At 47.4% G+C, this 67,500-nt stretch overlaps 2 protein-coding genes across 3 annotated transcripts in view; one reads left to right on the forward strand and one right to left on the reverse strand.

Annotated features, from left to right (window-relative positions):
- The first annotated feature begins 1,944 nt into the window (after window positions 1-1,944).
- LOC129711810 (integrin alpha-M-like) lies at window positions 1,945-23,650 on the forward strand. Its single transcript, XM_055659745.1, has 7 exons — window positions 1,945-2,014; window positions 2,978-3,073; window positions 3,462-3,521; window positions 11,300-11,413; window positions 18,633-18,740; window positions 19,349-19,459; window positions 23,199-23,650. Exons 2-7 carry the CDS (start codon window positions 2,987-2,989, stop codon window positions 23,307-23,309), a joined length of 591 nt encoding a protein of 196 aa, XP_055515720.1. The 5' UTR covers window positions 1,945-2,014; window positions 2,978-2,986; the 3' UTR covers window positions 23,310-23,650.
- A 38,402-nt stretch (window positions 23,651-62,052) lies between these two features.
- The window catches only part of mrpl18 (mitochondrial ribosomal protein L18), a 25,507-nt gene continuing 20,059 nt past the window's right edge, over window positions 62,053-67,500 (reverse strand). For both annotated transcript variants that reach the window (XM_055659747.1, XM_055659746.1), the window contains one exon: window positions 62,053-62,188. In XM_055659747.1, coding sequence (XP_055515722.1) covers window positions 62,093-62,188 — 96 coding nt within the window. In that variant the 3' untranslated portion in view covers window positions 62,053-62,092. The remainder of the gene's footprint in view (window positions 62,189-67,500) is intronic.

Raw genomic sequence — 67,500 nt, forward strand, 5'->3', positions numbered from 1 at the left:
GTCCATGGTTTCTTGAAGATCAAGTTGCAGGTGGACAGGGTGATCAAGAAGCCTTTTGGCACATTGATCAGCCAGAGTATTGAGTATAGAAATTGGGAGGTCACGTTGCAGTTGTACAAGACGTTGGTGTACAAGACGAGGTACAAAATCACAAGTAGAATAGAGTACAGGCTTGAAGGTCCAGTCCAAGGTCAAGAAGGCTTTCGGCACATTGGCCTTCAACGGGAAAGCAGCCAAAGCTCTTGCACTCTCTCCCTCCCTCCCTCCATTCCTCCCTCACTCCCTCCCTCTGTCGCTTTCTCCCTCCCTCTCCCCCTCTTTCCATCTCCCCCTATCTCCCCCCTCTCCCCCCTCTCACGTTGCACAGAGTCTCTTGGCCAGAGTAGGGGAATCGAGGACCAGAAACATAGTTTTAGGGTGATTGAATGGGAATCCTTTAAGTATTTTATATGTTTCTATAAGAATCCCTCTCATCCTTCTAATTTTCAGTGAGTACAAGCCCAGTCTACCCATTCTTTCATCAGGGTAGACAAAAGTGCTGGAGAAACTCAGCAGGTGCAACAGCATCTATGGAGCGAAGGAAATAGGCAATGTTTCGAGCCGAAACCCTTCTTCAGGCTGAGTTTCTCCAGCACTTTTGTCTACCTTCGGTTTTCCAGCATCTGCAGTTCACTCTTAAACATTCTTTCATCATATGTCAGTTCCGTCATCCCAGGAATTGACCAGGTGAACCTACTCCCTCAATAGCAAGAATGTCCTTCCTCAAATTAGGGGACCAAAACTGCACACAATACTCTAGGTGTGGTCTCACCAGGGCCCTGTACAACTGTAGTGGGCCTCCTTGCTCCTAAACTCAAATCCTCTTGCAATGAAGGCCAACATGCCATTAGCTTTCTTCACTGCCTTCTATATCTGCATGCTTACTTTCAGTGACTGATGTACAAACACACCCAGATCTTGTTACATCTCTCCTTCTCCTAATCTGACACCATACAGATAATAATCTGCCTTCCTGTTGTTGCCACCAAAGTGGATAACCTCACATTTATCTACATTATACTGCATCAGCCCACTCACCCAACCCATCCAAGTCACCCTGCATCCTCCTAGCATCCTCATAGCAGTTCACACTGCCACCCAGCTTTGTGTCATCCACAAATGTAGAGATGCCACATCTGATTTCCCTCATTTAAATCATTAATATATATTGTTAATGGTCCCATTAATTCCCTTTGGTTCCTGTCTGCCAATCGCAAAGTTTAAGAGACATTTGGACAGGTACATGGATAGGATGGGTTTGGTTGGATATGGACCAAACAAGCGCAGGTGGGACTTGTGTAGATGGGACATGTTGGTCGGTGTGGGCAAGTTGGGCTGAAGGGCACGTTTCCACACTGTATCACTCAATGACTAAATGGTGGGTGGGGAGAGAGGAGAGAGGAAGAGCTAAGGAGTGAGAGGAGAGTAAAGGGGGAGAGAGAGGGAAAGAGGGAGAATGAGGGAGAGAAGAAGAGAGGGGAGAGAGCGGGGGAGAGAGGAGAGGAAGAGAGGAGAGGGGGTAGAGAGAGAGAATGGGAGACGGGGAAAGAGAGGAAGACTGGGGGAGAGGGTAGAGACAGAGAGGGGGGAGGAGGGAGATAGGGGGAGGGGGAAAGAGAGAGAGAGAGAGAGTAGATAGAGGGGAGAGAGGGGGAGAGCAAGAGAGGAGGGAGATGGAAGAAGAGAGAGGGGGAGGGGGGAGAGACGGGGAGAGAGGGAGTGAGAAAGGAAGAGAGGAGAGAGGGGGTGGAGAGAGGGAGAAAGAGAAAGAAAGGGTGAGGGGGAGAGAGAAGCGAGAGCTGGGGAGAGAGGGGGGGAGAGATGGGGAGAGCAAGAGGGAGAGAGAGATGGAGAGGGAGAGAGAGAAAGAGAGGGGAACTAATCCTTTCTATATTTTCTCAGTGCCGATTCTTTCAATTATGTCAACTTCACACAAGGTTTGAAATCTGTTCTCAAAGTGACTCATGAATATCAGGTAAACCCCTCTCTCTCCCCCCCCCCCCAGCTCTTCTCTCCCCCCCTCTCTCTCCTTACTCCCCCTCCCCCCTCCCTCTCCCACTCACGTCGCAGCGCCCTCTGCCGTCCGTCTGTCTTTTTCTTGTCTCGTTTGTGTGTGGGGAAACTTTGAAAACCTTTTCCCTGTACAGAGAACCTTTTCTTTGTCGGGTCTCCGTTGTCGTTTGGGCCTAGCACCGTTGGCGGCCTCCAACCGGAATGACCTGGGGCTCCAGTCGCGGAGCCTGCGGACATACCCACCATCGAGTTCGGAGCGGGAGGAGCTGTGATGGCTCGCTGCTGCAACCCGACCCCGGAGATTCGGAGACTCCAACCGCAGGTCTGGTGGACGGCGACTTCTCCCGCCCGAGTTGCGGGGTTGAGGATGACCTGGAGTGGGGCCATACATCGCCTGGCGCGGCTTTAATTGCCGCGGGGTTTATTTACCATCGCCCGCCGGGGACTGTGACTCTGACATCGGGAGGAGAATGGGGAGTGCAGGGGAGAGATAAGACTTTGCCTTCCATCACAGTGAGGAGGAGATTCACTGTGATGGAGATGTTTGTGTAAATTGTGTTGTGTCTTGGTTCTTCTACTTGTGTGTATGACTGCAGAAACAACATTTAGTTTGAACTTCAATGAGGTTCAAATAACAACAAATAAATTGTATCATTATATCACCCCTCTCTCTCTCTCCCATTTAGTTTGAACTTCAATGAGGTTCAAATAACAACAAATAAATTGTATCATTATATCACCCCTCTCTCTCTCTCCCACTGTCCCTTCCGATCTCTCTCTCTCTCTCCCCCTCTCTCCCCTCTCTCTCCTCTCTCTCTCCTTCACCCCCCTCTCTCCCCTCCCTTCCTCCTCTCTCTCTCTCCCCTCTCACTCTCTCTCTCCCTTCTCTCTCTCCCCCTTCTCACTCCATGCATTATATCTACAGGTATTAAACATGGGTGGACAGTCTCTTCCCATCTCCGTATCATTCCGATATCTGCACAGATCGCCCGTCTATACATGGGATGTGATCATTGAGGAGGTGAGAGGGGGGGGGTGTGAGAGAGAGAGAGAGAGAGAGAGAGAGAGGGGGGGGGGGAGGAGAGAGAGGGATGGAGGGAGGGTGGGAGAGAAGGAGGGAGGAGGGTGGAGGGAGGGTGGAGGGAGGGAGAAAGGGTGGAAGGGAGAGAATGAGAGGGAGAGGGAGGGAGGGATAGAGGAGGGAGAGGGAGGGAAAGAGAGAGGGAGGGAAAGAGAGAGGGAGGGAAAGAGAGAGGGAGGGAAAGAGAGGGAGGGAAAGAGAGAGGGAGGGAAAGAGAGAGGGAGGGAAAGAGAGAGATGGAAAGAGAGAGAGTGAGGGAGGAAGAGAGGGAGGGGGTGGAAGATCTGGGGTCAAACTCCACTTTTGACCTCTCTCCTTGCCCAATCAGGTTTGCTGCAACGCCAGTGCGAAGGTCACAGTTCACGACCCCTGGCCCAAGGCCAACCAGGTAAGGTCAGATCGGGGGTAAAGGTCGGGGGGAAGGGTCGCAGGTCGTGGAGGAGGGAGAAAGGTCGAAACTGGGGTCAAGAACAAGGGTCAGAATTCAGGGCAAAGGTCAAGAAAAAGTGCCAGAGGATTCGGGGGAGGATGGGGCGACTGGAGCAGCTGAAGTGTAACGAGACCTGGGTGTCCTTGTACATCAGTCACTGAAAGTAAGCATGTAAAATAGCAGGCAGTGAAGACAGCTAATGGCATGTTGGTCCTACTGCAGTTGTACAGGGCCCTTGTGAGACCACACCTGGGGTGATGTTTTAGTCTCTTAATTTGAGGAAGGACATTCTTGCCCTTGACGGAGCCCAGCATAGGTTCACCCGGTTAATTCCCGGGATGGCGGGACCGACATATGATGAAAGAATGGATCGACTGGATTTGTATTCACTGGAATTTAGAAGAATGAGAAAGGATCTTATAGAAACATATACAATTCTTAAGGGATTGGACAGGCTAGAGGCAGGAAAAATGTTCCCAATGTTGGGAGAGTCCAGAACCAGGGGTCACACACAGTTTAACAATAAGGGGTCGGCCGTTTAGAACTAAGAAGAGGAGAAATATTTCCACCCAGAGAGTTGGGTATCTGTTGGATTCTCTGCCACAGAAGGCAGTGGAGGCCAATTCACTGATGTTTTCAAGAGAAGGAGTCAGATTTAGCTCTTTGGGCTAACGGAGTCAAGGGATACGGGGAGAAGGCAGGAACGGGTAACTGATTGTGGATGATCAGCCATGATCATATTGGATGGCGGTGCTGGCTCGAAGGGTAGAATGAATGAATGACTGAATGAATCTCTTTATTGTCATTGCACATGGTACAACGAAGTTTAAAAGTCAATCCCATGGTGCGATTCACAAGAGCAATTTTAAATATATAAAAAAAAAGGTAAAAATATATACATATAAAAACAATTACAGATAAATAACAATAGCAGCTGAGGTAGAACCATTCAGTTGAACGTGAGTGTTATTTCTTATTTTGCATTGTTAAGTTCACGTATGGCTATGGGGTAGAAGCTGTCTCTGAGTCTGTTTGTGCGAGTTTTGAAAGACCTGTACCGTCTGCAGAGGGCAGCAGGTGGAACAGGTTGTGTCCAGGGTGGGAAGGGTCCTTCAGGATGTTGGCTGCCCTGCCAAGGCAGCGAGAGCTGAAGATGTCCTTCAGGGAGGGCAGTGGACAGCCAGTGATTTTTTGTGCGGTGTTGATGACCCTTTGAAGGGCTCTCCTGTCCGCTGCAGAGCAGCTGGCATACCATGTGGTTATACAGTACACCAGCACACTCTCGATAGAGCAGCGGTAGAAGGACACCAGCAGCTTCTCCTCCAGGTTGTTTTTCCTGAGGATCCTCAGACAGTAGAGTCGCTGCTGGGCCTTCTTGACTGATGTGGTGGTGTTTGTAGTCCAGGAGAGATCCTCCGTAATTTGTATGCCCAGGAATCTGAAGTCTGAGACCCTTTCCACACAGTCCCCATTGATGAATAGGGGTTTGGGGGCTGCACTGTTCTTACGGAAGTCTATGATCATTTCCTTTGTTTTTGTGGTGTTTAGGATGAGGTTGTTATCTGAACACCACGCTGCCAGTCTTTGGACTTCCTCCCTGTAGGCTGTCTCATCTCCTCCTGAGATACGTCCAACCACAGTCGTGTTGTCCGCAAACTTGACGATGGTGTTGGTGGAGTGGGCGGGGGCACAATCATGGGTGTAGAGGGCATAGAGGAGGGGGCTCAACACACAGCCCTGTTGGGAGCAGGTGCTGAGTGTGATAGGGCTGGAGAGGTGATGGCCCAGTCTGACGGTCTGGGGGCGGTTAGACAGAAAGTACTTGATCCAGAGGCAGATGGGTTGGGAGAGTCCTAAATCCATGAGTTTGGTGACCAGTCTGCTGGGGATGATGGTATTGAAGGCGGAGCTACAGTCAATGAAAAGCATCCTCACATAGCTCCCCTGGTGTTCGAGGTGGGTCAGTGCAGTGTGAAGAGCAGTGGCGATGGCATCCTCAGTGGACTTATTTGCTCTGTAGGCAAACTGGTGTGGATCGAAGGTGGGTGGGAGGCTGGCTTTGATGTGCCAGGAGTAGAATGGCCTACTCCTGCACCCATTTTCTTTGTTTCTATGCTTCTATGTTTCTCTAGTCTTCGCGCTGACTGAATGGCACACAACAAAAAAGCTAGTAAGATTAAACGAGAATTTACCAGTTTGAAGTTTGATCGTTATTTTATGAGGAGTAACGTTGAGGGATTACGTGAAGAACCCCGCCAGGACGCATGCGTGTCATTCTTCAAAGCAGCGGTGTGAAATCACAGATAACTGTAATGACTAAACAGTAAGATTAGAGAAGAGATACCAGTTGAGTATATGATCAAGGGTGGGAGCGGAGGGCACGTAATCCCTCAACGTTACTCCTCATAAAATAACGATCAAACTTCAAACTGGTAAATTCTCGTTTAATCTTACTATTTTACTTCGGAGTCACGTGAGTGACTACGTGAAGATTTTAAAGCTCTTGTGATTTCATGCCGTGGAAACGAGGCCATGCATCACATCTGCCTTGATGACTGTAGGAGGAATTGTGTCAACATAATTAGACATGGATCCGACATTGAAATCCATGAATTGATTAACACAAATTATAGCCCCTATTTATGGGGTAATTAAAATACAGAACTTAAATTGTTTCTACAAATGTTCCAGGTTTAATGACTGGTTTATGATAAAATAGTTGTTTTTTTCCCCTGACCATCCTGCTGCCTTGAGGATTTGGTCCATTGGTACATCCAACTGCATTGCTGCCGATGTAGCTGCAGCCCTTGTGGAATGAGATTTAAAATATTAGTATCCACCCCAGCCTGTGTTAGAACCCGTTTCAGCCATCTTGAGATGGTCTGGACCGACACTTTTTTGTGTGGTTGGTTATGGCTGACTAAAAGTGCCTTCTCATTGCCTCTGATGATTTTCGTTTTCTCCATATATAACGACAAATGTTTTATTATACAGAGATGATCATCTGTTAGGTAAGACCTAAATTTGATATTGAGGCCCTCTGATCCCTGTCTGTTCTGTTTCACTTTCATAAATATGAAACTTAATGTTTTCAGATGAAGAAGTCATGTTGTCCAGTCTTAATTTATGTAATGACTGTACCCTTTGTGCCATGACCAATGCCATTAGCATGACTGTTTTTAATGTCAGTCTATGTAGGGACAGAGCTGTTGCTGGAGACCAATTCCTGAGCATCTTCAGGACAATACTCGCATCCCATATTTGGGAGTACCTGGTTCTTGGGGGATTGGTATTAAAAATTCCCCTCATAAATGTTGTTACCAGTGGGTGAGTTCCAACAGAGTGACGCTCTGTTCCTTGCCATAGATAAGCCGACAACAAGGCACTTCTGGCGCAGTTGATGGCACTATAACTGAGGCCCTCATCATAATGGAGGCCTGCCAGGTATTCCAGAACAGACGGGATGTTCATATCTCTGTAGGTGATGCTGTTTTTGTTACAATACATCTCCCACTTCCTGATATTGACCAGATACTGTTTTTTGGTGGACTGTCTTTGGGCCGCCGAAATCATATTTACTGTTCGGTCCGTCAGTCCCAGCTGTAGTAGAGGTATAATAAATTCAAATAGTTATGACATGGGTGGCTATCCCTTGTTAAGGAATTAACCAACAAGTCTGGTCTATTTGGGATGGTGATACATGGTTCTAATACCATGTTCATTATCACTGGGAACCATGGTTGAGTAGGCCAATCTGGTACTACCAAAATACCAGATGCAGAGTCCTGCTGTATTTTCCTTAATACCTGACTGATGAGGCAGAAAGGAGGGAATGCATAAATAGACAATTACCCCCCCCCCCCCCCCCCCCCCCCCCCCAATGCAGCAAAAATGCATCTGTCTGTCGCCGCTGCCCCAGGGTCTGGTTCCCATGAAACATAATTTGATAACTGGTGATTAAGCCTGGATGCGAATAGATCGATATCTGGTGTTCCATATCGTGCTGTAATATCCGCAAATACTTTATTCAACATCCATTCGGTGTTTTCATTAAATTTGCGTGACCTGGTGTCTGCCACTAAATTTAGTTTACCTGGTAGGTAAGTGGCTGATATCCATATATCTCTCTGGATACACCACTGCCAAATTGTATTAGCCAGATTGTCACATGATGTCGATTTGTTTCCACCCATGTGGTTGATATATGCTACCACGGTGGTATTGTCAATCTGTAGTCTAATATGCTGGTGATATAACCAATTACAATATGACTTTAGGCCATAGAATGCACCCAGCATTTCCAGGTAGTTTATGCCCAGTGTTAGTAATAATGATGTCTCCTGTACAGTCCATCTACCTCCACAGCTGGAGATGGGATTGGTGGCACCCCAACCAAGTGCACTGGCATCAGTTTGTAGCACCATAGAAGGGTTACTGACAATGATTGGATTGAAGCAAAGCCAAACGTTATCTATCCACCATTTTAGTTCCATTATATCTTGATTGGTAGCTTCATTTGTCTGTCAAAATGACCAGCATTGATTTTGAGTGCTTGTATTTTTGCTCTCTATAAATTTTGGTAATGTAAAGATCGAAATTGTGTGGCTGGAAAAGCAGCCACCATTTTGCCAATTACTTTTGCTACCAATCTGATGGACGGTTACTGATGTCAATGAAGTTATTGCAAGCCTCTATTAAGTCTATAGTCACCGACATGTGAACTGAGTCAATGGTGAACCCCAAATAGTCCATAGTAGCGGAAGGCGTTAATTTAGATTTAACTGGATGGATAATAAACCCCAGTTTTCCAAATAACTGTTTTGTGGCTTTTACAGTTTGTTTCGCCAATTCCAAAGTTTTGCCCACAATAAGTTTATCATCTAGATATGCCATGACCATGTGTTTTCGTTTCTGTAGAAACGCTAAGGCTGGTTTCAAAATTGTAGTGAATAGCCTGGGGCTGATGTTAACCCATTTGGCAGCGCTCTATATTGCCAGTGCTGTCCCATCCAGTTGAATTTTAAGTAACATCTGTGGTCACCGATAGGCACTGGTTAGTAAGCATTTTTTTTTATTTTTTATTTTTTTAAATCGATGCTGGCCATGAAGTAACCTTTGGAAATCAATAGTTTAGCAGTAACAAAGGTTTCCATTTTAAAATGAATATATTGTACAAATGTATTCAATTTGGTCAGATCTATGATGATGTGACAACCACCATCTTTTTTGATTTTTGGTAAAGATATTGGACACGAATTCTAGCGGTTCGTGTTGGGATTTTCAAATTACCCCTTTTGCGTAAGGCCACTCCAGTTCAGCCTGCGCTTCTGATTTTTCTTTACCGGAAAGTACGAACATTCGGTTCGGTATATGTTCTATTGTATATCCCTGGATACTGCTTAAATATATCGGTAGTTAACATACTTCATGTATCCAGAAAGGAGAGTAATCTCCCCTGACCTCCATGCTCCCTGCAATTTGTAGGGAACCAGACCCACCTACCTCCATAGTTACCAGTGGCAGGTTTACTTCTTTTTGTAAATCCTTTGTTGATGTTGAGGCGTCGGTGTCTGGGTTTGTGGTTTGGTTTATGTTGGAGGTTTGCGTATCTTCCAAGAAGGCCGGCCTGGGCCATGGCCTAAGAAAGACTCATGTTTGGTGTACCGGACCTTCGAGCTTTCACCAGTCGGTCTTGTTCTACTGGTGGGTGCGTAAGGGTGCTGTCTGCGGCCGTGTGTTGCAAAGCAGTGCCAGTGCATCCTGTTGGTCCTGCGACATGTCCTTCTCATCCACTGTGCGGGTGAAAGCTGTTATCCCCGCTGTTTAGGAGTTTCCATATACAATTATTTACTACAGGAAACATTCCGGGATATACAGTCACCCGGTGTCAGGTGTCCTCCAGGTTTTGGCCAGTCTGGTCTGGCTGTATGAAGTTGGACACCTTGTCCAGTAGATTTTCACGTTCCTGCACCCCCTGCACACTTGATTTCTGTTCTGCAAACCCCTCTTCCAGATCAGCCCAGAACTGACCCGCAGTGCTCCCGTCTAATGAGGGAGAAGAACTGTGCAGCCCTACAAGAGGTGCTGCTGTGGGTTTTATATAGAGCCCACAGTGACTCGACTCCATCTCCCGGAGCCTGTCACGTTGGAGCAAATGTTCCACACACCACTCCATCCGGTTCCAGCGCTCACGGTCGCTGGCCGCTTGCGGCTGCTCAAAGTCGGACTGCTCTGAGTCCACGACTTTGATGGTTTTTTGTCTTGCCTTACCGACCGGCCGCGGAGTGGATCTGGCCAGTGCGGAGGCGACATCGGGCACAGCTGATCCCATTATAGGTGATTCGAGTGCCGCTGGCCGATGTTAGCCCACCAGCTTTGTCACAGCCCGTTGGTTTCTGCACCTGAAATCAGCATGGGAAAACACAAAAAGATCGCATCTCTTACCTGCGGGTCCTGGTTTAAATTGTCGTTACGGGGGAACGTCGTTCCACCCCGCCTCCTGCTATTTTCGACTTGTCAAAAGTCGACGGCCCCATTCTGAATAGTCTCCCACCCGGCCGTGGTGTTCTGGCCGGCGGGGGACCAAAAGTCGGCACAGCTGATCCCTTACGGGGCTTGTGCCTTCAGCTGCTGCTGGCTCCCGCAACTTGGCGGTCCTCCCCAGCCAGCTTCACTCGCAGCACTTGTGGACACTATTTTGTCCAGCTTCCCCCCCTGTGTAAAAACAGCGCGGGGACAAAAACTACCGCAGAGAAAATGACTTACCTGCAGGTCGCGGTTTCAAACTTACCGCTGCGGGGGAACGCTCCACCAACATGACACGCATGCGTCCTGGCGGGGTTCTTCACGTAGTCACTCACACAAGTCCGAAGTAAAATTCTCACTGTACCTGTACACTGAACTCAACGAAACTTGATAACACATCGGGTGGCCGCATCGCCCACAGTCGGTCTGTCCTTTCATTCCTCGTTGTTTTATAGTATGTTAAATGTACGTTTTTAGTTCTTTATCTTGTTTTATGTGGGAGGAGGGAGAGAGGGGAGAGAGAGAGAGGGGGAGAGAGATGGGGGGGAGAGAGAGAGAGAGATAGAGAGAGGGGGGAGAAGGGAGAGAGATAAAGGGGGGGAGGGAAAGAGAGAGATAGAGAGACGGGGAGAGAGAGAGAGAGAGAGAGAGGGGGAGAGAGGGGGGGAGAGAGAGAGATAGAGAGAGGGGGAGAGAGTGGGGAGAGAGAGGAGGGAGAGCTAAAGGGGGAGAGAGAGGAGAGAGGGGGAGAGATGAGAGTGAGAGGGGAGGAGAGAGGGGGGAAAGAGAGCAGGTAGAGAGGGAGAGAGGGAGAGGGAGGGAGGACGAGACGGAGGGAGGGAGACAGGTTGAGGAAAACTTTATTTCAATCTCTTGCTTCAACGGAGATGTAATTTTATTCCTGTATCTAATCTCCATCCACACTGTGGCCGAACATCGTGGAGCTGGCAGTCCTTGGTTCGAGACTGACTCCGGGAGCTCCAAGCTGCAGAAGCTTTGACCACCCCCGACTGCGGGAGAAATTTGGGGAAATAAGATTGGACTTTATTGCCTTCCATCGCAGTGCGGAATGTGGGGAATCTGCTGTGGTGGATGTTAATGTTGGCTTTAATGTTCGGTAAATCGAGTCTCACCTCAACTGGTACATGTGACGATAAAAGATCTTTGAACCCTTGAAAAATTTAACAAATGTCTCCTCAATCTGTCCCCAGCACTGCACAATGGTGGAGTGTCGGGAGATTCACTGCAAACTCACCCAGCTCTCTCCCAACTCCACAGTCATCTTCACACTGAAAGGGAACTTAACCATTGATGGAAATATCCAGGTAATGATCTCCCTTCCCCTCCCCTCCCTTCTCCTCCCTTCTCCTCCCCTCCCCTTACCTCCTCTCCGCTCCACGCCTCCTCTCGTCTCCTCCCCTCTCCTCTCTTCCCCTCTACTCCACTTCCCTCCCCTCTCCTCCCCTCCCCTCTCCACTCCTCTCCCCCTCCTCTCCTCGCCTCTAAACTAAACTAAACTTAGTAGACTTAAGGATCCTACCAGGAATGACGGTGGAACAGCAATGGGCATTATCCGGAAGACACAGGATCATATCATTTGAAAAAGGAAGAAAGATTCTAAGGGGAGTAGGAGGCAACCGTGGCTGACAAGAGATGTTAGGGATAGAATCAAACTAAAAGAAAATATGTATAACACAGCAAAGAGTAGCCGGCAGCCAGAGTATTGGGAAACTTTCATAGGACAACAGAAGGAAACAAAACGGGCAATACGGGCTGAAAAGATGAAGTACGAGGGGAAGCTGGCCAGGAATATAAAGAAGGACAGTAAAAGCTTCTTTAGATATGTTAAGGGAAAAAGAGTAGCAAAGTCAAATGTGGGTCCCTTGAAGACAGAAACGGGTGAAATTATTATGGGCAACAAGGAAAAGGCAGAAGAGTTGAATAGGTACTTCGGATCTGTCTTCACTAAGGAAGACACAAACAATCTCCCAGATGTACTGGAGGACAGAGGATCTAAGGGGGTAGAGGAACTGAAAGAAATTTTCATTAGGTGAGAAATAGTATTGGGTAGGCTAATGGGACTGAAGGATGATAAATCCCCTGGGCCCGATGGTCTGCATCCCAGGGTCCTCAGGGAGGTGGCTCAAGAAATAGTGGATGCATTGGTGATTATTTTCCATTGTTCAATAGATTCAGGATCAGTTCCTGTGGATTGGAGGTTAGCTAATGTTATCCCAATTTTCAAGAAAGGAGCGAGAGAGAAAACGGGGAATTACAGATCAGTTAGCCTGACTTCGGTGGTGGGAAAGATGTTGGTCAATTATTAAAGAGGTAATAATGAGGCATTTGGATAGCAGTAACGGATTAGTCCAAGTCAACATGGATTTATGAAAGGGAAATCATGCTTGACTAATCTTCTGGAATTTTTTGAGGATGTGACAAGTAAAATAGATGAAGGGGTGCCAGTGGATGTAGTGTATCTAGACTTCCAGAAAGCCTGTGATAAGGTCCCGCACGAGAGACTGGTGACTAAAATTAGAGCACATGTTATTGGGGGTAGGGTGTTGATGTGGATAGAAAATTGGTTGGCAGACCGGAAGCAAAGAGTAGGAGTGAACGGGTCCTTTTCAGAATGGCAGGCCGTGGCGAGTGGAGTGCCGCAAGGCTCAGGGTTGGGGCCGCAACTGTTTACCATATATATTAATAGAAACATAAAAATTAGGTGCAGGAGTAGGCCATTCGGCCCTTCGAGCCTGCACCGCCATTCAATATGATCATGGCTGATCATCCAACTCAGTATCCCATACCTGCCTTCTCTCCATACCTTCTGATCCCCTTAGCCACAAGGGCCACATCTAACTCCCTATTAAATATAGCCAATGAACTGGCCTCGACTACCCTCTGTGGCAGAGAGTTCCAGAGATTCACCACTCTGTGTGAAAAAAGTTATTCTCATCTCGGTTTTAAAGGATTCCCCCCTTATCCTTAAGCTGTGACCCCTTGTCCTGGACTTCCCCAACATCGGGAGCAATCTTCCTGCATCTAGCCTGTCCAACCCCTTAAGAATTTTGTAAGTTTCTATAAGATCCCCTCTCAATCTCCTAAATTCTAGAGAGTATAAACCAAGTCTATCCAGTCTTTCTTCATAAGACAGTCCTGACATCCCAGGAATCAGTCTGGTGAACCTTCTCTGCACTCCCTCTATGGCAATAATGTCCTTCCTCAGATTTGGAGACCAAAACTGTACGCAATACTCCAGGTGTGGTCTCACCAAGACCCTGTACAACTGCAGTAGTAGAACCTCCCTGCTCCTATACTCAAATCCTTATGCTATGAAAGCTACCATACCATTCGCTTTCTTCACTGCCTGCTGCACCTGCATGCCTACTTTCAATGACTGGTGTACCATGACACCCAGGTCTCGCTGCATCTCCCCTTTTCCTAGTCGGCCACCATTTAGATAATAGTCTGCTTTCCTGTTTTTGCCACCAAAATGGATAACCTCACATTTATCCACATTATACTGCATCTGCCAAACATTTGCCCACTCACCCAGCCTATCCAAGTCACCTTGCAGTCTCCTAGCATCCTCCTCACAGCTAACACTGCCCCCCAGCTTAGTGTCATCCGCAAACTTGGAGATATTGCCTTCAATTCCCTCATCCAGATCATTAATATATATTGTAAATAGCTGGGGTCCCAGCACTGAGCCTTGCGGTACCCCACTAGTCACTGCCTGCCATTGTGAAAAGGACCCGTTTACTCCTACTCTTTGCTTCTTGTTTGCCAGCCAGCTCTCTATCCACATCAATACTGAACCCCCAATGCCGTGTACTTTAAGTTTGTATACTAATCTCTTATGTGGGGCCTTGTCGAAAGCCTTCTGGAAGTCCAGATACACCACATCCACTGGTTCTCCCCTATCCACGCTACCAGTTACATCCTCGAAAAATTCTATAAGATTCGTCAGACATGATTTACCTTTCGTAAATCCATGCTGACTTTGTCCAATGATTTCACCGCTTTACAAATGTGCTGCTATCCCATCTTTAATAACTGACTCTAGCAGTTTCCCCACTACCGATGTTAGACTAACTGGTCTGTAATTCCCCATTTTCTCTCTCCCTCCCTTCTTAAAAAGTGGGGTTATGTTTGCTACCCGCCAATCCTCAGGAACTACTCCAGAATCTAAAGAGTTTTGAACGATTATTACTAATGCATCCACTATTTCTGGAGCTACTTCCTTAAGTACTCTGGGATGCAACCTATCTGGCCCTCAGGATTTATCGGCCTTTAATCCATTCAATTTACCCAACACCACTTCCCGGGTAACCTGGATTTCACTCAATTCCTCCAACTCCTTTGACCCGCGGTCCCCTGCTAATTCCGGCAAATTATTTATATCTTGCTTAGTGAAGACGGAACCAAAGTAGTTATTCAATTGGTCCGCCATATCCTTGTTCCCCATGATCAACTCACCTGTTTCTGGCTGCAAGGGACCTACGTTTGTTTTAACTAATCTCTTTCTTTTCACATATCTATAAAAACTTTTGCAGTCAGTTTTTATGTTCCCTGACAGTTTTCTTTCATAATCTATTTTTCCTTTCCTAATTAAGCCCTTTGTCCTCCTCTGCTGGTCTCTGAATTTCTCCCAGTCCTCCGGTATGCTGCTTTTTCTGGCTAATTTGTACGCATCATCCTTCGCTTTGATACTATCCCTGATTTCCCTTGTTATCCACGGATGTACTACCTTCCCTGATTTATTCTTTTGCCAAACTGGGATGAACAATTTTTGTAGTTCATCCATGCAGTCTTTAAATGTCTTCCATTGCATATCCACCATCAACCCTTTTAGAATTAATTGCCAGTCAATCTTGGCCAATTCACGTCTCATACCCTCAAAGTTACCTTTCTTTAAGTTCAGAACCATTGTTTCTGAATTAACAATGTCACTCTCCATCCTAATGAAGAACTCAACCATATTATGGTCACTCTTGCACAAGGGGGCACGTACAACAAGATTGCTAACTAACCCTTCCTCATTACTCAATACCCAGTCTAAAATAGCCTGCTCTCTCGTTGGTTCCTCTACATGTTGATTTAGATAACTATCACGCATACATTCCAAGAAATCCTCTTCCTCAGCACCCCTGCCAATTTGATTCACCCAATCTATATGTAGATTGAAGTCACCCATTATAACTGTTTTGCCTTTGTCGCACGCAGTTCTAATTTCCTGTTTGATACCATCTCCAACTTCACTACTACCGTTAGGTGGCCTGTACACAACACCCACCAGCATTTTCTGCCCCTTAGTTTTTCGCAGCTCTACCCATACCGATGCCACATCCTCCAAACTAATGTCCTTCCTTTCCATTGCGTTAATCTCCTCTAATCAGCAACGCTACCCCACCTCCTTTTCCTTTCTCTCTATCCCTCCTGAATATTGAATATCCCTGGATGTTCAGCTCCCAGCCTTGGTCACCCTGGAGCCATGTCTCCGTGATCCCAATTATATCATAGTCATTAATAGCTATCTGCACATTCAACTCATCCACCTTATTACGAATGCTCCTTGCATTGGGACATAAAGCCTTCAGGCTTGTTTTTACAACACCCCTTATACAATTATGTTGAAAAGTGGCACTTTTTGATTTTTGCCCTGGTTTTGTCTGCCTGCCACTTTTACTTTTCACCTTGCTATCTATTGCTTCTACCCTCATTTTACACCCCTCTGTCTCTATGCTCACACATTTAAGAAACCCTTTCCCCCTTTAACTCCATCCTCCACTATCCCATTCGACACCCCACCCCCCTTATTCAGTTTAAAACCACCGGTGTAGCAGTGGCAAACCTGCCTGCCAGAATGCTGGTCCCACACCTGTTAAGATGCAATCCGTCCCTTTTGTACAGTTCCCCCTTACCCCAAAACAGATCCCAGTGATCTAAGAATCTAAATCCCTGCCCCGTGCACCAGTTCCTCAGCCACACGTTCAGGTCCCGTATCTCCCTGTTCCTGATCTCGCCAGCACGAGCAACTGGAAGTAAACCGGAGATAACAACCCTGGAGGTCCTGCTTTTCAGCATTTTTCCGAGCTCTCTAAAGTCACGCTGCAGAATATTCATCCCCTTCTTTCCGACATCGTTTGTGCCGACATGCACTACCACTTCCGGATGTTCACCTTCGCCCTTGAGGATTTTCTGCACTCTGTCCATGACATCCTGGGTCCTGGCACCAGGAAGGCAGCACACCATCCTCGAATCCCATCTGTTGCCGCAGAAACCCCTGTCCGTACCTATCACAATGGAGTCTCCCACTACAATGGTGTTGCCTGCCTTAGGCCTTTTTGGTTTTGGCTCAACAGCCCTATTCGCATCGCAAGCCAGTCCGCCGCTCAGTGTGAACACGTCTTCTGTTCCAACAGCTTCTAAGCGGGTGAACCTGTTCACAAGAGGTACACCACCCGGGGACGTTGGCATTCCATGCTTCCCTCCCTTTCTCACTGTCTCCCACCTTCTCTCTTCCAGTACCATAGGTGTAACAATCGTACTATAGGACTTGTCGAGGAACGACTCCGTTTCTCGGATGAACCAGAGGTCATCCACTTGCTTCTCCAGTTCCCCAACACGGCCCTTCAGGAGCTCTACCTGGATGCACTTCTCGCATTTGTAGCAGCCAGAGGCACCAGCGGTGTCCTTGACCTCCCACATACTGCAAGCATCGCACTGAATCAGCTTGCCTGACATCTCCTTCTTTCGTCTCTACCTCTCAAGCGTATTGCGTGGTCTCCTCTCCTCAGCTGAAGACTCTCGAGCCAAAGACTCACACTTCCCTCACAAGGCCGCTCACTCACTGCCGCTCGCTAAGAGCCGTCTTGCTTAAATTGACTGATAAATTGCCTGATTTACCAATTTACAAACCAAATTCCTCAGTTTTCAACTGTTTTCCCGGCACTGACTCACTTCTCTCCTCCCACTTGGGCTAGAGCCAATCAGTCATATCTCTTGCTAATCTCCCGCTGCTGTTGCTCCCAAATCTACAGCAGTTCTGAGTAAAGTCTGCCTGTGTTTGGCCTCCACTTTTCAACTGTTTTCACCCCTCTGACTCACTTCTCTCTTCCCACTTGGGGTAGAGTCAATCAGTCGTATCTCTTGCTAATCACCTGCTGCTGTTGCTCCCAAATCTACAGCAGTTCTGAGTAAAATGATTTGGAAGAGGGAATTAGGAGCAACACTAGCAAGTTTGCGGATGACACAAAGCTGGGTGGCAGTTTGTACTGTGAAGAGGATGTTAGGAGGTTGCAGGGTGACCTGGACAGGTTGAGTGAGTGGGCAGATGCATGGCAGATGCAGTATAATATAGATAAATGTGACGTTATCCACTTTGGCGGCAAAAACAAGGGTGCAGATTATTATCTCAATGGGGTTAGGTTAGGTAAGGGGGAGGTGCAGCGAGACCTGGGTGTCCTTGTACACCGGTCACTGAAAGTTGGTGTGCAGGTACAGCAGGCAGTGAAGAAAGCTAATGGAATGTTGGCCTTTATAACAAGAGAATTTCAGTATAGGAGTAAAGAGGTTCTTCTGCAGTTGTATAGGGCTCTGGTGAGACAACATATAGAGTATTGTGTCCTGTTTTAATCTCCTAATTTGAGGAAGGACATCCTTGTGATTGAGGCAGTGCAGTGTAGGTTCACGAGATTGATCCCTGGGATGGCGGGACTGTCATATGAGGAAAGATTGAAAAAACTAGGCTTGTATTCACTGGAGTTTAGAAGGATGAGGAGGGATCTTATAGAAACATATAACATAATAAAAGGACTGGACAAGCTAGATGCAGGAAAAACGTTCCCAATGTTGGGCGAGTCCAAAACCAGGGGCCACAGTCTTAGAATAAAGGGGAAGCTATTTAAGACTGTAGTGAGAAAAACCTTTTTCAACCAGAGAGTTGTGAATTGTGGAATTCTCTGCCACAGAGGGCAGTGGAGGCCAAATCACTGGATGGATTTAAGAGAGTTAGATTGAGCTCTAGGTGCTGGTGGAGTCAAGGATATGGGGAGAAGGCAGGCACGGGTTATTGATAGGGGACGATCAGCCACGATCACAATGAATGGCGGTGCTGGCTCGAAGGGCCGAATGGCCTCCTCCTGCACCTATTTATATTAAAAAAACAGAAAGCAGGACAGCGATAATTAAGTTTAGTTTAGTTTAGAGAAACAATGTGGAAACAGGCCCTTCGGCCCACTGACGTTCCGTGCCGACCAGTGATCCCCGCACACTAACACTATCCTACACACACTAGGGACAATTTATAATCTTTACCAAAGCCAAACGACCCACAAACCCGCACTTCTTTGGAGTGTGGCAGGAAACACGAGCACCCGGAGAAAACCCACGCACGCCATGGGGAGAAAACTTGCAAACTCCGTCAAGACAGCGCCCGTAGCCAGGATCGAACCTGGATCTCTGGCACTGTGAGGCAGCAACTCTACCTCCGTGCCACCGTGCCGGCCCCAGTTTGATCGTATCTTTCTGTATCTGTCCTAGAACGAGACGGGGAAATATTTGTGGAGTTTGGCACGTCTGGATTTTGATCGGAACAAATTCGCTCAAATTGGAGAACGAATGTACGCGGAGAAGCAAGCCTGTGCAAACGTGGGTACAGTTTACCCCCCACCCCCTCTCCCCGTCTGTCCCCCCCCTCCTGGGAGTCCCCCCCCCCTGCCCTACCCCTCCCTCCCCCCCCCCCCCCCCCCCAGCCCCTACCCCCCCCTCCCCGTCACTGTCACCCCCTCTCCCCCAGCCCCTACATCTCCTCCCTCCCCCGTCTCTGTCACCCCCCTCCCCGTCTCCCACCCCCTTCCCCCCCTGGCCCCACCCCCACCCTCCCCGTCTCCGTCACCCCCTTCCCCATCTGTCCCTCCCTCCCCCAGCCCCTACCCCACCCTCTCCGTCCCACACCCCCCCCTCCCCGTCTCTGTCAGCCCCTACCCCCACCCTCCCCCTCTGCCACCCCCCCCAGTCTCCCCTACACCCCCTCTCTCTCTGTCTCTGTCACCCCCCTCCCCGTCTCTGTCACCCCCTCCCCGTCTCTGGCCCCTACACCCAGCCCCCTCTCCCCCTCTCTGTCACCCCTTCCCCATTTCCTCCCCGTCTCTCCCCACCGGCCACTACACCCCACCCTCCCCGTCTCTGTCACCCCCTCCCCCCGGCCCCTACACCCCCCTCCCCGTCTCTGGTAAAATCATTTTATTTTCTTACAGATAACAACATTAGTCGAGATGTTGGAAACTTTCGATTTTACACTCTACATCGCTGGAGGTTGTGCTGGTGGAATAATCCTTTTGATCATTATTGGATTAATTTTTTACAAGGTGACAAATTCTCGGTTATTTTCCTGCGTTGTGATAGACAATAGGTGCAGGAGGAGGCCATTTGGCCCTTCGAGCCAGCACTGCCATTCACTGTGATCATGTCTGATCTTCCCCAATCTGTACCTCGTTCCTGCCTTCTCCCCATATCCCTTGACTCCGCTATCTTTAAGAGCCCTATCTAACTCTCTCTTGAAAGCATCCAGAGAATCGGCCTCTACAAGATTCAAGATTCAAGAGAGTTTATTGTCATTTGTCCCTGGTAGGACAATTAAGTTCTTGAAGCAGAGAATTCCAGATTCACAACTCTCTGGGTGAAAAAGTTTCTCCTCATCTCCATTCTAAATGGCCGACCCTTTATTCTTAAACTGTGACCCCTGGTTCTGAACTCCCCAAACATCAGAAACATGATACCTGCCTCTAGTGTGTCCAATTCCTTAATAATCTTAGATGTTTCAATAAGATCCCCTCACATTCTTCTAAATTCCAGAGTGTACAAGCCCCGTCGCTCCATTCTATCAACATATGACAGTCCCGCCATCCCGGGGATTAAACTTGTAAACCTACGCTGCACTCCCTCAATAGCAAGAATGTCCTTCCTCAAATTTGGAGACCTAAACTGCACACAATACTCCAGGTGTGGTCTCACTAGGGCCCTGTACAACTCCAGAAGGACCTCTTTGCTCCCATAATTAACTCCTCTCGTTATAAAGGCCAACATGCCATTCGCTTGCTTCACTGCCTGCTCTACCTGCATGCTTACTTTCAGTGACTGATGAACAAGGACCCCCAGATCTCGTTGTACTTCCCCTCTCCCCAGAACCTTCTTTACTCTACGCATGTCAGCATTAGTCAGGAAAGTAGGTATGAAGAGGAAGGCAGATTATTATCTGAACGGTGTCAGATTAGGAGAAGTTTAAGTGCAACGAAACCTGGGTGTCACATCAGTCACTGAAAGTAAGCAGGCAGTGAAGAAAGTTAACGGCATGTTGGCCTTCATTGCGAGAGGATTTGAGTTTAGTAGCAAAGAGGTCCTACTGCAGTTATACAAGGCCCTGGTGAGATCACACCTGGAGTATTGTGTGCAATTCTGGTCTCGTAGCTTGAGGAAGGATTTTCTTGCTATTGAGGGAGCCCAGCCTTAGTTCACCATGTTAATTCTCGGGATGGCAGGACTGACATATGATAAAAGATTTGGGTCGACTGGGCTTGTATTCACTGAATTTTATAAAGGTGAGAGGGGATCTTATAGAAAGGTATTAAATTGTTAAGGAATTGGACAGGCTAGATGCAGAAAATATGTTCCCCATGTTGGGGGAGACCAGAACCAGGGGTCACACAGTTTAAGAATAAGGAGTTGGTCCATTTAGATTAGACTTGATGGGCTAAATGGCCTAAATCTGCATCTATCACATGATCTTCTGAGTCCACTACACCATTTAATCATTCTGATAGGAGCAGAATTAGGCTATTCCGCACATCGAGTCCACTCCGCCATTCATTCATGGCTGATCTATCTCTCCCTCCTAACCCAATTCTCCTGTCTTCTCCACATTACCCCTGACACCTGTACTAATCAAGAATCTATTTATCTCTGTCTTCAAAATATCCGCTGACTTGGCCTCCTCTCATCTGTGGCAAAGAATTCCACAGATTCAACACCCTCTGGCTAAAGAAATTCCTCCTCATCTCCTTCCTACAGGAACATCCTTTAATTCTGAGGCTGTGCCCTCTGGTCCTAGACTCCCCCACTAGTGGAAACATCCTCGCCACATCCACTCTATCCTAGCCTTTTACTATTCTGTATGTTTCATTCTTCTAAACTCCAGTGAGTACAGGCCCAGTGCCGATAAACGCTCATCGTACGTTACAGAGACGGGGAAAGGGTGTAGGCGGAGGGGAGGGGGGGGGGGGGGTCACAAAGATGTGGAGGGGGGGGGGGGTAACATTCTTGCATACAAATCAAGGACAAATCTCACCCCGGTCACTCCCCCTTCGCCCCCTTTCCCATTGGGCAAGAGGTACAGAAGTGTGAAAACGCACACCTCCAGATTCATGGACAGTTTCTTTCCGGCTGTTATCAGGCAACTGAACCGTCCTCTCACCAACTCGAGAGGGATCTTAAACTCCCATCTACTTCATTGGAGATCCATGGACTATCCTTAATCAAGCTTTACCTTGCACTAAAGATCTATCGCAGTCGCTGCCTCAAAAAGGCTAGCAGTATCATCAAAGACCCACACCATCCTGGCCACACACTCATCTCCCTGCTACCTTCAGGTAGAAGGTACAGGAGCCTGAAGACTGCAACGTCCATGTTCAGGAACAGCTACTTCCCCACAGCCATCAGGCTATTAAACACAACTCAAACAAAACTCTGAACATTAATAGCTCATTATCTGCTTATTTATTCATGTGTGTATATATTTATACAATGGTATATGGACACACTGATCTGTTCTGGAATCATGCCTACTAAATTCTGTTGTGCTGAAGCAAAGCAAGAATTTCATTGTCCTATCTGGGACACATGACAATAAACTCTCTTGAATCTTGCACTAAACGTTATTCCCTTTATCCTGTATCTGTACACTGTGGACGGCTGGATTGTAATCATGTACAGTATTTCCACTGACTGGATAGCACGCAACAAAAACATTTTTCACTGTACCTCGCTACATGTGGCAATAAACTAATCAGCAACTTTTTGTTTAATCTAATTTCCGGGGCATTTCTCAGAAACTGTGTGCGGACTTTTAACAAACCCAAGTATTTCTTAACAGTTCAAAAGTCATTCTTTATCTTGCTACAATATCCTGTGTGTTAATTTTACTCCTCCGCCCTGTAAGCTTACAGTTTTCACATGAATACAGAAGAATATACTATTTGAAAATTAACTCACACTAATCGACAATGACCATAATTTGAACATAAGGGAGTGCAGCGTAGGTTCACCAGGTTAATTCCCGGGATGTCGGGACTGACATATGATGAAAGATTTGGGTCGACTGGGCTTGTATTCGCTGGAATTTAGAAAGGTGAGAGGGGATCTTATAGAAACGTATAAAATTCTTACGGGATTGGACGGACTACATGCAGAAAACATGTTCCCGATATTGGGGGAGTCCAGAACCATGGGTCACACAGTTTAAGAATAAGGGGTCGGCCATATAGCGTAGACTTGATGGGACAAATGGCCTAATTCTGCTTCTATCACATCATCTAATGATCTTAAGAGTCCACTCCGCCATTCAATCATTCTGATAGGATCAGAATTAGGTCATTTGGCCCATCGAGTCCTCTCCGTCATTCAATCATGGCTGATCTATCTCACCCTCCTAACCCCATTCTCCTGCCTTCTCCCCATAACCCTCGACACCCATACTAATCAACAATCTATCTATCTGCCTTAAAAATATCCACTGATTAGACCTCCACCGCCATCTAAGGCAAGGAATCCCACAGATTCACCACCCTCTGGCTAAAGAAATTCCTCCCCACCTCCTTCCTAAAGGAAAGTCCTTTAATTCAGAGGCTGTGGCCTCTGGTCCTAGACTCTCCCACTAGTGGAAACATCCTCTCGCCATCCACTCTATCCGGGCCTTTCGCTGTTCGGTAAAGTTTCAATGAGGTCCCCCCCCTCAATCTTCTAAACTCCAGCGAGTACAGGTCCAGTGCCGACAAACGCTCATCGTACGTAACTCTAAAATGTTAATCCACTCTTATTTCTCTTGTATTTCAGGTGGGATTTTTCAAACGTCGCTACAAGGCCACCATAAACGAGGGGAACAACCAGGAAAGTTCCATGCCGTTGAATCCACAGTCTCCTCCTCCAACAGCGACTGGCGAATAATCACCGCGTTCCAGTGATATTATGATCACCCTTCCCCCATCCAGAATTTTCTTTAGTTCAGTTTATTGTCACGTGAAAAGCTTTTTTGTTGCATGCTACCCAGTCAGCAGAAAGACTACAATGATTACAATTGAGCCGTCCACGGTGTACAGATACAGGATAAAGGGAATAACATTTAGTGCAAGGTAAAGTCCGATTAAAGATAGTCCGAGGGTCTCCACGGAGGTCAGGACTGCTCTCTAGTTGGTGAGAAGACGGTTCAGTTGCCTGATAACAGCCGGGAACGAACTGCCCCTGAATCTGGAGGTGTGCATTTTCACACTTCTGTACCTCTTGCCTGATGGGAGGGGGGGGGGGGGGGGGGGGGGGAAGAGGGAGTGACCGGGGTAAGTGGTCCTTGATTATTGCAGAATTTGTATGCTAGAAAGTTACCCCCCTCCCCGTCTATGTGACCCCCTCGCATCTGGCCCCTACCCGCCTCCCCATCTATGTGACCCCCTCGCATCTGGCCCCTACAACCCTCCCCATCTCTGTAACATACGACGAGCATTGTCGCTGGAGTTTAGAAGAATGAGGGAGGACCTCATTGAAACTTTACCGAATAGTGAAAGGCCCGAATAGAGTGGATGTGGAGATGATGTTTCCACTTGTGGGAGAATCTTGGACCAGAGGCCACAGCCTCATAAATAAAGGACGTTCCTTTCGGAAGGAGATGAAGAGGAATTTCTTTAGCCAGAAGGTGGTGAATCTGTGGAGGCCAAATCTGTGGATATTTTTAAGGCAGAGATAGATAGATTCGTGATTAGTGCGGGTGTCAGGGGTTATGGGAGAAGGCAGGAGAATGGGGTTAGGAGGGAGAGATAGATCAGCCATGATTGACTGGTGGTGTGGACTCAATTGGCCTAATTCTGCTCCTGTCACTAATGACCTTAATGTTGAACATTTTCGGCAACTTGCTGAGACTATGATGGATGCCGGCAAGTCACCAAAATATATTGCGTTAAATCGTGTAAGTGGACGATTTATGCACCCCCTCTCTTCTGCCTTCACCGAATTTAGAATTGTTTTCTGTCCAGATTAAGATTTTAAAATGATGGTAATTTTCAATTTTCAAATTGTAAATTCTTCTGTACTAATGTGAGAACTGCAAGCTTACAGCATGGGGAAGTAGCATGAACACACAGGATATTGTAGCAAGATAAACTATGATCTAGCTGTTAAGAAATTGTGTTTGTTAAAAGTCCACACACGGCTTCTAAGAAATGCCCCGGTAATTAGATTAAACAGTCAGTGGAAAGATTGCACATAATTACAATCGAGCTGTCCACAGTGTACAGATACAGGGTAAAGGGAATCACGTTTAGTGTAAGGTAAAGCCCTATTAAAGATAGTCCTAGGGTCTCCAATGAGATAGATGGGAGGCCAGGACAGCTCTTTGGTTGGTGAGAGGATGGTTCAGTTGCCTGAAAGCAGCCGGGAAGAAACTGTCCCTGAATCTGGAGGTGTGCATTTTCACGCTTCTGTACCTCTTACCCGATGGGAGGGGGGGTGGGGGGGGGGGGAAGAGAGAGTGACTGGTCTTTGATTATACTGCTGGCCGTGCTGAGGCACCGTGAGGTGTAGATGGAGGCGATGAAAGAGAGTTTGATTTGTGTGCGTGATGGTCCGGGCTGCGTCCATAACTCTGCGATATCTTGCGGGTCCTGGATGGAGCTGTTCCTGAACCGTGCTGTGATGCATCGCGATAAAATGCTTTCTACAGCGCATCTGTAGAAGTTGGTGAGAGTTGTTGGAGGCAGCGGAACTTCCTCAGCCTAGACGTGTTGAATACAGTACAGAACTCAAACACTCTCTCACAGTCACACTCTCTCACGCTCTCACTCACAAACACGCTCTCACTCACACACACGCTCTCACTCACACACACGCTCTCACTCACACATGCTCTCACTCACACACACGCTCTCACTCACACACACACGCTCTCACTCACACACACGCTCTCACTCACACACGCTCTCACTCACACACACGCTCTCACTCACACACACGCTCTCACTCACACACACGCTCTCACTCACACACACGCTCTCAAGCACTCTCTCACAAGCACTCTCATAAACACACTCACAAACACAACAAAAACACTCACAAACACACTCACACACACTCACAAACACTCTCACTCACACACACTCTCACAACACTCTCACACACACACTCTCACAAGCACTCACACACACACACACACTCACTCACACTCACACTCTCACAAGCACACTCAAACACACGCTCTCACACTCTCTCACACTCATTCTCTCAAACACACTCACACACAGGACAATCAATCTGTGGAATTCATTACTTCAAGGGTGGCTCAGCAGTAAAGTTGCTGCTTCACAGCGCCGGAGACCCGGGTTCGATCCTGACCACATGACCCGCGTGGGTTTTCTCCGGATGCTCCTTTTTCCTCCCACACTCCAAAGGCGTGCGGGTTTGTAGGTTGATTGGCTTTGGTGATGATTGTAAATTGTCTCCAGTGTGTGTGTGTAGGATAATGTTAGTGTGCAGGGGTCGCTGGTCGGCACGGACTCGGTGGGCCGGAAAACGGTAGCAAAAGATCAGGGCCGGCCTTAGGATGTGCGGGGCCCAATTGGGAACAATTTTGGTGAGCCCCAGGTTCCCAGCCAAGGTGTGTCAGCCCAGTTATTTAGTATATATTATGAAATTGTACACTAAGTGCTATGGATTATACACTGTGTGAATCTCTCCTGCTCCCTCCCGTTTGACTGTCAGTACCCCCACTGGCTTCCAACCTTCACCGTAGCAGCTAATTACCATTAAACTGCATTATGTGATTGGATGCAACCCCCTTAGAGACAGCAATTGATTGGCCGCCAAATAAAATTGTCAAATCTGTAACAAAAATCGCTGGTCGGTGCGAAGTCAGTGGACTGTCTGGTTGTATCTCCAAACTAAACAGTATAACATGCAGGTACATTCATTTAAAATTAAATTCAGTGATTATTTTCACACGATTCCTTACTGACCAATTTCTGTTTAACACGTTTGGTCTGCCGTGAGCATTTTTCTCTCCCAAAACAGTTCATATCTAGCAAACCGATCAACGAACCAGACAGCAGTTGGACGGAGTCATAGAAACAGAAAATATGTGCAGCAGTAGGCCATTCGGCCCCTTGAGCTTGCACCGCCATTCAATATGATCATGGCTGATTATCCTACTCAGTATCCTGTACCTCCTTTCTCTCCATACCCCCTGATTCCTTTAGCCACAAGGGCCACATCTAACTCCCTCTTAAATATAGCCAACGAACTGGCCTCAACTACATTCTGTGGCAGAGAATTCCAGAGATTCATCACTCGCTGTGTAAAAAATGTTTTTCTCATCTCAGTCCTAAAAGATTTCCCCTTTATCCTTAAACTGTGACCCCTCGTTCTGGACTTCCCCAACATCGGGAACAATCTTCCTGCATCTAGCCTGTCCAACTCCTTAAGAATGTTGTGCGTTTCTATAAGATCCCCCCCCTCAATCTTCTAAATTTTAGCGAGTACAAGCCGAGTCTATCCAGTCTTTCTTCATATGAAAGTCCTGACATCCCAGGAATCAGTCTGGTGAACCTTCTCTGTACTCCCTCTTTAGCAAGAATGTCCTTCCTCAGATTAGGAGCCCCAAACTGTACGCAACAAGACCCTGTACAACTGCAGTAGAACCTCCCTGCTCCTATACTCAAATCCTTTTCTATGAATGCCAACATACCAATCGCTTTCTTCACTGCCTGCTGCACCTGCATGCTTACTTTCAATGACTGGTGTACCATGACACCCAGGTCTCGTTGCATCTCCCCTTTTCTTAATCGATCGGCCACCATTCAGATAATAGTCTGTTTTCCTGTTTTTGCCACCAAAGTGGATAACCTCACATTTATCCACATTATACTGCATCTGCCATGCATTTGCCCACTCACCCAGCCTATCCAAGTCACCTTGCAATCTCCTAGCATCCTCCTCACAGCTAACACTGCCCCCCACTCACCCAGCCTATACAAGTCACCTTGTAGCCTCCTAGTTTAGAGGGGTTTAAATGGTTTAGAGATGTTTAGAGGGTTTCAGATGGGTTTAGAAGTGTTCAGACGTGTTATAGAGGGAAATAGCGGTGAATAGAGGGCGTTATAAGCACCCCCCCCCCCCCGCCCCCGTGAAAAATTGTATTTCTCTGAAATTGAAGATAGACATAAAGCTGGAGTAACTCAGCAGGCCAGGTAGCGCAGCGACTCTGGAGAGAAGACCCTTCTTCAGACTGAATTGAACTCTCGTCGGTGAGAGTACTTGTGATTGTCTGAAGAAGGGTCTCGACCAGAAACGTAACCCTCTCCCCAGAGCCGGTGCCCATCCCGCTGAGCCACTTTCAACTTCAGAGCCAAACAAAAAGCACAGAGTGCTGGAGGAACTCAGCGGTCAAGGCAGCTGCCTCACCCGCTGGGTTTCTCCAGCATTTTTGTCTACCGCTAAGCGTCAATGATTCCGGGAATGCCGAGGCAACAGGGTGAGAGAGCTAGAGAGAGACGAGATGGGGAGCGGGAGAGAGGGCGCGAGAGAGAGGGAGGGAGAGAACAAAACACAGAGAGCCACAATGTGGGTTGGTAGGTGAATTACTAACCTACACACCAGGAAGAAACCCCTTCTCGCGGTCCGGGGCCCTCACTCATGATGGTGAGTTTAAAGAAATTCTCAATGTGTCTTCGATCTACATTCCTCAGTAAATGTAATTGTGTTTTGAACAACTATTATTGACGCCGCGTGAATTTTATTCAAAGGAATATGGCGTCATTAATACTCATTCAAAACACAATAACATTTACTGAGGAATGTGGATGGATGCAGATTGATATAACAACTTGTTAACTACTTCATGTTAAGAAGTGCTAACAGTACTAGTTAACAAATCGTTTGTGTCTGGTGGCCGTGCAGCGGTTGTTATACATGGTCGTTTAAAAAAAAATCCGGATGGCGAATTTAAAAAAAAATCTTTATTTAACGAAGAGAATTCGTATTTCCGTCCGAAATACGGAACATTAGTGTGGGGCACCCATTAGGCGCGGGGCCCAATTGGGGGCAATCGGTCAAATCTGCTTAAGGCTGGCCCTGCAAATGATACAATCTGTGGCTTTGAGGGAAGGTTCGAGGAATTCTATCCCTGCTTCCATCCTGTGGACAACACTGCCACCCAGAGGCCTCGCGTCGCAATCACAAGTATCAACATTTTGTGATCACTGACATTCATATGTTTACATGTTCTAAGGGCAGAATTAGGCCAATCAGCCCATCGGGTCAACTCCACCATTCAATCATGGCTGATCTATCTCTCTGTCCTAACCCTATTCTCCTGCCTTCTCCCAATAACCCCCGACGACTATACACATCAAGAATCTATCTATCTCTGCCTTAAAAATATCCATTGACTTGTGGCCTCCACCACCGTCTGTGGCAAAGAATCCCACAGATTCACCACCCTCTGGCTAAAGAAGTTCCTCCTCATCTCCTTCCTAAAGGAACGTCCTTTAATTCTGAGGCTGTGCCCTCTGGTGCTAGACTCTCCCACTAGTGGAAATATCCTCTCTACATCCACTCTATCCAGACCTTTCACTATTCGGTAAAGTTCAATGAGGTTCCCCACTCATTCTTCTAAACTCCAGCGAGTACAGGCCCAGTGCCGACAAACGCTCATCATACGTTAACCAACTAATTCCTTGGATCTGTTTGTGTAAACCTCCTCTGGACCCTCTACAGACCCAGCACATTCTTCCTCAGATACGGGGCCCAAAACTGCTCACAATCGTTCCAAATATGTCCGGACCAGCACGTTATAGAGCCTCGGCATTACATCCCTGTAATATCTGTATACCAGTAATATTGTACTAGAAACCTCCATTCGCGTTCTCTAGAGATTCTGCCCCGACCCGCTGTTACTTCAGCACTTTGTGTCTGAATTCCGTGTTTTTATACATCTGAATGTTATATAAATTAAATAGGTTTGGACTTTGAGTCTTGATATGGATTCAACAACTGGTGTTTGTGAGCCAGCAACTGCAGTTCCTTGTATTTGCTGAACGTTGGTGATAAAATACATGGGACTGTCATCATGGCGGACGCCACTAGGTGGCAGTGTTGTCCACGGGATGGGAGAAGGGATAGAATGGGCATTCTATCGATGATAGAAACCCTTCTTCACTCTGAAGAAGGGTTTCGGCCCGAAACGTCGCCTATTTCCTTCGCTCCATAGATGCTGCTGCACCCGCTGAGTTTCTCCAGCATTTTTGTGTACCTTTGATCTTCCAGCATCTGCAGTTCCTTCTTGAACACATAGAATGGACATGATGGGTTGAATTCTCCCAGATCCTCCCTCGACATCAAAGTTGCATCTTTTCCTGCCGTTTCCAGGCGTGACGGGTTACGACATTGAAGCGCCCGTCTCCAGCCTCTCCCCTGGTGCCCACGCCCATCGCCAAACTGGCTCCTGCAAGCGATTGGAATAAATTTTAGTTTAGTCTGCCTGGGATCATCGATTAAATCCTCGATCAAAGTTGTAGAGACACACACAGCGTGGAAACAGGCCCTTTGGCTGGCCAACATGCCTCATCTACACTAGTCCCACCTGCCCGCGTTTGGCCCATATCCCTCCAAACCTGTCCTATCCATGTAACTGTCTCTTAAACGTTGCAATAGTCCCTGCCACAACTACCTCCTCCAGCAGCTCGTTCCATACACTATGTGTGGAAAAGTTGCCCCTCAGATAGATAGATAGATGTCTGCTTATCTATTCCGAGCTCCGCATCTGTCTGTCGTGGAGCTCGGAAAAGCAGTAAGCACAAGCAGAGAGAAAAGATTATTGGCTTGAAAGTCCATGGGAAAGAAGGTTTGTCAAAAGGGAAAAACAGTTTAAAACTGAGGAATTTGATTTGTAAATTGGTGAATTAGGCAATTTATCAGCCAATATAAGCAAGGTTGCTCTAGGGGCGCAAAATGGACGGGTTACACCTTAACTGGAGGGGGACCAACGTTCTGGCGGGCAGGTTTGTTGGGGCTACATGTGTGGGTTTAAACTAAATGGGGGGGGGGGTCGATGGGGGGGGAGGGATTGACAAATTGGGAGTATAAAGATGGAGTTAAAGGGGAGGTGAGTACAGGAAAAGTTACAAATGACTCCCAAATTAGTGGGAAGGAAAGTTCGAGAAGGGATGAGAGAGTAAGGTCAGGGCCAATTGTGAGCGGTGTGAGAGGGGAGGTGAATGCCGAAGTCAAAGTGTTGTATATGAATGCGCGAAGAATAAGAAATAAAATGGACGAGCTTGAGGCTCAGTTAGAAATGTATGATGTTGTGGGAATTACAGAGACATGGCTGCAAGAGGGCCAGGGCTGGGAACTGAATATTCAAGGGTATACCTCCTATCGAAAAGACAGACGGGTGGGCAGAGGGGGTGGGGTAGCACTGTTGGTGAGTAATTAAATTCATTCCCTTGCAAGGGTTGGCATTGAAACAGGAGGTGTGGAGCATCTCCTGTTTCAATGTGGAGGGAGGGGGGGTATCCGGTGAGGGAGTGGAGCAACTAAGTGCGGGGAGGGCGTGTGAGGGACTTTTTGAAATATGTATTAAAATCATATTTTAGTGTATTGTAGAAACATGATTTCAATGTTTTTTGTATGAAGTATTTTTAACAGGTAACTTTTAAGGGGTAACTTTTTCCACACAAAGGGTGATGGGTGTATGGAACAAGCTGCCAGAGGAGATAGTTGAGGCAGGGACCATCACAACATTTAAGAAACAGTTAGACTGATACATGGATAGGGCAGGCTTGGAGGCATATGGAACAAAAGCAGGTTGTGTAGCTGGGACATGTTGGTGGGTGCGGGCAAGTTGCGCCAAAGGGCATCACACTGTATCACTCTATGACTACATTATACCTCCAACATGCATGAATGCTTCAAAATCAAGTGGTCGAGTTTCATTGCCATATACTCAAGCATGGAAATGTAGAAAATAGGTGCAGGTATAGGTCATTCGGCCCTTCGAGCCAGCACTGCCATTAAATATGATCATGACTGTTCATCTAAAATCAGTACCTCTTTCCTGTTTTTTCCCCATATCCCTTGATTTCGCTAGCCCCAAGAGCTAAATGTAACTCTCTCTTGAAAACATCCAGTGAATTGGCCTCTACTGCCTTCTGTGGCAGAGAATTCCACAGATTCACAACTCTCTGGATGAAGAAAGTTTGTCATCATCTCAGCCCTAAATGGCCTAACCTTTATTCTTAAACTGTGACCCATGGTTCTGAACTCATAGAAATATAGAAATTAGGTGCAGGAGTAGGCCATTCGGCCCTTCGAGCCTGCACCGCCATTCAATATGATCATGGCTGATCATCCAACTCAGTATCCCGTACCTGCCTTCTCTCCATACCCCCTGATCCCCTTAGCCACAAGGGCCACATCTAAGTCCCTCTTAAATATAGCCAATGAACTGGCCTCAACTACCCTCTGTGGCAGAGAGTTCCAGAGATTCACCACTCTCTGTGTGAAAAACGTTCTTCTCATCTCGGTTTTAAAGGATTTCCCCCTTATCCTTAAGCTGTGACCCCTTGTCCTGGACCTCCCTAACATCGGGAACAATCTTCCTGCATCTAGCCTGTCCAACCCCTTAAGAATTTTGGAAGTTTCTATAAGATCCCCTCTCAATCTCCTAAATTCTAGAGAGTATAAACCCCCCCAACATCGGGAACATTTTTACTGCAGTTACAGTAAGTGAAAATCTAGCAGGCAAGCAGGATGCTTTCTCCAACCACCCCCATTTGAGGTCCACTATCTTCCACCGTTTCTACCCAGTGCTTGGTACTTACTTCCAGCAGCCACTGGTTGTCCTCCAGGATGCACCGAGCCGCAGCCTGATCCATGCCGGTCACCAGGGCGAATATGGCACAGAGACTCTCACGGCAGCAGCGCAACGCTTCTAACGCCTCCGACCGCCCGGGACTCTTGCACTGAGGTTGCTCCATGGCCAGAGCTGCAGTGACCGACTCGCCAGCCCGGCAAACACTAGCCAGCCCCGCTCCCCGTCCGCATCTGTCCCTGCCGCCGCTGCTTCTGCATCCATCCTTCCCTCAGCCCCGGCTCTTCAACACCCGCGGCCCATGCAGTTGGTATTAGTTTTGAAATTCTCGTTGATCACAGAATTTCTCACGCTCTCTCGTGAGAAATTCTGTGATCAGCATGAGAGTGTGAGAACTGGGCGAAATGCGTGAGAGTTGGCAGTTCTCATTTACTGTAAAACTGATGCATCGTTCCCCCTCTCCCCCCCTCTCTCCACCCTTCTCTCCCTCTCACCCCTCTCTCTCCCTCCCCTCCCTCTCCCCCTCTCTCCCTCCCCCTCTCACCCTCCCCCTTTTCCCTCCCATCTCGCTCTCCTCCCCATCCTCTCTCTCCTCTCTCTCTCTCTCTCTCTCTCCTCCTCTCTCTCTCTCTCTCTCTCTCTCCTCTCTCTCTCTCTCCCTCTCTCTCTCTCTCCCTCCTCTCCCTCTCACTCTCCCTCTCTCCCTCCCTCTCTCCTTCTCTCTCTCTCTCCCCCCTCCCCCCCTCCCCCTCTCCCCCTCTCTCTCTCCCTCCTCCCCTCTCTATCTCCCTCCCCCTCTTGCTCTCCCGCCCCCTCCCTCCCTTCCTCTCCCCCCCACTTTCCCCACGCACCCACGAGCCCTCCACGAGACATTCCATGCCTTCGAAAGATGAATATTCCAGAAACAGCCTCTTGATTGATAGTTACTTTATTGAAGTACAAAGGAGTAAGAAACCATCAAAGCTTCTTCTTGTATAAGTTTGTTTAATTCATACTCATGGTCATACTCATGGTCATACGTGTGGTCATACGTGTGGTCATACGTGTGGTCATACGTGTGGTCATACGTGTGGTCATACTCATGGTCATACTCGTGGTCATACTCGTGCTTGGTTGAAAACTATTACCCGATGCCCCGAGTATACACCGCTCAACATTAGTGGCACTGCAGTGGAGAGAGTGGAGAGCATAAAGTTCCTCGGTGTGCAAATAACGGACAGCCTCACCTGGTCCAGGAACACCACTGGGACCGTCAAACGGGCCCATCAGCGACTGCACTTCCTGAGGAAACTAAAACAGGCCTCACTCCCCACCAACATCCTCAGGACTTTCTACAGGGGCACGGTGGAGTCTGTACTCACGTACTGCATAAATACGTGGTACTCCACCTGCAACTGTTCGGACAGGAAGGCTCTGCAGAGGGTAGTGAGGGGAGCAGAGAGGATCATTGGCGTCCCCCTACCCTCGGTACAAGAACTGTTCCAGAGCCGCTGTCTGAAGAAAGCACAGAGAATTGCCAAGGACAAACTGCACCCCCTCCACGCACACCTGGACCTCCTGCCATCAGGCAAGAGATATCGTAGCATCAAAGCCCGGACTACGAGGCTGCTAAACAGCTTCCTACCACAGGCTGTGAGGCTGCTAAACAGTCACTCTGCACCCACAGTCACTTGACTGGACTCTGCGGGTGGCACGGACACTTTAATACTGGCACTGGCCACTCGAATCAGCGGCCCCGGACATTTTTTATGATTGGTTTATTGAATTTTAACATTGTGTTTTTTTTACCTGCTTTTAACTATTTATACTGTTCCATCAGGGACTGGATTGTTTTTAGTGTTATTATGTGTGAAGTGTTTAAATTTCATGTGCGATGCTCCGCTATTCACTGGGAAACGTCTTTTCATTTTGCACTGTAACAACTGTTGCTTGCAAGATGACAATAAAGGTTGATTGATTGATTGATTGATTGATTGAGTACCTACAGCTGGCATTACGAGCCGCTACAAAATATCTACGGACGCCTGCGGCCTGCTCCGGACTCGCTACGGACATTCTCCAAGTTTGAAGCAAGGGGAAAACTCGGGAGAATTTGTGAGTAACTCGGGAAAGTGGGATAGGGCCTTTAGTCTCATCCCTGATCTTCATCGAACTAAACTAAATCCATGGTAGTCTGCACCAGAATCCTAGCCACAAACACGCCTCAGACTACGTATCAATCCCACCCACATTATTACAGGCAGATTAAAAATTCTAAGGTAACTAGATAAGAAGGCTACTGGGGAGACTTTAAACTAGAACGGTTGGGGGGAGGGACTCAAATAGAGAAAGCTAGTAGACAGTGTGTGAGGCAGGAGGCAGAGAATGGAAGCACTCAGACCCAACATGTAGGGGAGAAAGAAGAAAACGGTAATAAACAGGGAATAAGAGGTGGTGGGGTTCTTAAATGTGTGAGTAGAGAGACAGAGGGGTGTAAAATGAGGGTAGAAGCAATAGGTAGCAATGTGAAAAGTAAAAGTGGCAGGCAGACAAATCCAGGGCAAAAACCAAAAAGGGCCACTTTTCAACATAATTGTATAAGGGGTAAGAGGGTTGTGGAATGGAATGGAGTGGAATGTTATTTATTGTCATTCAAACCTAGATTTGAACGAAATTGCATTTACTACAATTATTTACATTACAAAAGAACCCAAGACTCACACCTAACACAGTTTACATAAACATCCATCACAGTGAGTCTCCAATACCTCCTCACTGTGATGGAAGGCAAAGTCTTATCTCTTCCCATTATTATTGACATGCAACTGCAGCATCTAGGCGAACTGGGTCTCCGATGTTAAAGCCCCCGGCAGACGATGGTAAGTCCTGTGGCCATTAAGCCGCGCCGGGCGATGTTAGGCCCGGCTCCGTGTCCTTTCAACCCCGCGATTCCAGTGGGAGAAGTTGCTGTTGTGGGAGCTCCCGATGTTCCTGTCCACCGTGCCTGTGGCCGGAGCCTCCGAATCTCCAAAGAAGTGTCGCAGGGTTAGTTAGCAATCTTGCTGTGCTTGGCCCCTTGGGCAAGAGTGACCATAATATGGTTGAGTTCTTCATTAGGATGGAGAGTGCCATCATTATTTCAGAAACAAGGGTTCTGAACTTAAAGAAAGGAAACTTTGAGGGTATGAGACGTGAATTGGCCAAAATAGACTGCCAATTGATTCTTAAAGGGTTGACGGTGGATAGGCAATGGAAGGCATTTAAAGACTGCATGGATGAACTACAACAATTGTTCATCCCAGTTTTGCAAAAGAAAAAATCAGGGAAGGTAGTGCATCCGTGGATAACAAGGGAAATCAGGGATAGTATCAAAACAAAGGATGAAGCATACAAAGTAGCCAGAAAAAGCAGCCTACCAGAGGACTGGGAGAAATTCAGAGTCCAACAAAGGAGGACAAAGGGCTTAATTAGGAAAGGGAAAATAGATTATGAAAAAAAAACTGGCAGGGAATATAAAAACTGACTGCAAAAGTTTTTATAGATATGTGAAGAGGAAAATATTAGGTAAAACAAATGTAGGTCCCTTGCAGTCAGAAACAGGTGAGTTGATCATGGGGAACAAGGACACGGCAGACCAATAGAATAACTACTTTGGTTCTGCCTTCCCTAAGGAAGACATACATAATCTGCCGGAAATAGCAGGGGACGAGGGGTCAAATGAGATGGAGCAACTGAGTGAAATCCAGGTTAGCCGGGAAGTGGTGTTGAGTAAATTGAATGGATTAAAGGCTGATAAATCCCCAGGGCCAGATAGGCTGCATCCCAGAGTACTTAAGGGAGTAGTCCCAGAAATAGTGGATGCATTAGTGATAATTTTTCAAAACTCTTTAGATTCTGGAGTAGTTCCTGAGATTGAATGGTAGCTAATGTACCATTAGCTAATGTAACCCCACTTTTTAAAAAGGGAGGGAGAGAGAAAATGGGGAATTACAGACCAGTTAATCTAACATCCGTAGTGGGGAAACTGCTAGAGTCAGTTATTGATGATGGGATAGCAGCACATTTGGAAAGTGGTGAAATCATTAGACAGCATGGATTTATGAAAGGTAAACCTTGTCTGACGAATCTTATAGAATTTTTCGATGATTTAACTAGTAGAGTGGATAAGGGAGAACGAGTGGATGTGTTATATCTGGACTTTCAGAAGGCTTTCGACAAGGTCCCACATAAGAGATTAATATGCAAACTAAAAGCACATGGTATTGGGGGTTCAGTATTGATGTGGATAGAGAACTGGCTGGCAGACAGGAAGCAAAGAGTAGGAGTAAACGGGTCCTTTTCAGAATGGCAGGCAGTGACTAGTGGGGTACCGCAAGACTCTGTGCTGGGACCCCAGCTATTTACAATATATATTAATGATTTGGACGATGGAATTGAATGCCACATCTCCAAGTTTGCAGATGACACAAAGCTGGGGGGCAGTGTTAGCTGTGAGGCGGATGCTAGGAGGCTGCAAGGTGACTTCGGTAGGTTGGGTGAGTCGACAAATGCATGGCAGATGCAGTATAATGTGGATAAATGTGAGGTTATCAACAATTGGTGGCAAAACAGGAAAGTAGACTATTAGCTGAATGGTGGCTGATTAGGAAAAAGGAAGATGCAATTGGACCTGGGTGTCATGGTACACCAGTCATTAAAAGTAGGCATGCAGGTGCAGCAGGCAGTGAAGAAAGCGAATGGTATGTTAGCATTCATAGCAAAAGGATTTGAGGATAGGAGCAGGGATGTTCTACTGCAGTTGTACAGGGTCTTGGTGAGACGACACCTGGAGTATTGCGTACAGTTTTGGTCTCTGTAAAGGAGTTAAGTCTGACACACTGTAACTTAACTGAGTCTTTAATAAAGGCACATGGCAATCACGTCCCAGTAGTGACTGCGTCTAGTCCTCAGGCGTACTGGAACCAAGGGAGGAGCAAGTGGAAGATATCACAGTTATACTGAGATGACTGTGCGTGGTTAGTGGTATTGAGGTAGCTACATTATAGGTTGCATGCATAAACCATCTACATCCTTTACCTTAGAAATCTAAAATTGAAGTTATAACAGTGGCAGTGTGATTACACAACACATGCAAATTTAAACGAAATCACCGTAGCGGACAGGAGGTTTGACAACCCGATCCGAGCGTGTGCGTATAGCACCATCACCCTCCCCACCAGATAGAAGAGGAGGCAGAGCAGTAGCAGCCGGGTAGGAGAAAGTCGGTGGAGACCCAACCGGGAATGCGGGAGGTGACCCAACCGGCACAGGTGATCCAGGAGGAGGAGACGGGGGGAGAAGAAGGAGAAGGAGAACGAGCGGGGGAGGAGATCATCTGCCCGAAACCAGGAAGCACAGAAGGAGGAGAATGCGGCAAGCGAACTGACTGGGGCATGCAGGGAGCTGGGGGGTAATTATTAATGACAGGCTTGAAACGCAACGGAGGAGCGTAGAGATCCGCAGGAGGAGGCAAAGGCTCGTTAACGGCCAACAGGTGCTGGCGGCTCCGGCGGTAGACAATTCCATCAAAGTCCACCAGGTAAGATCTCGGGGAATCGTCCACACCAACAACGGTTGCGAGTCGGGAGAATCCGGTGGCTGTCTGCATGCGGACGACCTGGCCAGGCAGTAGTGGTGAGAGCGGGCGGCAGGACTTGTCGTGAGAGCGGCGCTGTACCTCATGCTTGTGAGCAATCCGTTGCTGGACGGCGGCAGGCTGGAGGACCTTGGGCACCAGGGATTGTTGGGCGATCGGCATCGGTGGGCGAAGCACGCGGGACATCAGACGCTGGGCAGGGGATCGCATGGTAGGGTCCCGTGAGATGTTGCGAAGGTTTAGTAGACCCAGGTAGAAGTCACCATTGGAGAGACGAGACTGCTCGAGCAAATTCTTGGCACTGCGGACAGCTCGCTCGGCCAGGCCGTTGCTCTGCGGGTATTCGGGGCTGCTGGTATAGTGAGTGAAGTTCCACTTCACAGCGAAAGTCTGGAATTCTGCACTGGTGAACTGACGGCTGTTGTCGGTCTGCAAGCGGGCCGGGGACCAAAGGCAGCAAAGTGTCTGCGCAGCTAACTGATAACCATTTCAGAGGTGATAGCAGGGAGAAGGTCCACTTCGAACCAGTTGGAGTATGAATCAACCAGCACCAGGTAGTGCTTGCCTCGCCATTCGAATATGTCAGCAGCCAGCGAGGTCCAGGGCATGGCAGGCGCAGGCTGCTGCAGAAGTGGCTGGCGCTGCTGATGTGGGGCAAGAGTGTTGCAATCAGGACAGGAGGCTACTCGGGCTTTAATGTACTTGGCCATGGCGGGCCAATAGTATTGTTCTTGGGCATGTGAGACGGTGGCATCGGCTCCGGGATGCCTCATGTGGGCAGCGTTGTAGCACAAGTCGTATAGGGAGGCAGGGACGACCACCTTGTGACCCTTGATGATGATGCCGTCCCGGAGCACAAGCTCGTCGCAGACCAGAAAGAAAGGGTGGGCGCCCGCAGGCAGTGAGGTGCGTCCGCTGGGCCACCCCCGTTGGATGACAGCTGCGAGCTGTTGCAGGTCGGGGTCGTTGGCGGTGTGCTCAACCAGGCACTGCAGCTGTTTAGAGGGAACAAAGTTGACATTGAGTACCTGCAGATCCTCCTGCTCGTAGGGGTGCCTGTCACGGGAGGACCGGGGGGCCCGGGACAGCGCATCGGCCACATGCATCTCGGTGCCCCTCTTGTACACGATCAGAAAGTCGAACCGCTGGAGCTGTAACATCATGCGCTGGAGTCTGGCTGGAGCGATGTGGATAGGCTTATTGTGGACGGTAATCCACGCCTTTGTTACCACTCGGCTGGATTACTGCAATGCACTGTATGTGGGGGTTAGTGGGTCCTCCATCGCCCGTCTCCAGATGGTACAGAATGCAGCTGTACGTCTTTTAACTGGCACACGTAAACATGAGCACATTTCGCACATTTTAGCCTCACTCCACTGGTTCCCTATTCAGTTTAGGATCCATTTTAAAATTATTTTATTTGCTTTTAAATCCCTGAATGGTCTTGCCCCGCCCTACCTATCTGAGCTTCTACACCCTTATACACCCGCCCGCTCTCTCAGGTCAGATAATCAGCTGCTCCTGAGTGGGCCTAAAACTAAGCTGAAGCTCAGAGGGGACCGTGCCTTTGCTGTGTCGGCACCCAAATTATGGAACGATCTGCCTCTCCACATTAAACAGGCCTCTTCTCTGTCTGTTTTTAAATCACTTCTTAAAACCCATCTCTTCTCCGTGGCCTTTGATACCCAGTAAGATGTCGACTTTATTTATTTACTTGATTTAATTTCTTGTTTTTTGATTGCTTTTATTCCGTGGCTATTATTTTTACTCATGTTTTATGTCTTTTAATTTTTTGTTGTATTTCATATGTAATTTTTGCGCCTCATGTGAGCTGTTATGGTGTCTGTTTATGATGTCTTGTTTATTCTTCTGTACAGCACTTTGGTCAACATTGGCTGTTTTAAAGTGCTTAACAAATAAAGTTGGATTGGATTGGATTGGATGGTCACCAAGGGTTGATGATCCGTCTCGACGGTGAACCTGGTACCGAAAAGGAAGTCCTTGAACTTGGAGCAGGCGAATACAACCGCAAGAAGCTCCTTCTCGATTTGTGCATAGCGTTGCTTAGTGTCTGTCATGGTACGCGAGGCATAAGAAATGGGCTGCAGCGAGCCGTCATCATGGAGTTGCAGGCAGGGAGCACCGAGTCCGAAGCGGGAAGCATCACACGTAACTACAATTGGACGTTGCAGATCGAAAAACTTGAGAGTCAGTGTGCTAATTAGCCTTGTTTTGAGAAGGTCAAAAGCCTGCTGGTCCAGGACCAGGCAATGTCTTTTTTCACCAGTTGCCTCAGGGGTGCGCTCAACTCGCTGAGGTCGAGGATGAACTTTCCCAAATAGTTGACCATGCCCAGGAAACACTGCAGGCTGGTCACGTTGGTCGGGGCAGGCAGCTCGGAGGTAGTGTTGGTCTTCTGCGGATCAGGTTTCAGCCCGTGGGCTGTGAAGATGTGGCCAACATAGGGTACTTCAGCTACACGGAACTTGCACTTTGACGGGTTAAGTTTTAAGTTGAGCACGGTCTAGAATCCGTTGGAGGTTGTGGTCATGCTCAGCAGCATCTTTCCCATAAACCAGGATGTCATCCACGATAATGGCACACGTCAGGGCGGCAAACAGTTGCTCCATGGAGCGTTGAAACACTTCGCTAACACAGTTGATGCCGAATGGCATCCGCTAAAATTTGAATCTTCCGAATGGGGTTCAAAAGTGGTTAAGTCTGAGGACTGTTTGTCTAGAGGTATTTGCCAGAATGAGCTCCTGGCATCAAGGACAGAGAACACCGTGGCCTGACCGACCTGGGCAGCAACATCTTCTGCAGTCCTCATGGGGTAATGAGGACATCTTATTGCCAGATTTAAGTCTTTGGGGTTGATGCACACCCGTATCTCGCTCTTACCCTTCTTCATTGTGGCGACCATGGTGGAGACCCACTCGGTGGGTTTGCTGACAGCTTCAAGCACTCCCATGTCAACCATGTTCTTCAGCATGGCTTCGACCTTGCCCTTCATGGCAAATGACACCCTGTGTGGAGCACGGACCACTGGTACAACCGACGGGTCAGTTGCGATCCTGTATACAAGGGGCAGCTTACCCAGTTCATCATTGAATAGGTCAGGGTACTCGGAGAGTGGATTCAGCATCACCCGCACTTCGTGGACAGTACGGTCAAAGGACACCAGCCCGAGATCCTGACACACCTGATTGCTCAACAGAGTCACACAGTCACAGTCAAGAATGAAAAACGACAGGGCACGCAAAGATTTCTTCAGCACACAGTGGAAGGTTGCCCTCCCCACAGGTTTTAGCTCCTCTCCCCCATAAGCACGCAATATGGAGCGATCAGCAGTTAACAGCTCATTATTCCTTATCTTCCTGAACAGGGATGCTGACATAACATTCACCTTCGCCCCCGTGTCCAGCTTAGCAGTGAAGGATTTGTTGTTGACAGTGACAAGCACAGAAGGATCGGGGAGGCGAGATTGATTATGAAGGAGAGAATAAACACTGGCATCTCCCATGGAAATGCTGGGCTCAGAGTCGAGGGCAGTGTCGACAGAAGACTGGGAACCAAATTCGTTATCAACTTGTTGAAAGTTGTTTAAAACTTGTCTGGGAGCTGGAGGAACGTTCCCACGGGATCGACAGGCAGCTGAGAAATGGTTCATCTTCTTACAGAAATTACAAGCTTTCCCAAATGCTGGGCACTGCGACTGCATAGAGTGGACATAATTGCAGTTGGGGCACTTCTTGACAAGCGGGACCCGAGCTGCATAAGTCAGCTGCGGTGCAGGGCAAACGTTGTATTGCTTGCGACGGGGCATAGCAACACCAGTCAGATTAATAGCCCGATTGTCCGATCCCCTCTGCCCATGTAGCGGGGCAACCACCTCAGCTATTCGGCATGCATGCATAGCCTCATCAGGGTGAGATCCGGTCTTCACAGCAGCTCTGCTCGTAGCTTCTGATCTAGCATGCTGGTGACCAAAATATCTCTGGTGAGCTGATCACGCATATTCTCGAAACGGCACCGCTGAGCAAGGTAGCACAGGTCAGCGATAAAACATTCAACAGGTTCATCAGGCTGCTGTTTCCTTGTAAAGAATCTAGCCCGCTCCAATATACAGTTGGAGGGCAAGTTACAAATCTCAGCAAACTTGCGTAAGAGACATACCGGGTCGTTGGCAGATTCCGCCGGCTCGACGACCTGGTCGTTGTCATCCAGGACCGCTGGATTGTAAGTGAAAGTCTGAGCACGGTTCATAGCATCGGGACTGGCAAGGTTCAGCAGGAGTGAGGCTTTGATCGCATCAGGTTCGTTTCGGTGCACGATGTTGATGAAGTGGTTGTAGTCCATCACAAAAGTAGCCCATCGCTCCGCAATGTCAGCGTCAAAGACAAGGGGAGAGGGCTTGTGGCACGAGAATGCCATGGTATATAGGGAATTAAACACTAGTAAAACTAGGAGCAAATAAAACCCGATAGACAGGAGGCGTGCGTTTAACTTACTGACACCATGTAAAGGAGTTAAGTCTAACACACTGTAACTTTACTGAGTCTTTAATAAAGGCACATATAACCATATAACCATATAACAATTACAGCACGGAAACAAGCCATCTCGACCCTGCTAGTCCGTGCCGAACACATAATCTCCCCTAGTCCCATATACCTGCGCTCAGACCATAACCCTCCATTCCCTTCCCATCCATATAACTATCCAATTTATTTTTAAATGATAAAAATGAACCTGCCTCCACCACCTTCACTGGAAGCTCATTCCACACAGCTACCACTCTCTGAGTAAAGAAGTTCCCCCTCATGTTACCCGTAAACTTCTGTCACCTTGAATCTTCCCTGAGTCTTTAATCAGTGGGAAACGTTTATCCACGTCAACTCTGTCTATCCCTCTCATCATTTTAAAAACCTCTATCAAGTCCCCCCTTAACTGACTGCGCTCCAAAGAAATAAAGCCCTAACATGTCAAACAAGTCCCAGAACTGACTGCATCTAGTCCTCAGGCGCACTGGAACCAACGGAGGAGCAAGGGGAAGATACCACAGTTATACTGAGATGACTGGGCGTGGTTAGTGGTATTGAGGTAGCTACATTATAGGTTGCATGCATAAACCATCTACAGTCTCCTAATCTGAGGAAAGACATTCTTGCCATAGAGGGAGTGCAGAGAAGGTTCACCAGACTGATTCCCGGGATGTCAGGACTTTCATATGTAGAAAGACTGGATAGACTCGGCTTGTACTCGCGAGAATTTAGAAGATTGAGGGGGGATCCTATAGAAACATACAAAATTCGTAAGGAGTTGGACAGGCTAGATGCAGGAAGATTGTTTCCGATATTGGGGAAGTCCAGATTAAGGGGTCACAGCTTAAGGATAATGGGGAACTCTTTTAGGACCGAGATGAGAAACACATTTTTCACACAGAGTGGTGGATCTCTGGAATTCTCTGCCACAGAAGGTAGTTGAGGCCAGTTCATTGGCTATATTTAAGAGGGAGTTAGATGTGGCCCTTGTGTACTAAGGGGATCAGGGGGTATTGAGAGAAGGCAGGTACGGGATACTGAGTTGGATGAACAGCCATGATCATATTGACTGGCAGTGCAGGCTCGAAGGGCCGAATGGCCTACTCTGCACCTATTTTCCTTGTTTCAATGTTTCTATGTTTCTATGATTATAATAAATGTTCTATGTTTAACGGCTCCCAAATTTTTCTGAGTATATATTACTAATAAACATTATAAAAGGAGCTATAAAAGCTTAACATGTATCAAAAAAAACAAAAATAGCATGCATGCAAATATAGCATCCAAAAGAGATGAGGGAGATATTGAACAATTTCTTTTCTTTGGTATTCACCAACGAGAAGGATATTGAATTGTGTGAGGCAAGGGAAACAAGTAGAGTAGATATGGCAACTATGATGATCAAGCGGAAGTACTGACACTTTTGAAAAATATAAAAGTGGATAAGTCTCCAGGTCTTAACAGGATATTCCCTAGGACATTGAAGGAAGTTAGTGTAGAAATAGCAAGGGCTATGACAGAAATATTTCAAATGTCATTAGAAACGGGAATGGTGCTGAAGGAATGGCGTACTGCGCATGTTGTTCCATTGTTTAAAAAGGGTTCTAAGAGTAAACCTAGCAATTATAGACCTGTTAGTTTTACGTCAGTTGTGGGTAAATTAATGGAAAGGATACTTAGAGATAATATATATAATCAGCTGGATAAACAGGGTCTGATTAGGAACAGTCAACAATGGATTTGTGCCTGGAAGGTCATGTTTGACTAATCTTCTTGAATTTTTTGAAGAGGTTACTAGGGAAATTGATGAGGGTAAAGCGGTGGATGTTGTCTATATGGACTTCAGTAAGTCCTTTGACAAGGTTCCACATGGAGGGTTGGTTAAGAAGGTTCAATTGTTGGGTATTAAGAGTGGAGTAGCAAGATGGATTCAACAGTGGCTGAATGGGAGATGCCAGAGTAATGGTGGATGGCTGTTTGTCAGGTTGGAGGCAGGTGACTAGTGGGGTGCCACAGGGATCTGTGTTGGGTCCACTGTTGTTTGTCATGTACATCAATGATCTGGATGATGGTGTGGTAAATTGGATTAGTAAGTATGCAGATGATACTAAGATAGGTGGTGTTGTGGAAAATGAAGAAGATTTTCAAAGTTTACAGAGAGATTTAGGCCATTTGGAAGAGTGGGCTGAAAGATGGCAGATGGAGCTTAATGCTGATAAGTGTGAGGTGCTACATCTTGGCAGGACAAATCAAAATAGGACTTACATGGTAAATGGTAGCGAATTGAGGAATGCAGTTGAACAGAGGGATCTAGGAATAACTGTGCATAGTTCCCTGAAGGTGGAATCTCATGTAGATAGGGTGGTAAAGAAAGCTTTTGGTGTGCTGGCCTTTATAAATCAGATCAATGAGTATAGAAGTTGGGATGTAATGTTAAAATTGTACAAGGCATTGGTCAGGCCAATTCTGGAGTATGGTGTACGATTTTGGTCGCCAAATTATCGGAAAGATGTCAACAAAATAGAGAGTACAGAGGAGATGTACTAGAATGTTGCCTGGGTTTCAGCAACTAAGTGACAGAGCAACATAGAAACATAGAATCGTAGAAAATAGGTGCAGGAGTAGGCCATTCGGCCCTTCGAGCCTGCACCGCCATTCAATATGATCATGGCTGATCATCCAACTCAGTAACCTGTACCTGCCTTCTCTCCATACCCCCTGATCCCTTTAGCCACAAGGGCCACATCTAACTCCCTCTTAAATATAGCCAATGAACTGGCTCAACTACCTTCTGTGGCAGAGAATTCCAGAGATTCACCACTGTCTGTGTGAAAAATGTTTTTCTCATCTCGGTCCAAAAAGATTTCCCCCCTTATCCTTAAACTGTGACCTCTTGTTCTGGACTTCCCCAACATCGGGAAGAATCTTCCTGCATCAAGCCTGTCCAACCCCTTAAGAATTTTGTAATTTTCTATAAGATCTCCCCTCAATCTTCTTCCCCCCAATCCTATAAAGGTTGAACGAGATAAGGTTTTTTCTTTGGAGCGCAGAAGGTTAAAATGATGAGAGGGATAGACAGAGTTGATGTGGATAAACTTTTTCCATTGAGAGTAGGGAAGATTCAAACAAGAGGACATGATTTGAGAATTAAGGGACAGAAGTTTAGGGTAACATGAGGGGAAACTTCTTTACTCAGAGAATGGTAGCTGTGTGGAATGAGCTGCCAGTGGAGGTGGTGGAGGCAGGTTCGATTTTATCATTTAAAAATAAATTGGATAGGTATATGGATGGGAAAGGAATGGAGGATTACGGTCTGAGTGCAGGTAGATGGGACTGGGTGAGAGTAAGTGTTCGGCACGGACTAGAAGGGCCAAGATGGCCTATTCCTGTGCTGTAATTGTTATATGGTTATATATGGTTATTATATATCCACATTCATACTTCTTCAGCGATTCTTCCATCTTCACCTTCGCCTTCTAAAAGCAAGCATAACCTAATTATTGGTCTTATTAAAACATTGTTTTTAGTCTGAAGCCGTACTGTATGCACCAAACCCTTAACGTCAGGCATGATCTCCAGTATCTGGTCCAAAGTTTTGACAGCATGAAACTTCTTCCTCCATGTTCAATCAATTCATGGGTATGTTGCAACAGTAATGTTGAAATGTGAAAGTCCTTCGAGGGAATAATAGGATGTTTAGCCTCTTCAGTCATTATCAGGACGTAAACCCTGTACGTGGTTCAATGCCTGAATAGCTTGCATCTTCTCCTCAACCTATCCCTTCAGTTTTTCAGGATCTTCTTTAGGTACCTTCAGCAATCTCTTTCCTTTTTCGAGCAAACTGCAATAACCTTGTTTCTGCTTTAAGAAATTAAAGGCACCACATTCACCGGGTCGGGTACTTATCGGCGCTGCCTTTCCGGCGCCGCCGTTTCATCGCCTCCGTTTTGGCGCCGCACATAGTTAATGCCTTTCACCGAAACAGCAGTGCCGAAACGACTGTTGCATTTCTGCCATTTGCTTGGTGCGGTGAGCGTGGTCAGTCAGTTTCGAAGAGTTTTGAGGGAAGCCTGCAGTTTGGTAAAAGTTGTCGGTCTCTGCTGTTTTCCCAGTGCTGGAGCAGGGAGGCTTGTTTGTAGATGGGAGTGAGAACTTCCTATCGCTTTGATACACACACGCTGTGTATAAAAGCGATACCTGTTTACCTTGCTTCATGTTTCGAGCAAGACACTGTTCTATTTGGAGTAAATATATTAAAATAGCAAAAGATTGACGCCTCTAAAACAGAGGCGCCGAAACAGCGGTGCCGAAATGGTGGCGCCAAATGGTAGCATTCCGCATACACCAGCTTCTTCCATGATGTAATTAAGTCATTTGTTGTGTTCGATGAAGCTTTAGCATTAACGTTCACTGTGATGTTTTGTTTAAATTCCGGACCATCAACAGAGATTTCAAATCTCAGCTCAAGCTTTGGCCATTCGCTGATTGACTACCAGAGAAACTCTGGTCCATTGATCCATCTGTAGTTGGTTAAGAAGCGGTCGGTCTCCTGTTAGTCTTTTGTATGCGTTGCCTCCCCCCTTGTATTTTCATGCCTTTAGTTTTTAGGGGTCTTGGTGAGACCACACCTAGAGTATTGCGTACAGTTTTGGTCTCCTAATTTGAGGAAAGACATTCTTGCCATAGAGGGAGTACAGAGAAGGTTCACCAGACTGATTCCTGGGATGTCAGGACTTTCATATGATGAAAGACTGGATAGACTCGGCTTGTACTCACTAGAATTTAGTAGATTGAGGGGAGATCTTATAGAAACTTACAAAATTCTTAAGCGGTTGGACAGGCTAGATGCAGGAAGATTGTTCCCGATGTTGGGGAAGTCCAGAACAAGGGGTCACAGTTTGAGGATAAGGGAGAAGTCTTTTCGGACCGAGATGAGAAAAACATTTTTCACACAGAGAGTGGTGAATCTGTGGAATTTTACTTCGGAGTCACGTGAGTAACTACGTGAAGAAGGGCCGTCCGTCTGTGTGCGCATCATTACGTATGAACGCAACGCGCACGATGGACTGGCAGAGGCACTGTGTCCTCCCAGACATCGGGATGAGCAGGTAAGGAAAGTTGAACTACTTACCTGCGTTCTTTCGGGCTTGAAGCTTTTTGTAGTTTCAGAGCCCAGATGTCGAGGAGTCGGTCCGCAGGGAAGTCGGCTGCCGAAGATCGCAGCATTCCCAGTAGCGGGCGACGGTCTTGTTCCCGACATTTGCGCCGGCAGCAGAATCGGCAGGAGACTTAGTGCAGGAGGAGGAGCTCCGTGGTGGTAATGCCACCCGCAAGTCTAACAAACCCATTGACTCAGATGACTCCGGGGAAGAGGAATACCCTCCCTCAACAGAGAGCATCTGAGGACGACTCTCCCACATTGATCTGCTCTGAAGGAGGGAGCAGTATCAGCATGGGCCTACAGCAGGGGAGAAACCTTCCCAGGGACAAGCAGAAGAAAACAAGTAAGTAAGTAAGTTTCACTTATATAGCACTGTTTAAGTCAACTCGCATTGACACCAAAGTGCTTTACATAAAATGAATAATAAGCTTCCATACAAACAAAAGAAAAGAAGTACTTCTGCAATCATCCAGGTTCCACTGGGTGCTTCCCTGGATGGAGATCTAGCTAATTGACAGCCCGGGTATTATGGAGAACCCGCAGGCAGCGGCACCTGTTTCAGGGCTGCACAAATGTCTCCTGCTCTAAGGAGAGGAGCATCAACGGTCAGTTTCAGCCTGACCCAAAGCAAGAACCTCATTTAGGTCCACTGGAGGGGCCATGTCAGCACAGGTATCCTCAGGGGCCTGCGGCAGCACCTGTTTTCAGGGCTGCCTACAAATCTCACTCTCAGTGGAGGGGAGTGCGAGTGATCAGTAGGTGACTGATCTCGAATTTAAAGTATGAACATACTGAAGCACATGCATATGGCCTCAAGTGCCAGCAGTTGGCAACGCTACAAGTGCCGGCAAGGGAACAGCGCTATCAGGGTGACTTTGGAGAAACCAGCCGCCGAATCCTCTCTTCCAGTGCGGGAGGGGGGTAGTTAGTGTGTGACGCTGCATGCCGCCCCCCCCCCCCCCCCCCACAACCGCAGGTTGGGGGAACAGACCCAACGGGTCTGCACTTGGTCTAGTTGGATATAAAAATCTGAATAAATATAATTGTGTGTGTTATATGATTATATACATCTATATCACATTCATGTATGAGTGACTTTCCAACACAATCTAGTCAGATGTATGCTCATGGAATAAAATCATCCTTAAGTTATACATCTTTTGTAAATCTTGCTCAAAACAAGTTAATTTTGTGAAATTCTTCAATTAGATAACCCCACAGGCAGATCTCATTCCACTCTCTGGCTATTGGGAAGACCAGACCCCTTTTTATTGTGGAGAAACTCCATAGAAAATAGAAAATAAGCACAAAAGCATTAAATAACATTCCAGGGCTAGAGCAAGTGGAATCTTCATATTGCTATTATTTTCCCAAATATAGCAATGTGAACAGTGTGATTACATGAATGTGATTAGATGAATGAATTACAGAGTGCAAGGGTAATACAAAATCAACTCAAACACAGCATATGAGCCATTTAAAAGAAAAAGATTTTAAAAACATTAAAAAAGAAAATTACCAGAGACAAAATTTATAAACATTTTATTCTTTAACAAGAATTAACAGAATTATGAAACAGAATTATGAATCTAGCCCTATAACATGCACAAAAATGTTCCCCCGCAATGTTAATTACCCTGCGAGTCGGGTCGGGTAGGTTCCGGTTAATACAAAATCAACTCAAACACAGCCTATGAACCATTTAAAAAGAAATGATTTAAAAAACATTTAAAAAGACAATTACCAGTCAAATTTTATTCTTGACTAGAATTAACAGGTGTGAACTAACAGAATTACACCAAAGATCCTATAGCTCTGCTATAAGATCTTTGAATTACACTGCGAGTCGGGTCGAGTAGGTTACTAAAATGGGCGAGGAAAAATGCCCAGAATCTTCTCTTTAGCGTACTACATGTCAGTCCATTGCATTTCGCAGGAGTAGCCCATCTTGCTGCGCTACAGGATCTTTGCCGCGCACTACCAGCGAACACCACCCCATCGAACAAGACGAATTCCCAGTTCTGAAAGTCTCGTTCATGCCCACTGATCGTTTACGTCGCCTAGCTGAACACACAGCTGCGGACAAGACTTCACAACTGCTAACCACCGTCATAAGGAACGGATGGCCCCACAAACAGTCAAACACCCCACTTGAAATACAACCCTACTTCCTGGTTCGTGCCGAACTAGTGCTACAGGACTGGATAATCGTCAAAGGCCACATGGCATTTATCCTTCCCACTCTACGGAGTGAGTACTATGATGACATTCACAGAGGCCACCCCACCCTGTCTCCAATGGGCCCAAAGCATGTTCTACTGGCCCGGGGTGACAAGGTTCATACCTGAAAAGACAGAGTAGTGTGCTATCTGCGATAGCCTAACAGCACACCAGCAGAAGCAGCCCCTCCTGCCTCAGCCAGCTCCCTCCCTCCCTCCCATGGTCTTCACTGGCCGCCGACATCTTTGAATGGCATGGGAAACACTAACTTGTCTTGGTGGACTCCTACTCGGGCTGGTTGGCATTCCCACGATCTCCTCCGAGACAGTGATCCAGAAGCTACAAATCCACCTATCGGTACATGGAGCACCTGTCCGCCTTGGAAGGCAATTGTCTGCCTTGGAAGACAATTCACCAGTCAGGCATTGAAGAACGTTGCCAAATGATGCAACTTTCAACACATTACCAGCAGCCCAGAGTACCCGCAGTCCAATGGACTTGCCGCGCGTGCTGTTCGGAGCGCAAAAACAACTCATGGAGCGCTTAGCAAAATCCGACGTCTACCTGGACCTGCTCAACCTACGGAACATTTCAAGGGACAGCGTTCTCGGCTCCCCCGCCCAGCGGCTAATGTCTCGCCAGACGTGTCCACCACTGCCTATCTCCCAGCAACAGCTGCAGCCGTGCGTCCACTCTCCCACCGCGAGTGCAAATTAAACGCGACACGCAAAAGCGTTTATATGACAAGACCAGCAAGCTTAAACCAGTGGTACAAGGACAAGTGGTACGCCTACAAACCGACAAGGGACATACAAGACTAGCGCACATTCGTGGCTCCTCAAAGGAACCACGCACCCACTTGGTCGAAGTGGATGATGTCCGCTACAGACGCAACCATCAACATATCTTTCCAGTGAAGGAACAACGTCCGACGCCTGCAGGTCCTGATGCCCCACCATTCGTGTTTACACCGATGCCTTTTGCTGCTATCCCATCACATGTTGCGACTAATACCACACACACCCCGCATCAGTCCGCCCCTACAGCTCCCATTGTAAACGGTGCCCCGGGCTCCTCGTGTCGTTCTACCCCCAGTTCCCCTATGGCAGGGTCTCCCTACAAGTCCATCGGGTCACCAGCGGTGTCACCAATCCCAGTTCTCATTTTTCGGGAGAAATGGGGGTGAGGCAGCACGAGGGCCGGGCGGGTTAGTAGGCCACCCATTAGATACGGCGATTTTGTTGAACTCTACTATATTCCCTCAGCATACGATTAAAGCACCTTAGTTGTTTTTCATTTTCTATGAGAAGGGATGTAGGTTGGCTATTGTATGTTACCCAATCAGAATGCTTATTAGTAATAACCCCGCCTAGTGCATCTTCTTCTTCTTGCCTATGGCGTGCACAGCCTAAAGTTGTAGGACAACTTGTTCTATTTGATCTTATTTGATTGTGCACGCCGGGTTGATTGCAGTCGTCGAAACAGGGTGGAACACGCGAAGGTTGCAATCTTCCACCCCTAGTGCATGCTTTATGTAGCAATGTTACAAAATTTTGAGATTTAAAAAATCAAGTCTGCAATTTATCCCATCAGATAAAGCATAACAATAAGTTTAATTTGACACCTAATTCACTTTCATATCTCAAGTAATAAAAAAGTTATGGCCATTTTCATACTCGGAAATTAGCATCTTGTTCCCTATTGATTTTCTATGGACATAACAAAAAAGCTGTGATCATGGACAGTCAAAAGCACATAACCTTCTTAAAAATTAAGAGAACTGAATGAAATTTTCAGTTATCATAGATTGAACCATTCTGAAACAAATATAAAATAATCTAACTTGGATGACCTGAAATTATAATTAGTTAGTTACCCAATTGTAGCTAATTTCAAACTTCAATTACTAGATCTAAACATCTATCCATTTCTTAATAAATGATTAACATTTTTTAATAGCCCAAGTGTCCAAATAATATTCACAAATAATTCACAATAAAACATGATTTTTAAATCTCATTTACATCAATTTATAGGCCAAATGGAAGGAATTTAGTGTTCAATTGCTGTAAATTAAAGTCAATTTAAATCGGCTTTCTAGTGGGTTCATGTGGCACGCGCTGGTTTAGAACGTTCACATTGCGCTAGATTTATGCCCTCAAATGCCCAGAAAAATACTGCGGGATATAAAGAGCCCAAAATGAGCTACTCGCTATAGAAAACTTTATACACAGGGTTATATACATGCCCCATTTAATGTAAAAATAAGGTACATACCTTTAATTGTTTGCTTTATAAAACCCTGGGGCTGCGAGAGGTTGCGAGTTTAGAGAGTGATTTTTAAATTACTCTAACTATTTTACAAGGCCATAAAAACTAATAATACCTTTTGCGACGGGGTCTTTCAGCGATTTTCCGTTAATGATTTACTAGGCTGAACATTTTCGATTGCAACAGCCTGGTAAAAATCGCGTTTTAAACCCGCCCCCTCTAAACAGCGCCAAAATCACATACAAGGGGTGGGGCAGATGCTCAGCCACGATTCAGGTACGTTTTGTAACATACCTACTTTATGGTGTTAAGAACTTGTTCATTGACTTAGTAGATGCAGCAACCTGGACGTATAATGTACTGCATATCTGACTGAGGAGTCTATTAAAGATGCTTATACCTTGGTCTGGTAATTACAAGCACCATTTCCTATTCGCCCTTACTACCCAGTCCACGCCGAACTGGTGCTGCAGGACAGTGTTGTAATCAAGGGTCACAAAGCAGTCATTCCAACTGTCCTAAGGGACAAACATTTTTGATGCTGTCCACAGGGGTCACCTCGGCGTGGAAGCAAACATACACTGAGCAAAGAGCATGTTTTTTCTGGCCTGGAATGACCAAATTAATGTGTGGGAAGTTGAAGCGTGTGCTATCTGCAACAGCCTGATGCCACACCAACAGAAGCAGCCCCTGCTCTCACACCCTGTTCCTCCTCTGCCTTGGTCCACAGTTGCTCCTGACATATTCAAGTGGCGTGGCACACAATCAGGCAAAAACATAATGTCCTGGGGTAACGAGCACATGGTAGATGACGTTGCGAGCAGGGACTGTTTGTGTTGGAGGGAGGGAGTGTGTGAGGGAAACCAGTAAAGGAGAAGAAGCAGGGCAAAGCCTGGAGAGTGATAGGTGGATACAGCTCAGGGGGACTTTTGATAGGCAGATAATTGGACAAAGGCCGTTAATGGACGTGATTGAGAAGATATAGGGACAGATATTACCTCATCCATATGACAACCATTTGATAACTCGCTTTCCCAAGAAGGGCGTGGGAGAGAGTAGTGAGGGGGTCGGGGGGGGTTGAAAGAGAGAGAGTGAGAGGGGGGGGGGCTGAGCGAAAGAGCGAGGAGAGAGAAAGAGATAGATAGATAGATAGATAGATAGATAGATAGATAGATAGATAGATAGATAGATAGATAGATAGATAGATAGATAGATAGATAGATAGATAGATAGATAGATAGATAGATAGATAGATAGATAGAGAGAGAGAGAGAGAGGGGGTGGAGAGAGGATAAGGGAATAGGAAGGGGTTGGCGTTGAGAAGGGCGCAGAGATGGAAGGCAGGGGGTGGAGTGGGACAGTGCTGAGAGTGATTAATAAAAACGGAGAAAGGGAAGAAGGAAACTGCAATCTCATTCCCTGTGTTTGTACGTTCAGACAAATAGCCTAGGCGGAGAGTTGGATCTGATGGAAATTAAAACGCTATCTTGCTTTGCTGGTACAGTGCCCGCCCCAATTTCCAACCCTCAGTAACGCCACAACTCCCAGTTTTTGGAGTTTGCAATCAATTCCCTAGAGTCATCTCAACCTGTCTCAACGGAGATTTCACTTGTCTGCCTAATCTGTTTACGATGAATTTAAAATGTCTATTTTTAAATGTGTTGAAACTACCCTGTGCCGGTGGAGATACTAAATGGTATAAAACCTCCGGAAATGTTCTGCCCCAGCATTTCATTCAGAAGGATTCCCGATAGCACACGGCGATACGTCACTGGGCAGGAAGAATGCACGGAGAAATCCTCCGTGTGGAGAAAATCTTGTACATGATTATTGCTGCTGTTGGAATCCCTGGTAAATGAGGTGAAAGTGGCGTTGACCTGACTGATCATATTAGAAGGTTAATGATAGTTGTATAATAACTCATTGATAAAAACCTTTTCAGATAAATAGTTTTGAATTAACGCCACTTTCGTTCTGATCATCATTCATCCGAAAATAATCCACTTTTTCGCTCAGTGCCGGCACTAAACTCTGGTGGGCGGCGCGACTCTCGTCAGCAGCGGCTTCTGCAGCCCGTCCGCGTTTTTATTATTTTTTGTCTATGTTTCTATGTCGTTTTTGTTATTTTTGGTTGGGTGTGTGTGTGGGGGGGGGGGTGGGGGTGGGGGTGGGAGGGAGGGGGTAACTTTTAAATCTCTCCCTGCACTGGAGACCCGACCTTTTCTTGTCGGGTCTCCGTTGTCGTTGGGGCTGCAACGAGGAGCGGCCTCCAACAGGAGAAGACGGGGACTATGGTGCCGACGACTGACCGTCACCGTCGCGGAGCTGGCCGAGTCCGGAGCGGGTGGAGCGGTGGTGGAGCGCTGCTGCTGCTGCTGCGGCCCAACCTCCGGAGATTCGGAGGCTGCAACTGCGGGTCTACGGACGGCGGCACCGGGAGCCCGCGGGTCCTTAAAGGGAGACCGCTTTTCAGGGCTCTCGCAACGGCGACTTCTCCCGCCCGAGTTGGGGGGTCGAAGAGCTCCTGGAGCGGGGCTTAACATCACCGCCCCGCGCGGCTTGGAATGGCCGCGGGACTCTGCGAGCGCACGCCGGGGGCTCTAACACCAAGACCCGGTGTGCGACCTTGCACCACCCGGCGTGTCTTTAATGGCCGCGGGACAATCGCCATCGCCAGCCGGGGGCTTTGACTTTGACTCTGACATCGGGTGGGGGGGGGGGGGGGGGAGAGAGTGCAGTGGAGAGATAAGTTTTTTTGGCCTTCGATCACAGCAATGTGATGGATGTTTATGTTTATCTAAAATGTAAATTATGTTGTGTCTGGGGTCTATTTGTTTGTAATGTATGGCTGCAGAAACGGCATTTCGTTTGGACCTCAAGGGGTCCAAATGACAATTAAATTGACTCTTGACTAACTAAAACGTTATTTTTGCCTTCAGAGTTTTCCCAATGCTCGGGACAGTCAGCTCCACGGGAAGGTTTGACTGAGAGGGTTTTAAATTGTGAAGTTCACTCCGTATATTGATCAGAGTGCACACTCAGCTCTGTCGGCACATCTCAATCGGACTGCACCGCCTGTTGCTCAATAATTGGATCGTTCACCCGAACCAGTGGCCGCGGATTGTGCGGCGTGTGCTGTTACAGAACTGAACTCATTGTGGAATGAATCCATTAACGGGGCCACTCTGCTGCCGAATTCTAAGTTGTTCCTCCTTCCCCTTGGAACCTTCCTGGTCCCCGTCAGATGCCAAATTCCCAGAATCCCGGTAAATCACGGGCTGTCGCAGTTGTCTGTGAAATCGGCACCACCAGAGACAATGAGCAGGGTTAACTGTGGAAATGACCTTTCCCTCTATTTTAGCGGGTGGCTACTGGTCTCCTCCCCGCCCCTCACCCCACCAGCGCATTGTCAATTCTCCCCTGAAGCATGTTGGTCAGGTAGAGTCGGAGGCGTGACTAAGGTGAATCAAAGGTGTCAACGTGAATAAGGTGTTTAAGAAGTTTCCAGAACAAGGGGTCACAGTTTAAGGATAAGGGGGACGAGATGAGGAAAACATTTTTCACACAGAGAGTGGTGAATCTCTGGAATTCTCTGCCACAGAAGGTAGTTGAGGCCAGTTCATTGGCTATATTTAAGAGGGAGTTAGATGTGGCCCTTGTGGCTAAAGGGATCAGGGGGTATGGAGAGAAGGCAGGTACAGGATACTGAGTTGGATGATCAGCCATGATCATATTGAATGGCGGTGCAGGCTCGAAGGGCCGAATGGCCTACTCCTGCACCTAATTTCTATGTTTCTAACATTGTTAAACTTTCAGCCACGTACCGAATCCAACACTCCTGAAGGTCGAGTCGTTGTTCAACACCCGAGAACGTTTTCAATTATCCTTAGTCTCCTTTCCCTTTCTGCAGTGAATTTAGTGGCGATTGTGATCCTGTCCCGGGGAAAGTGCGGCCTCTCCACCTGCACCACTCGCTACCTGGTGGCCATGGCAGCGGCCGATCTACTGGTCCTGATCACCGACGTCATTTTGTATCGGATCCGTTATCACTACTTTCCGTGGAGTTTCCTGTCCATCACTCCTGTGTGCAGTATTATCATTGTTTTTGATGTTTGCAGCTGCAAACTGTTCTGTCTGGTTCACCGTCACGTTCACCTTTGATCGCTTTGTCGCCATTTGTTGCCAGAAGCTGAAAGCAAAATATTGCACCGGGAAAACTGCGGCTGTGGTCCTGGCATTAACCGGCGTTCTGCTTTGTCTGAAAAATATTCCCCATTACTTCACAAGGGAACCCTGGATAATCATCGACAATGTCCCGTGGCATTGTAACCCGATGAACAGTGCTTTCACTGACCCGGGGTGGCTGGCATTTGACTGGATCGCCACGGTTTTAACTCCGCTCCTCCCTTTCGCTATCATCCTGCTGCTCAACATTCTGACAGTCCGGCACATTTTAGTGGCCAGCCGGGTCCGTAAGAGGCTGAGGGGTGAGAGCAAGGGGGAGAACCGCAGTGACCCGGAGATGGAGAGCAGGAGGAGGTCTATAGTTTTACTATTCGCCCTCTCCGGCAGCTTCATCCTCCTGTGGATGACGGCGGTTGTAAACTTCGTCTATTATCAGGTCACGGGAGTTGGAAATAACCTGAATGATTCTGAACGGACATTTAACAGTGTCGGGGCTTTTCTGAGCAATCTCAACTGCTGCACGAACACATTTATTTACGCGCTAACACAGTCCAAGTTCAGAGAGCAGGTGAAGAGCGCGGTGAAATATCCAGTCACCACAGTGTTGCGGCTCATTCATAAATCCTCACCCTGAGCGCATCTATCCCAGAGGCGGCCGTAATCTCTCTGGCCCGGGCACCGGATCGTGACACTTACCGCCGGATCTTCCAGGTGTCAGTCCCAGCGGAAGGCCCCGCTTCAAGGCGCGTTCTGTCACATTTACCCAATCATCCCTTCTCCTTCCCAAGTGGGGACTGGTGTGTAAACTCCGACTGTGGCCATTCGTCCCATCTCCCTCTGCAGAGTGGTCAGGCTTGGGTCAAACTACGCCCTGGGATCAATCTTCCCAACTGCATCCACAGCGGTGACCGGTCTGTGTAGGGACCAATCGTCCCTTCTCCGTCCGCAGGTTAGATCTCCCCTTTAATGGTAGTCCGTCTGGTATTATTGCCCAATGTCCCGTGATCCGTATAACATACCCTTCCCCCAGCGATGACAATCCTATCTCCATCCTGAAAGTGATCCACCTCTTATCGCAGGGAGTCATTTTGTTCAGACTTTATGATCGATCTTTAACCCACCCGGCACGGTCTGCAGCAGCTGCACCTGTTTAATTCCAGTTAGTTGGTGCGCACTCTTTCACTCTCCCTCCCCGCTATCCCCACCCATCCCGTTTGCCGGGGGATGCCAGTGATTCTGTATAACCACCGGATGGCACCAGCAATGGCTGCCTCGCCAGCAGTCTGTTCTTCCCTTCTCTGTTTTTATTGTTTGACATATTTTTAAAATGTGTGTTTCAATGTTTCTTGGTTGGTTTATGTGGGGGGAGGGGGTGGAATAGGGGGAAACTTTTTTCAGTCACTTACCTAGACTGAGATGCGACTCCGAAGCATAGAGGTTTTTTTCTCATTGTAAATCACCCACGCGGGGAAGAGGGGGCGAGCAGGATAGTAGAGAGTGGGGTGTGTGATGGGGAGCGATGGAGCGGTGAGCGGGAGCGGAGGGCTGGAAAGAGAGGGAAATTAAACGGGAAAAGTGGGAACGGTATGAGAGGGAGAGCGGGTGCAGTGGAGGGAAAATAGGGAGAATTGTGCGGGGAGGAGGGGCTTCAGGAACTCAAGACACGTTCTGTCACATCTAGTGTTGCGGGGAGTGAGTTGAAAGAGGAGGGGAAAGGGGACGGCGCGATGGGGAGAGAGGGCGAGTGGGAGATGGAGGGCTGGAGGTGTGGAGAAGGTGATAGGGCCGGTGAAGTGGGAGGGAGAGGGACGGAGGAGTGAGTGGAGTGAGGGCCAGGAGAGGGCTAGCACAGTATGGAGAGAGATCGGAGTGTAAGGGAGAGGCGACTGCGACTGCGCGTGTGTGGGGTAACACATATGGAGTGGGTCGAGTCGGATGGATGCATGGGGTTATAGAGGAACGAAAGAGTGTAGGAGAAAACTGAGCCGGGGGTTGGGAGGAAACCGGAATGTGGAAAGTGCGCCAGAGAAGTGGGCGAATGAAAAGACGGGAGGTGTGCGGGGAGAGAGGGGCGAAGGAGTCGGTGTTGAGAGGGATGGAAGCGTGAGGTCGAGGAATGGTTGGAGGAGCGGGCATAAAGAGGGCTGGGGGTAAAGAGAGATGGTGCAGAGAGGGAAGTGTCAGATGAGAGAGTAAAGGTGTAGTGGGCGAGCGCCGGGAACGAGGAGAGAGGTGCGGGGCGAAGGTGCGACGAGAGGCGGGATTAAGGGAAAAGTGGGCCGAGAGGGGAGGTGGGGGGATCGGTGGAGTGTGGACAGCAGGAGGAGAGGGACGGACGGACGGAGAAAACATTCTCGGATGAGTAGGGAGAGGGATGGGCGGAGGAGGGGACTAGCGATGGAGGGATGGGGGTAGAGGGCGGGAAAAGTGAAAGGGAGATGCTGAGAGTGAGGGTGATGGGAGGATCTGAATGGGGGGAGGGGTCGTGGGATTGACGTGAGGGAGATTTAGGGTTAACGAATGGGGAGGCGGTGGGTTGATAGAGAGGACCAGAACAGTGGACGCTGAGAACAATGAAATGGTGAGAGGAGAGTGGACGAGGAGCCACGGTTGGAGGAGCTGGGAGTGATGACCGGAGAAGTGGGGAGAGAGCCGGACTGGGTGGGGTGGGGGGTGAAAGAGCCGAAGGAGCGGGGAGAGGGAGTGTCGGCGGGATATGAGCAGAGAGGGCCCAAGGAATGTTAGGAGAGCGAGCCGGGGGTGAGATGTTTAGGCGAGGCCTGGAGGAGTCGGGAGAGAGAGGGTTCGGGGAGTGGGGAAGGGGATGCCCGAGTCGTGGGCGAAGGGAGGGCTGGAGGCGTTGGTGAGCGGACAAATGGAGTCGGGAAAGGGGACCGGAATACGGCGGGAATGGTACATGCCGGTTTTAACTCCCGATGCAAGTTACACCCTACATCCGGGCTACTATTTGGGGGTCTGTAGATAACACCAATTAGTGTCTTCTTGCCTTTACAATTCCTCAATTCAATCCAGTGACTCTACCTCGTCAGTCCCTATGTCTTCCCTTGCAAGGGACTGACATACCTGACCAGCAGAGCTACCCCCCCCCCCCCCTCTCTGCCCATCTGCCTGTGCTTTATATAGGATGTATAACCCTGAATATAACCATATAACAATCACAGCACGAAAACAGGTCCTTCTAGTCCGTGCTGACACTTACCCTCACCTAGTCCCATCTACCTGCACTCAAACCATAACCCTCCATTCCTTTCCCGTCCATCTACCTATCCATTTTTTTTTAAATGATATAATCGAACCTGCCTTCACCACTTCCACTCTCATTTCACAGTTTACTCTCTGAGTAAAGAAGTTCCCCCTCATGTTGCCCCTAAACTTTTATCCTTTAATTATCAAATCATGTCCTCTTGTTTGAATCTTCCCTACTCTCAAAGGAAAAAGCTTATCCACGTCAACTCTGTCTATCCCTCTCATAATTTTAAAGACCTCTATCAAGTCCCCCCTTAACCTTCTGCACTCCAAAGAATAAAGACCTATCTTGTTCAACCTTTCTCTGTAACTTAGCTGCTGAAACCCAGGCAACATTCTAGTAAATCTCCTCTGTACTCTCTCTATTTTGTTGACACCTTTCCTATACTTTGGCGTCCAAAATTGTACACCATACTCCAGAATTGGCCTCACCAATGCCTTGTACAATTTTAACATTACATCCCAACTTCTATACTCAATGCTCTGATTTATAAAGGCCAGCACACCAAAAGCTTTCTTTACCACCCTATCTACATGAGATTGCACATTCAGGGAACTATGCACAATTATTCCCAGATCCCTCTGTTCAGCTACATTCCTCAATTTGCTAGTTTACCATGTACGTCCTATTTTGATTTGTCCTGCCAAGATGTAGCACCTCACACTTATCAGCATTATACTCCATCTGCCATCTTTCAGCCCACTCTTCCAAACGTTCTAAATCTCTCTGTAGACTTTGAAAATCTACTTCATTATCCACAACACCACCTATCTTAGTATCATCTGCATACTTACTAATCCAATTTACCACACCATCATCCAGATCATTGATGTATACGACAAACAACAGTGGACCCAACACAGATCTCTGAGGCACCCCACTATTTACCGGCCTCCAACCTGAGAAACAGTTATCTGTGGTATCTCCCATTCAGCCACTGTTGAATCCATCTTGCTACGCCACCATGAACACCCAACAATTGAACCTTCTTAACCAACCTTCCTTGTGGGACCATGCCAAAGGCCTTACCGAAGTCCATATAGACAACATTATCTGTCACCCCGGGATCATTCTCATAAACCTTCCCTGGACCCTCTCGAATGCCAGCACATGTGGGGCCCAGAACTGCTCACATTGCAATAAATGCAGAGTGACCAGTGTCTTATAAAGCCTTAGCATTACATCCCTTGCCCGGAGTCGGGGAATGGAGAACCAAAGGTTTAAGGTGAAGGGGGGAAAGATTTAATAAGAATCTGAGGGATAACCTTTTCAGGCAAAGGGTGGTAGGTGTATGGAACGAGCTGCCGGAGGAGGTAGTTGAGGCAGGTACTATCGCAACCTTTAAGAAACGTTTAAACAAGTACATGGACAGGACAGGTTTGGAGGGATATGGGCCAAACGTAGGCACGTGTGACGAGTGTAGATGGGACATGTTGGTCAGTGTGGGCAGGGCCGAAGGGCTTGTTTCCTCATTGCTTGACTCTGTATGACTCTAGTCCCACCAACCTGACTTTGGCCCAAATCACTCCAAACCTGTCCTATGCATTTACCTGTCTAATCGATTCTTAAACGTTGGGATAGACCCTGCCTCAACTACCTCCTCAGGCAGCTCGTACAATACTCCTACCACCCTTTGTGTGAAAAAATTTACCCAGCATATTCTAATAAAATGTTTTCCCACTCCACCTTAAACCTGTAGGTCTGGTCCTCGATTCCCCCACTCTGGGCAAGAGACTCTGTGCATCTACCCGATCTATTCCTCTCATGATACGCCTCTACAAAATTACATAGAAAATAGGTGCAGGAGTAGGCCATTCGGCCCTTCGAGCCTGCACCCCTAGTTCTGAACTTCCCCAACATCGGGAATAATCTTCCTACATCTGGCCTGTTCAACCCCTTAAGAATTTTGTAAGTTTCCATAAGATCCGCCCTCAATCTTCAAAATTCTAGCGTGTACAAGCTGAGTCTATCCAGTCTTTCTTCATATGAAAGTGCTGCCATCCCAGGAATCAGTCTGGTGAACCTTCTCTGTACTCACTCTATGGCAAGAATGTCTTTCCTCAGATTAGGAGACAAAAACTGTACGCTATACCTCTCATTTTGCACTCCAAGTCCCAGCATGCTCAACCTCTCCCGATAGCTCAGGCCCTCTAGTCCTGGAAATATTATCGTAAATATTTCAAGCCCTCTGTACCCTTTCTAGCTTGACAACATATTTCCTATAACATGGTGCCCAGAACTGCCATAATACTCCAGATGCAGGCTCATCAATGTCTTATATAACTACAACATGATCTCCCAACCTCTATACTCAATACTGACTGATGAAAACTAATGTGCCAACTTCCTTTTTGACCAACTTATCTAAGTGACATCACTTTCAGCTCTCCTAGAAACGTCTGGTCTACAAAACTCACTGTCTGTCTGTGATGCCACTTTCAGGATTATATGTACCTGCGCTCCTCGATCCCTCTGCTCTACAACGCTCCCCCGGGCCCTATCCTGGAAAAGAAAGGAAGGGGAGAAGGAAGAAGAAAAGGGAGAGTAGGCACATGTTCCCAGTCAATAAACGACACAGTTACAGGTAACAAGATGGAGAGACTTTATTCCACTCAACGTCACTTCTCTCCCCCTCCCTCAGTCCTCTGGAAAACGCAACGAGGCTCACTCAGAACCAGCCCCGAATCCTTCAATGCCTCACGGAACAGTTGTATCTGTGGGGAGAAAGATGGGGGAGAAAGATAGGGGAGAGGGACAGAGAGAGGGGGAGGAGAGGGAGGGGGGGGAGAGACAGGGGGGGGGGGGAGAGACAGGGGGGGGGGGGGCAGAGGAGGGGGGAGAGGGGAGAGGAGAGGGAGAGGGAGAGGGAGAGGGAGAGGGGGAGGGGGGAGGGAGGGAGGGGAGGGAGAGGGGAGGGAGAGTGCGGAAAGAGGGCGGAAAGAGGGGTAGAGAGAGCGGGTGAGAACGAGAGAGAGAGATGGGGGGGAGGGGGTACAGAGAGGGATGGGGAAGTGAGAGGAGTCGCGAGAGGGAGAGAGTGGGGAGTGGTAGAGAGAGGGGGGAGAGAGGTCATTAGTTCTCTCCATTTTGCTCCCCTCGCTACTTCTGCCCCCACAACATAAGTAATCGGGAAACTGTTGTCATGCCAACTGAGGCTTATAAAGCCTAACGCCTAAGGAGAGGCCTACAGAGCCTATCTTCTAAGGAAATGCCAAGCAAGGCCTACAAGCCTAACTACAAAGGAAACAATTAGATAAGGCCCAGAAGCTTAACTACCAATGCCAACAAAGGCCTACAAAGTCTAACTCCAAAGAACAGCAAACATCAGCCAGAAACTTAACTATTAAGAGAAACCAATCGCTGTGCTAACCAAATAGCCTTACCCTAAGGAAACGCTACACTCGGCCCTGAAGCCTAATTAACTGCCAATGAAGGCCTACAAAGCCTAAATTCGCAGGAAACACCATAGCCCAGAAACCTACCAGGGAATCTGTTGCCATGCCAACCAATGCCTACAAAGCCTAACTACTTAGGAAATGCCAAACAAGCCTAAGTACCAGAGAATCTGGTGCCACCCCAACAAAGCGTAACCTCTAAGAAAATGCCAACTACTACGGAAGTGTGCCAACAAAGACCGACAAAGCTTAACTCCTAAGGAAGTGCCACACAGGCCCAGGTCTAATTACCAGGTAATCTGTTGCCATGCCAACCTAGGCCTACAAAGCCTAACTCATAAGGAAACACAAAGCAAGGCCCAGAAGCATTACTACCAGGGATTCTGTTGCTACGCCAAATAAGGCTTCAGAAGCCTATCCCCTCAGGAAATGCCAAGCAAGGGCCTACAAAGCCTAGCTACTGGGAAAACCTTTACTATGCCAACCAAGGCATTACATAAGGAAACGCGATTCAAGACATGGGGGCTCAACTACCAGCGTACTGTTACCACAACAACTGAGGCTTACAAAGCCTAATTATTAAGGAAACACCAAGCAAGGCTCAAAAGCTAAACTACCAGGAAAACCAGTCGCCGTGACAACTGGGGCCTACACAGCCTAATGAGTAAGAAAACATCAAACAAGGCCCAGAAGCCTAACAACCAGGAAATCTGTTGCCATGCCATCAGAGGCCACTAAAGCAGAATTCCAAAGGAAACGACAAGCAAGGCCCAAAAGCTTAACTGCCAGATAATCTGTTGTCATGTCAACCTAGGAAGTGGAGTGCCTCCGTGATGGATTCTTAGAGCAGCTTGTACTGGAACCTACCAGGGAGAAGGCAATTCTGGATTTAGTGCTGTGTGATGAACCGGATTTGATAAAGGAATGAGGTTAAGAGGCCATTAGGAGGTAGTGACCATAATATGATAAGTTTTAATCTACGGGTAAATCGGAGGTGTCAGTGTTACAATTGAACAAAGGGTACTATGGAGCCATGAGGGAGCAGCTGGCCAAAGTTGACTGGAAAGGTATCCCAGCAGGGATGACAGTGGAATAACAATGGCAGGTATTTCTGGGAATAATACAGAAGGTGCAGGATCAGTTCATTCCAAAGAGGAAGACAGATTCCAAGGGGAGTAAGGGGCGACCGTGACTGACAAGGGAAGTCAGGGACAGTATAAAAATAAAAGAGAAGAAGTACAACGTAGCATAGATGAGCGGGAAGCATGAGGATTGGGTAATGTTTAAAGAGCAACAGAAGATAACTAAAAAGGCAATACGGGGAGAAAAGATGAGGTACAAAGGTAAGCTAGCCAAGAATATAAAGGAGGATAGTAAAAGTTTATTTTGGTATGTGAAGAGGAAAAGATTAGGTAAGACCATGGTTGGACCCTTGAAGTCTGAAAAAGGTGAATTTATTATGGGGAACAAGGAAATAGCAGACGAGTTGAACAGGATATTTGGATCCGGCTTCACTAAGGAAGGCACAAACAATCTTCCTGATGCACTAGTGGTCAGAGGATCTGGGGTAACGGAGGAGCTGAAGGAAGGAAATCCACATTAGGCAGGAAAGGATGTTGGGTAGATGGATGGGACTAAGGGCCAGGGTACTAAATCCCCAGGGCCTGATGGTCTGCATACCAGGGTACTTAAGGAAGTGGATCTAGAAATCGTGGACGCATTGGCGATCATTTTCCAATGTACTATAGACTCAGGATTAGTTCCTGTGGATTTGAAGGTAGCTAATGTTATTCCACTTTTTAAGGAAGGCGGGAGAGAGAAAACAGGGAATTATAGACCAGTTAGTCTGTGGTGGTGGGGAAGATGCTGGGGAGTCAATCATAAAAATTATGAAATAGTTTAGCACATTTGGATAGCAGCCGCAGAGGATTGGTGCCCAGTCAGAGCATGAGGATTTACAGTAGGGCATCCGATCATGCTTGACACAGGATCGGAGGGCGGTGGGGTGCAAAAAAGGGGTAACACACAAGAAGCTTCTGGAAAATTCAATCCAGAGAGATTTGAGACGAAAGGACATCTCCGGAACTATCAAAAACAGGACAGGGTGTGAGTTTGAGCCAGTGGTGGAGTGTCGTATAGAACTATCGGGACCTTTCAGGAAAGCATTTGCATAAGGATGCCCCAGAGCATAGGATATTAGTGGGCAAAATTAGGGTAGGCACACAGGTCATTGGGGGTAGAGGGCTGACCAATAGAAAATTGGTTGGCAGACAGGAAACAAAGAGTAGGGATTAACAGGTCTCGGTTTCAGAATGGTAGGCTCAGTGACTAGTGAGGGGGGTACCCCACGTAGGGGGCTGCAAGCTGGGGAACAGATTCGGGAGGGCACGCAGCTTTTTTACAATCAATACATCATGAGCTTTAGAAATAACAGAGAGAGAAGGGATTCAAGTACGACATTAGCATCTCATTTGCACGATGACCCACAAGCTGGGTGGGCATGTGCACTGTGAGGATGAGGCCAGAATGATGCAGGGGGAATGACAGGTGACTTTGGGGATGGGCAGAAAGTGTGGCAGTGAGTGGCGCTGATCATGGGCAGGTTGCAATTTTCATGTGGATGAAATGTGAGGTTTACGCACTTTGTGCATATCCAAAAAAAAGAAGACAGACTTTTATCTAAATAGTGTCAAGGTTGGGAAAAAAGGATGAAGTGTACGTGCAACATGATCTAGGGGTCCTTGGTTCATCATTGGGTCCAATGACAGTAAGCATTGAAGGTACGATGCTTGCAGTGAAGAAAAACGATGGCAAAAAAATGCCATTTTTGCATTAGGGCCTTCATCCAAAACAAAGAAAAACCAAGTTGAGTATAGGAGCTATCAAAGAGGTCCTTCTGGTATTTTGTTGTACAGAGAACCCGCCCTAGTGAGACCACCAACCTGGAGAATATTGTGTGCATTTTTGTGCCTCAGGGGTGGAATTTATGAGGAAGGGATATTCTTCAACTGTTATTGAGGGAGTGCAAGCAGCGTAGGTTTACAAGGTTTAATTCCCAGGATGGGAACGGCTGTCCATACTTGACTACTGATGATGAGAAGGGCTTGTATACTGGGCTGGATATAATTGGAGTTAGAAGGGATGAGAGGGAATCTTATTGAAACATCATGACTAATTATATAAGAAAGGGGGTTTGGACAACGGAGGACGTCTGGACATCGCGGGGCAAGGAAAACATTTAAACTGTTCGTTTCCCGATATGTTGTGGGAGTCCAAGGAGAACCAGTGGGGCACAGATTCCCATAATAAACTAAACAAGGGGTAACGGCCCCATTGTCGGAGAGAATACGTAGCAGATAAAATGGGGAGGTTTGGAGATTAAGGAAGCACTGTTTTTCCCACCTAACAGAAAGAGCAGTTGTGATTCTGTGGGAATTCTCTGCCTCAGAGGGCGGCGGTTGGAGCTGGTGTTCCGGTTCTCTCTTCATATCAACTTTCAAGAGAGAGATAAGGCTCTTAATAGATAGCGGTAGTCAGGGGAATAGCAGAGGGACTGGTGAACTGGACGGTGATTGGTCATGATTGGATACGGTGATGATCGAAGGGCCATGAATACTACTCCTGACCTGTCTGAATGGCGTGTGCTGGCTCGCTTAACAGGGCTGAATTGTCAATTTACTCCTGCCAAGACCTGCTAATATTGCCCAAGGGTTGGGCGATGTAAACGTCCTCTCAGAATGCCGTACAAGATACAAGCTTAACCTAAAGGAATATGAACATTTGCACCCTACCAAACTAAGACCGATTAAAACGCCCAATAGAAACACAAAAAGTAAATTGCCCCAAGCAAAAAACAGATGCCTAACTAAACAGGCAAAAATATGGTAGAGCCATGCCAAACAGGAACAACCTAGAAGAAAAGCCTAACTTCATAGAGTCAAAGAGTGGGACAGTGTGGAAGCAGGCCCTTTGGCCAAACTTGCCCAATTGGCCAATATGTCCCAGCTTCACTGGTCCCACCTGCCTGAGTTTGGTCAATATATTCATCCAAAAAACCTGTCCTAACCATGTACCAAAACTAATCTAACTGTTTTCTTAATTTTGGGATAGTCCCAGGCCTCAAACTACTACCTCCTCGGGCAGCCTTGTTCCATTAGCCCACCCACCGGGCCATCACTTGTTGTCCAAATGTTACCCCTCAGATTCCTAGGTAAATCTTTTCTGCTTCACTTTTTTTAATTAATCCTCTGTTCTCTGTTCCTCGATTCACCACACACTCTGGGCAAGAGACTCTGGGCGCACCTATCCGATCTATTCCTTCTCATGGATTTTATACACACCCACCCAATAAGATCACCCCATGCAAATCCAGGTAAACCAGATCACTTATATGCCCGCAAAGACCTACAACACGCATAAACTCAAAAAAAAAAAACCACAAAAGTCAAACTGTAAGGCATTAACTGATACTGCAGACATAACTACTAGGCAAAATCCGTGCAAGGGCCAACAAACTGGCCTACAATGCCTTATCTCCAAACGTTAATAAGCCAAGCAAGGCACAAGCCTACCAAAAATCTAAAAAACCCTAACCACTGAAAAAAAATCAACGACCATGAATAAAGAGACAT

The sequence above is a fragment of the Leucoraja erinacea genome, chromosome 31 (genome assembly GCF_028641065.1).
Source record: "Leucoraja erinacea ecotype New England chromosome 31, Leri_hhj_1, whole genome shotgun sequence".
In the NCBI taxonomy this organism is placed as follows: domain Eukaryota; kingdom Metazoa; phylum Chordata; class Chondrichthyes; order Rajiformes; family Rajidae; genus Leucoraja; species Leucoraja erinaceus.

What these genes read in the sequence shown, in the direction of transcription:
- LOC129711810 (XM_055659745.1), top strand. Translation starts at nt 2,987, where the DNA reads ATGGGTGGACAGTCTCTTCCCATCTCCGTATCATTCCGATATCTGCAC. An exon ending in CCATTGATGGAAATATCCAG is followed by an intron (nt 11,414 to 18,632) that starts GTAATGATCTCC and finishes TATCTGTCCTAG; the next exon opens with AACGAGACGGGGAAATATTT. An exon ending in AGAAGCAAGCCTGTGCAAAC is followed by an intron (nt 18,741 to 19,348) that starts GTGGGTACAGTT and finishes ATTTTCTTACAG; the next exon opens with ATAACAACATTAGTCGAGAT.